The following is a 57,385-nucleotide window of genomic DNA, read 5'->3' on the forward strand; positions in this document are numbered from 1 at the left end:
CTCAGGTAAGCAGTCTAAGAGTAAAAGATGGTTTGATATGTGACGTTCACGTGGCCTTTAACGTAGGATGTCACACAGAGAGCTGCTTGGTGACAAACGGGGTTATTTAAGATTCTTCACACAGACCTGATGATGTCAAGACAGTTTCTGCACTGCAGTCCTTGTCTGAGTGATCACGTGATTGCTGATAGGTTCCCACATGAGCTCCTGTCTGTGTACCTGTGGAGCTAATTATTAGTGATGGTGTTATTTACACCTATGAAGTCTGAGGTCACATGACCAATCATGCTTGATCCTTGCGATGTGATGAATGTCACAGTGATGAACTCTACTTCATCACTAACAAAGATGATCTGAGGCTGCTGCCCAGCTCCCGTTAAGCTTGTTAACTCACAGATTACCATCAGGATCTGCTCTCTGGCTGACAGTCAGGGGGCGGGGCTTGCCCCAATCTAACAACGCCCCCTGACCTCAGCTACACACTGTGTGTGTCAGTGCGCCTGTTTGACCAGCTTTATACGTTTCAGACACTGTGAGGACATTTGACCACACTGACAGGCTTGTGTCTGTGTGATTAAAGTGGATTAGTGTGTGCTGGGGAGCAGTAGCAGTTGGAGGCGAGCAGCAGGCGGCTGGCAGCTCTGACATGTGAGTACATTTCTGTCTGTTTCCATTCAGTCTGCAGACAGGAAGTAAAAGCAGACTTTTATTTTTTGAGTCACAGGTGTGTGTGTGTGTGGTGGGATTGAGTTTTTCTGAGTGCTGTAGAGTTGAATGGTAAATGGTAAATGGCCTGTATTTATATAGCGCTTTACTAGTCCCTAAGGACCCCAAAGCGCTTTACATATCCAGTCATCCACCCATTCACGCACACATTCACACACTAGTTGAGCTGCAAATAAAAAGGCTGCAGAAAGATTCAGAGTTTGCTGTAACCGTGTTTTACACTCAGCTGAATAAAGAACAAGATGATGCTGAATCTTGAGAAAGAAAACCGAGCAGCTCGATGTCTGTTTGGTCAGTTTGAAATATCTACATCAAACTGTGGTCTCACCCTCAGCTGTCCGTTTGAAGCACAGATAATCAATAGACTAATAAATCAATTACTTTCCTCTGTGTTAAATCCAGTACAGTGAAACACACTCAGATCTGCTGCTGTTTGTCCGTCTTTGTGAGGTTGTTTATTCTCACCTCAGGGGTCAGAGGTCATGACGGTATAGGTTATGAAAGCATCGTGTCACTGAGGGTCCTTACAGAGGCAGACAAACGTGCGTGTTGGTGCTTGGTACTGACAGCCGTGCTCTGTGAGCCTCTTTGTTTCAAACACATACTCAGGCTGACGGCTGGTCATGTGACTACAGCACAGAGACATCATTATCATTTTACTCGCTCTGAGATGATGATCAATAATCTGATCAGTTCCAGTGATCTGAGATTTTGCTGTTTGAATGGTTTGATGTCTTTGCAGTGAACACTTTTAAAAGATATTTATTGATTAATGTGCTGAAATGGTTTATGGATTATTTATTGATGTTTTATTCTGAAATTCAAACAGAGCTGAACGAAAAGGGTTTTCTAGTTTTAATTTCCAGTGCCATGTCTGTAGAGCTGCTGTGTTATTTTCAGCAGTCGCCTGAGTGTCTGTGAACGCAGCCTCGGTGTAGCAGGAGTTTATCAGCAGGGGGTCTGGACTCCATCCAGGTCGTCACACCTTCCCTTCAGCTGCTCTTTCACCTTAAGTCCAGGTTGTCACGACTACAGAGTGCACCCGGCAGCGGAAGCAGATTCCTTTATTCCAGAGCGCTGTTGCTGATGTCCCGTTTACAGTAACTTTAATTAACTGTTAACTGTCAGGAAGCACTCCACCAAACCGCTTTGCTCAGAACGTGTTGGATGCACGACTGGACCTCAGCTCTGCACGCGACACAGCTGACCATCAGATTGAGCCGACTCTGTGAGCGTTTCAGGTACAATGGTTTAAATGGCGTCTCACACAAAGAAGTATTAAGTATTAAGTATTAAGACCACATTAAGAAAAAAAATATTGGTGACAGTTTTGAGATTAAAGACATAATTCTATTCTTAGGAAGAAAAAAAAGGAGAAAAATGTATAGATTGCAGCTGTTTCAGGACAAAGCGCCACAGCTGCTGTAGCCTCTGAGGTAGTGAGGTCGTACTTCAGGATCAGTTTTAGTTAAAGGAAGAAAATGATTTGTCTTTCAGCTCTGGGACACGATCAGCATGACGACGCTGAAGAGTTGGTCAGCTTTATACAAAATCCAACAGATGTGAGATCATCGATGGTCACAGCCTCGTGCAGTATACAGGATAGATGTTGTATCACAGGACGGCTGATCAGTTGGTTTCAGTGACTCATCTACACGAGGCGTGTTTAAGAGGGGAAGCAGCTGTAGCAGTTTTTCTTGAAACAACTTTTCTCAACATTTAGACTTTATTTTCAAAATGATAAACAATATTGTTTTTCCTAATGTCACCCCAATACTTATCACTACTTCGATACCCACACCTCACTAAATCCTGTTTTTCCACCTGAGAGATATCATTAAGTTGAGCTTTGTAGCTTCTAAAGAGGAACTTAGGGTGCTTTCATGTGCTCCTGTTTTCTTTATTCAGTAAATCTGCAGGTAATTTGAAATGCTGTCGTTCACTCCTTACTTAATAAAACAGAGTCCAAAAGCACCCACTACTGATGTCTTTTTATCTACTTTTTAAATGTTCTGTTATCTTAAATTTGTTTTCTATGAAGCATTGACTCTTGTGAATCGTATCTGTGGAAAACACCATATAAACACTAATGGTAGCATTAACTACAATCTGAGAGGGAGAAACTTTTCCCACCTACCTCTGAAGTACTCCAAAGTACCTCTGAAATAACGAAAAGGTACTCAGGACTTAAAAATTATGAGAGTTCTGCTTTCCTTTAAAGCATCCAAGTGTTTTTCCTTTGTTTTCCGGTACCTGCACTTTAAGTATCACCATGAATCAGTAAGTACTTTTCTGTACTGTCTCAGGCTGTATCCGTATTTGTAATTGGGGGTGAGCCACAGGAAGACACAAACCTCACAAACAGCGCCTCAAATTTTTAGCTTTTATCCTCAATTAGGCATCATAGTCTGTAATTCCACTTCCTGTCCTTTCACCAGACAGAGAGCGAGCTGGAGATCACAGGTGACATCATCAGCAGGTGACATCCTTCCCATGGTGCCCTGCAGCCTCAGAGGTCACCATGGAAGACCAGTCTTTCCCACAATGCCAAGCTCAGGAGCTGTTTGATGAGTTTGTATCAGCATCAACCTGCAGGGCGGCGCTGCGCTCCTTCAGCCAGCTTTGTGAACATCTGCAGCTGGACCCGAGCACTGCCGAAAGGCCACTGTACCGACCGATTAAACGCCGCCTTAACTACTGGAGAGCAAATGGTCTGTGGGCCAAGCTGGACCGGAGGGGGGCGCAGGAGGAGTACCAGAGGGCGCGAGCCTGCAGCGATGTGACTGTACGTGTTTAAAAAAATACAGCAGAAGCTTCGGTTCAAACATACTAAGACATGTTACTCAGTCATTTTATTAGGAACACCTTACCACTTCATAGATTGACTGTTCATGGCAGAGAAATTAAAACAGCATTTACAGATTTTGGTTTTTGGTCTTTGGTCTTAAAGTAATATGACCTTGAACTGTTGATATAAGGCTTTACTTTAAGGTTAAAAAAAAAAGAAGGGAAGAATGTGTCTGATCATCTGTTATCTCCTCTCTCGCTGGCCAGTGTGTTATCATTGGTGCAGGGCCTTGCGGTCTGCGGACAGCAGTGGAGCTGAGCTTCATGGGAGCTCGAGTGGTGCTGCTGGAGAAGAGGGATTCCTTCTCCAGGAACAATGTGCTCCACTTATGGCCCTTCACCATCCACGACCTGCGGGGCCTTGGAGCCAAAAAGTTCTATGGAAGGTTTTGTGCCGGCTCCATCGACCACATCAGTGAGTCAGCATTCTGCTTCTGTCTGATCAGAGCAGCCAAACCATCCAGTCAGCACTTCCCGTTTCCTGTCTGCAGGTATTCGCCAACTGCAGCTTGTCCTGCTGAAGGTCGCCCTGCTCCTGGGGGTCGAAGTTCATGTCAACGTGGAGTTTAAAAAGCTGGTGGAGCCAGCAGAGGACCAGCACAGACACAGTACGGCCTAAGAGTTTGAACAAAGGGCCACTGTATGAATAATTAAAGCCAGACAATGCTGTATGTATTGCTAGAAGAAAACTGAAGTGTGTTCACAGCTCACAGTTGCAATTTTTACATGCGAACCGAGTTAAACTGTCAGCCAAAGTGACAATGGGGGTATAAGGCCTGAAGTCAGACAAAATTTTACCTAGAGTGAAAGTGTTGAAAGAAATCATTGGTGTAACCTTGTTGATGTTCATTAGAAAACAGAAGCAGGTGAATAGTAGCCATCATCAGGGTCATAAACTGAGCTGCAGAATATGTGAGCGAAAGAAATGAAAGACAGACAGTACGTATGAATTTATCTTTCAGTCCTAAAAGCACTTAAAATGTAGATTCCTCAACTTTCTGTGTATCTATGTACCTGTCCAGAGCTGGGCTGGAGAATGGAGGTGAGTCCAAAGAATCACCCTGTGAGTCAGCTGGAGTTTGATGTAATAATCGGAGCAGATGGACGCAGGAACACGCTGCCAGGTACAATAACACTACCAGGTATGAAAAAAAAATAGTCATGTACATCAGCATCATCAGGTAAATCATCAGGCATCATAGGCAAGTACAACAAGATCATCAGGTACAACAACTTCAGTTCTTCTAAGGGTTTTTGTGTCTTCCAGTCCATCTGAAAGTTGTAACCTACTTTTGAATCAGTACTGCAGTGTAAGCCTTTTTCTCACAGTCTGATGGAGGTTAATCCACCTGTAAATCTGAACCCTGACTGCTATATAGAAACAGCACCATTATAACATTTCAGACTGGTATGATACTTCTCTGGACTATGTGCTGTTCGACACCCCTTTTCTAAAATGTGGACACTGTGTACCTGACCATGTTGTCCTATATCCGTGTGTGTGAACAGGTTTCAGGCGTAAAGAGTTCAGGGGGAAGCTTGCCATCGCCATCACAGCAAACTTCAAGAACAGAAACACCACAGCTGAGGCCAAAGTGGAGGAGATCAGCGGTGTGGCATTCATCTTTAACCAAAGGTTTTTCCAGGAGCTACGGCAGGAAACTGGTTTGTTCCTAAAAGTTGACACACACCTGGAGTCTGCATTCAGAGACTCTAGGTGTGTGTGATGTTCACCTGTGTCTGCCTGTTTTAGGGATTGACTTGGAGAATATTGTGTACTACAAAGACGACACACACTATTTTGTGATGACGGCAAAGAAACAGAGTCTATTGGAAAAAGGAGTAATTCTGCAGGTAACACACACGCACACCTGGAGTCATTCTCTATCCATCCCTCCGTCCATGAGCTGAGTCATGAACCCACACCATTGCTGTTGAATAATTTTAGCATTTCGAGGTGAATCTCATCCAAAACTTGCATCTTGCTCTCTGGGAGCTTCTTAACCACCCAGTAGCCTCTCCAATGAAACTGCTTCTTCTGAGTCTTCAGACTTTCTTTACTCTTGTCAGTAGTCCTTCTCCGTGGCCTCTCTAAACTCCTTCCACACTGTTTTGATTTTGACTGTCAAAACCACAGCCCTTTCTAGATTCCTGGCACCTATCTGCTTTTCAGCAGACCCAGAGGTCAACTAGAAAGAATGGCTGTGGCCCACATCTGTTCACATCTGCAAGGTTTTTGAACATGGCTCACTGCCCCCTCCTTATCCAAGGATACATGACAAATTCTCCTGGAGGTGAGAGTGAAAACCCTCATTTACATGGGATTTCCAATTCACCTTCACCACCTGTTTGGGTTTACCAGGTACGTCTGGAAGCCTTCCAGAGAGTTCTGAAGATAGTTACCCTGAACTGCACCCAGTCATGGACCACATATCAAGGTCTTGTTATCAAACACTCCCCAGTAAGCTCTGCTCTCAGGTCTACCTCCAGGAGGGGGCTTTGGTTTTTTATTTCAGGGCAAGGTATTCATAGCTCTCAGGGTCACTGGGAACATACAAACCTTTCCACCACATTGAGGTGGCTGGCAGTTGTGGAGTAATTCTGCGTGAAGTCACACTCCTCAAACAAACTCACATAAGCCTGAATTAATAGTAGATGCCTTTGTTGTTTTTCTTTAGGATTTTGCAGACACAGAGCTGCTCCTCTCTCGAGGGAACGTTGACCAGAATGCATTGCAGGCATATGCCCGTGAGGCTGCAAACTTCTCCACCAATCACCAGCTGCCAACTCTGGACTTTGCCATGAATCACTATGGTCAGCCTGATGTTGCCATGTTCGACTTCACCTGCATGTATGCATCAGAGAACGCTGCTATGGTTCGCCAACGCCACGGACACCAGCTGTTGGTCACACTGGTTGGAGACAGCCTATTGGAGGTGAGACCGGTGGAGGTAAACAGGCTGCTGGAAGTGAGATACCTTGATTAATTACAGTCTTCCTGTCTTTTTGCAGCCCTTCTGGCCGATGGGGACGGGAGTCGCTCGAGGGTTTCTGGCAGCTCTGGATTCGGCTTGGATGATACGAAGTTGGGCTCAGGGCACAGCTCCTCTGGATGTCCTGGCTGAGAGGTGAAGACACACCTGGACAGGATACATCTGCTGTTCTCTCACACCTGGCCACATTATGTCTGTTTGTGTGCCTTTCCTACAGAGAGAGTTTGTACCGTCTCCTCCCTCAGACGACTCCAGAGAACATGCAAAAGAACATCACTCTGTTCTCTGTAGATCCAACAACAAGATACGTGAACACCAGCCTTTTGACCGTCACACCTGCCCAGGTAAACACAGAGAGGGAAGGGCTTTTTTGTCTCTGTTGATGATGTTTGGTTGGACTGAAGAATTTAAAGCTGAATCAATAAACAAGTAAGAGCTGCTCCTGTATGAAGGGATAATTTTTTTTGTCTTCAGGTGAGGCACCTGGTTGACACAGGAGAAGAGGTGGGGCTAACCACAGACTGCAGTGATATCATCCGGCTCCCCTCCCCCAGATACCTCAGACAGGGTGGGATAACTTTACTCTGAAAATGTTTTTTGTTTTGTTTTTTTAACTACAGTGTGATTGATGAATGTTAGAGTGAAGTTTTTTAGTTCACAGTCTGACCTGATGGTGGCAGGATTGCCTCTCTGTCCCAACACTGTGCATTATTCTCAGCTTCTAAAAAGTATATATATATATATATATATATATATATATATATATATATATATATATATATATATATATATATATTATATAATATATAATATAACTTTTGTGTGTGTGTATAAAAGCCTTGATGAACTTCATTACGTCATTTTCAGGAACAGATCTGACAAATAGAAGATCTGACAAACTTTCTTGGAAAGCCTAAGCCTTCAGCTGAAGAGCAGCAGCTGATGAAGGATATTCAACTTCCTGTTTAAAAATGCTCTGAGGATTTCATTTGACTGGTCCCCTCTCTCTTTCTGTCTCTTCTCACAGAATCCTTCTCTCGATCCAATCAGCTGCTGACTTGGTGTCAGGAACAGACTTGTGGTTACCATGGCGTTAATGTTACTGACCTCACTACTTCCTGGAGGAGTGGCCTCGCCCTGTGTGCTCTTATCCACCGATACCGATCTGATCTGATGTAATTACTTTTAGTTAAAACTGCTCTGAGGACAGTTTCCATCACTCTGTGTTTGGATTTTTAGTCACATGACTTTTAGTCACATGACTTTTGAAAAGTTCACTCAGACCTACCGTATTTTCCGCACTATAAGGCGCACTTAGACAGAATTTATTAAATTTAACAGAGTTAGAAGTTAGCAGGAAGTTAGCTCGATAGTTTCCACCTAAACATGATATAGAATGTTCTGACTGAGAGATTTCTGAAAAAATTAAAAGGTACAGCTCTGCTATCACTTCCAACATAAATGAAGACAGAAAACTAAACAGCAGTGACGTTTGCAGGGTTACTGAAGTTGGACTAGCTGGTATATAATGACGTGTTACGTGATCGCTAGCGACAAGGCTATGTTAGCATAACATCAACACAGTGAAACTGGAGGATGAACGCTAACTTTTTTTCCACTCAATAAAAGTTAATGTGAGGGTTCCCGATGGTTAGGGACAAATGCAGTCGCATGGCAGGATGCTGTAAACAGACCAAAGTTCAGTCAGGAGAACAACTGAGATAATCCATCCACAATACGAGGTTAGTCATTAATATACTGCAACAACACGGGAATAGAGCAGCTGCGAGAGAATTCAACATTAATGAATCAAAATTGGACTTATCTGACTTTTTTCTTCTTTTTTTTTTTTCGCTTATAATGCGCCTTATAATCCAGTGCACCTTATGGTCCGAAAAATACGGTACTCAGAATCCAGAGGGACAAACTGTGTTGTGAGACATCCTGTCGGACTGAACAAAGAGATTCATGTCCTGTCAGAAACAACTTCCTGTGTCATTATGTGAGAAAACTTCATCATCAATAAAAGAAGCTTCAAGAGCAGTGAAAGAACATGGTGCGAAAGTCAACAACTTCTAAATAACAGAAAGTTTACTATATCAACCTTCTGTGCTTCACTCATGTACATTTACCCATGAATAATTTAAAAGATAGAACTAAAAGGTCATAAACATTTGTTCATGGAGTTTAGAGAGGAATGGTCCTTTAAAGGTGAGAGTTTTGCTTCTTCTGAGGTCTGAGTTGACTCCTGCCTCTCCTCAGAGACTTTGACTCTCTGGACGAGTCGTCAGTGGAAGAAAACACTCGACTCGGCTTTGATGTGGCTGAACGAGAGTTTGGGATTTCTCCATTGATGACGGTGGAGGAAATGTCGTCTGTGGAAGAGCCGGACTCTCTGTCGATGGTCATGTACCTGAGCCAGTTTTACCAACTGCTCAAAGACTCACCGCCCCCTATGGGTGAGGCTGCAAACTGCTCCCGATCACACGTTCTACTGGAAAAGGGCTGATAAAAAAGACGTGGTAATCCAACATGTTTGTTTCAGGCTGCCTAAGGCACATCACTGACCTGCGATCAGCTCTCATCGCTCCCGCCTCCCTCCTCAGCCGACTGGGAACCAGTTTGTCCAGGAAGAGAAACCCAAAGGTAGCGTAGTTCCACCTCCTCATACCTGCAGTCATCTGTGTGAAATTAAAGATGGTAATAATTTGTGGTATCTGCAGGAGCATGGGGGGGCATTGGGTAAAAAGAGGAAGACCAGTCAGCGGAGTCGAGAGCAGCAAGAGGTCAGTGTCCACACTTCACTTCAAACTCAGCTCATGTTAAATTATTCAGATCTTCAACGAGAACCAGATATTGAAGGACAGAGAGCGATAGACATTCAGATTGGAGATGGTGAGCGGTCCGGCTGTCCGGCCATTTTCTTCGTCTTATCTAGTTCAGGGTCGGGTTCAGATGAAGACTTTTCTTTAATTCATCAAGACTCACAACTGAAGACAAAAGCTTCTTTTTCACTCTGATGACCCTTTTCAGTCTCTGTAGGCCATGTGACTCAGGTGGAGATGGAGAAGCTTCCATCACCAGGGCCTGAGCTGGCCACTCTTTCTGTCTTCAGTCTGGACTGATGGATGCGGCCTCTTTGCTCATTTACACACCACACCACTGATGGCGAGGATGCCACAAAGCTGACACCAGCACAGTGTCAGGGCCAAAGGTGGAGCTGTCTGTGGGAGAAGCCACCTCAGGAAACTCACTACTGTTTGGCAACTGACTTTCCTCTGATGACTATGACCTGATTTTTTTTAAATGGATATTTTGTTTTGCAGTCATGTGACCTGAATGGTGATGTTGAGAGCCAGTCATTTGAGGAGGAGTTTGTGGGTGGGGCCAGTCGGTCCAGAGTTCGTTTGATGGCCAATCAGCTACAGGCAAAGCTGCATGAAAGTTCATCTACCTGCAGGACATCTTCTTCTGCTGCTGCTGCTGATTTCCGTCGACAAGTGAGAGCATGCTGATTTCTGATGAATCATATTGATTTCTGATGGTCAAATAGGGGTTGTGGACATGATGTGTGTACTATTAATGTTTCTATAAATGCAAACACCCTGTGTTAACCAGCAGGGGGAGCTATCCAGCCTCCCTCCAGCCTCCCAACCAGCAGAAAGTCAGCCGACTGCAGCTCCAGTTCACTTGTCATCATGGAGGCCGGTAAAGACCAGTAGAAGCCAGTAGAGACAGATGAGACATGTTGGAGTACTGATAAACTACATTTTCACTTTAAAGACTCATTTAAGAGGATGCAGGTGGCTGGATGGTTAAAATAAATAGATAATTTCCCTTTTTGCTGTCTGTTGATACTTCTGAGATCCTCATGTGAATCACACAGATGTTAGTTTGGTTCGTGAGAAGTTTCTTTCTCATGGATTCATGTGCTGGACAAACAGGGTGATGTAACTACAAACCAAATTGAGTTTTCGGTTTGAATTGAGACCCTTTAAAGAGGATTTCTCTATGGTGTGTGGTAGACATCACCGATTGGTTCAGGTTTTGGTTCTAGCCTCCTGCATCGTCACAATTTCTGCAGAGTCCAGACTGCAGATGGAATAACGTCTGCTGTCTCTGCCAGAAAAAACGAACTCTTCAGCAGGAGCAGATGAGTTTTCGATTCAAACAGAAGCTCAAGGCTCAGGCAGTTCTCGATGGGGACGAACAGGTGCCTGAGCAAGTACCTGAACAGGTATCTCTGATGGGTTTTGGTGTGTTTGTGTGCTGAACGTATACCCCTCCTCCCGTAGTGCTCTGGTTTGTTCAGGCCTCGGTGTCCCCCGGCTGCACTCGTGCTCGTCAGCCTGAACATCCTCAGTGGATCGTTGAGTCCTGCAGGGCTGTACCGATCGCCTGCTTCATGTGATCAATAACAAAGTGAGGCTCATGAATGGCTCCTATTGAGCAGAGGAGCTGTTCTCAGATCAGCCTGCAGCTCTGATGTGTTTGCTGACTGAGCACTTTGTGCGGCTGGACTTTCCCTCCATCTGCCGCTGTGTTTTCAACCAGCATCACAAGCAGGGTTTATTTTCCTCTCCTCTGGCTGCCCCATCGCTGAAAACAAGTTAGATCTCCTGGAAGATTCACCTGGTCCTGAACGGTATGATGTCCCACAGCTCAGATGTATCGTGGCCATAAACCCTGATCAGGTTGAAGAAGCTGGAGTTACTGTCATGCCTCAGATGTTGCTGCCAGCTTTGATATAAAACTAACCCCAATATTTCACTCCAAAGAGTACAAACACAAAGACACTAAATAAATCCTGGAGACGTGGAGAACTAATCAGACAAGAAGGTAAAAGGTCACATATGAAAATTCCTGCTTAAACACCATAACGCTGAACGTGATGCTGGTAAAAAGCACTTGATATCCTATCACTTTCAGTGGTGGATCAAGGGCCTCATTTATAACAACTGCATAGTGTAAATCTAAAGGGGTCTCACTGGTGTTAGTTTCTTCACACTCAGGTGTGTGGATCAAAAAACAAACTTTTGGAAACAGAAGTTACTTCCACACCAGCATCTTCCTTCCCTTCTTTAACAGTCTCACCCTCACATTTCCTTCCCTTACCCTAACCCTGACCATGACCCTTGGGTCATGGTCAGCTAAGGTTGTTTTCACACCTGAAGTGTTTAGTCAGTTTAAATCAACCTCTGGTTTATTCTCCCTGTCTGCACGGTTCGTTTGTGCAGGTGTGAACGCAGTAATTGCACTCGAGTGTAGAACAAAACAACCGAACCAGCTACCAAGTGTATGTCACAAGTTTGAGCTAAACATCATCCTGTACGAACATATGTTTTGTATTCTCAGTGCAGGAAAGTGCTATAGACGTGCAAAGGTCTGTACAGGCTAGCAGCTACCATGAATGTCTCCAAGTTCTATGAGCGGGCTGAAGTGAAACAAAACAAAGCAAAACTACAAGTTTTAAACTCATCAGCTGAGTCGGACCAGAGGACAGGTGTGAAAACGTCCTTTGAGGCAGATGATGTCAGGGTTCAGGTCTCGCCGTCTTTCCTGGATATTAAAAGTGAATATATGGAGTTCATTTTCAGCTCACTGCACAGCTTAACTGCAGATGAAAGAAGAATATGGTTCATAAATGAGGCCCATGGTCTGTGGCTGTAATGTGTCTGTGTCTGTCTGTCTATCTGATCAAAGTGCCTTCAAATGTACACGGGTGGCGTGAGCTCACTGGCTGAGCAGATAACCAGTCGTATGCAGAGTCAGGAGGACGGTGGTGGGGTAAGACTGCTTCAGTATTCTGCGCCTTGTTCACTTTGGCTCTTTGACTTTGTTTCAATCAGCTGAAGTGAAGAAGATGTTGTGATAAATCAGCTGATAACTCTGCCCAACTGATGATGGAATTCAGTTTGCTGAGACTTCTTTTCCTCGTTTCTTTTTTCTTGTGGTTTCTTCATTTCTTTCATTCTTCATGTCCTAATGTCTCCTGTCTTTTAGCTTTTTAGTCTGTCACCTTTCCTTCCATCCCAGCCTTGTTTCCTTTCCTCCACTTTCACTTCCTTTCTTTTAACCTTTCCTCCATCTGTTGCTGTGTGTGTCCCCACAGGTCTCTGCCAGCTGCAGTCACGTCTGTTTCTTCTGTAAGCAGAGGGTTTATGTGATGGAGCGTCTCAGTGCAGAGGGGTTGTTCTTCCATCGCAGTTGCTTCCAGTGTGGTTCCTGCAGCAGTCCCCTCCGCCTGGCCTCGTACACATATGACCAGCACGCCGGTCAGTACACTCACATCCCCCTCCTCCACCCTTCTCTGCTGTTGGGGTTTAGGTTTTAACAAGTTTCCATGTTCAGCAGGAAAAAGGAGAGGTGTTCACTCTCCTTCTGTGGGGGCAAACAATGACCTCACAGTCATGAAACACATTTTTAGAGTCTCCCTGAGCAGATCGTCGCCATTGACCCTCAGAATAAATCTCCAGTTTGGTCTACCTACAGTTGCAGGCACACCTTAATTTTAATATGATCTCTGAAAAATTTCAATCTGGTTTTAAATCACTACATAGCACTGAGACGGCACTTTTAAGGATTTTTAACGATATTCTTTTAACTCTGGACTCTGGCAGCCCTGCTGCCCTTTTATTGTTGGACTTGTCAGCAGCTTTTGACACGGTCGACCATGACATCCTGTTATCACGGCTAGAATTTCATGCTGGCCTAAAAGGATCTGCCCTACAGTGGTTTCGTTCCTATTTGTCAGAAAGGTTTTTTTATGTCAATATGAGCCCCCACAACTCCAAAATAGCCCCTCTTAAATACAGTGTACCTCAAGGCTCTATTTTGGGTCCTGCCCTGTTCGCACTCTATTTGTTGCCATTGGGCTCCATCTTCTCACGGTACAGCATTTCATTCATTGTTTTGCTGATGATTTGCAGATTTATCTACCTTTAAAAGCAGGGTCAGACCATCCGCAGCTCTTATTACGCTGCCTTGATGATGTCAAACAGTGGTTGTCATTAAATTTTTTAAAGCTAAATGAAAATAAAACTGAGGTTGTCATTTTTGGCAACTTTAATCATATCGACAGCACTCTGGGCACCCTTTCCTCGTATTGTAAAACACATGTAAAAAACCTCGGTGTCTACATTGATGGTTCTTTTAAATTGAATAAGCAGGTGAGTGCAGTAGTTCAGTCCTGTTTTTTTCAGTTAAGACAGCTAACCAAGGTAAAGCCATACCTTCCGGCTAACATCTTTGAGCGTGTTATTCACCTTTTTCTTACTTGCAGATTGGACTACTGCAATTCATTGTATTATGGTCTAGATCAGGCCACCATCCATCGTCTTCAGATGGTTCAAAATGCTGCTGCTCGCCTGCTAACTGGTACCAAATGGAGAGAGCATATAACCCCAGTTTTAGCTTCTTTACACTGGCTTCCTGTCTCCTACAGGATCCAATTTAAACTTCTACTTTTTGTTTTTAAGTCACTTAATGCCCGAGCCCCTCCTTACCTGTCTGAGCTCCTCTCTGCCTATGCTCCAGGAAAAACCACGAGGTCTAGCTCAAAACTAATGTTGTCCATCCCACAGACTAACCTCAAATCCCGTGGTGATAGATCCTTCTCTGTGGCAGGTCCCAGACTTTGGAATAGTCTCCCCTTAAATATTAGATCTGCACAAACACTTGAGCAATTTAAATCTTTACTAAAGACACATTTCTATGTCCTGGCTTTTAACACACTATGACCCAAGCATTTTGGTCTTATTTGAATTAGTTTAGTTATTGTTTTAATTCTTTTACTGTCCTTTTATTGTTTTTTATTGTTATTATTGTATTACATTGTTGCTTTTTAATACCATTTTTATATTGTTAAGCACTTTGTGCAGCATCGGCTGTTTGAAATGTGCTATATAAATAAATTTGACCTTGACCTTGACCCTGACCTCCAGGAGAGAAAACAGATGTCTGACTTTGAGATGAGACCATAAGAGGCAGAGTTGATATGGACTTTCTCAACCCACACACTGAAAAACTTCTATTGATGGCCCTGGTGTCAGGGTGATGACATCACAAACAGGGTTGTGGCAGTGACAGAACGTTAGATTAAACCTGAGTGACAGAGCTGAACTCATCGGTCTCATTCCTGAGGCGTGGTATCAGACGATATCAGACTCATGACTAAGTGGAGGATAAAGCCTCTCTATGTCCAGCACACAGATAAATAAAGTTCACAGTCGAATCTGTAGCTTTATTAGACAATGAGCAACAAAAACAGGGAGCAGTGTGACATCAAATAAAAAGATCCAATCAGAAACCAGAGAAGAAAAGACAAAACGGCCTCATTTGCAGATAAATTTGTTTGTTTTTGAAGAGCATTAATGTGTGTGTGTGGGGGGGGGGGACCTGTGTCAGTCTCTGCGGTATATTTGGGTCTTTGGGGATAAAAATGGAAACGGCCTCATAAACGGGCAGCTTGATGCAGAGAACAGTGCTGCGTTGTTCTGCAGTCAGCAGTTCTCTGCAGACTCAAACACTGGCCTGTGGGCCAGATCTGGCCTCCCGATGAAGATCTGTAACCCTAACATGAGCTCAAGTTCTGCTCTCACAGTCTGAATGTGTTTTCATGTGGACTACCTACTTGGACCCAGACTCACCTGAGACTCGGTCCATAAACGTGTACGGAAGGGTAACAGGTGGTTCTCCCGTGGCTGTGGGTGGAAGAAGGACCCCCTGAGTGTCTGAGTGGACCGGGTAATGAACAGCTGATGAAGCCCAGACCCCCTGCTGTGCGTCAGGCCACCTGTAGTTTGAAGTCATTTTATTTGCAAGATAGTTTTCATAAATGAAAAAGCAACAGAAACCTTCAGAGACATAGGTCCACACTCACCTCTGTAACTCGTTAGCAGACTCATAATCGTGTATCAAAAAACAATCTGATTAGTGTCTGAGTCTCAGATCTGCCGATTCATGAGTGGGGAGAAAATGTTTGACCCCAGCAACACACAACCTGCCCTGCAGACTCGCTCTGATTTTTCTGCCCATCACTGCAGTACTCTGATTACTGTCAGGTGGTGGTGTCATGTGATCGGAGCCCCGAGCCTCGCCGCCACACGTTTCCACACCACATTTTTAACCACACAAAGTGTCTATTATGGGTCTGACAGCTGAATTCTGCAGCTCAGCAGCCAATGAGAGCACAGTGATCACATGACCGATGAGTTTGAAGTCGAGGCGGGAGTCGGTGTGAAGGTTGCTATAAAAACATGAATTTTGGGAAACCTTCAGAGACGAGGGCTGCAAGATACGCTCCACATCTCTCTGTGTGAGATACCTGTGTGTGAGAGACACACACCTGTCCTGACATCCTGTCTGTCGTCCTCTGTGTCCCAGGGAGGTTTTACTGCCTGCAGCGCTCCGAATGTCACCTAAGTGCTCAAGCCGTGAGGAAGAGGCCGACGCCATCTGACAGAGCTGCGTCACACCGAACGTCAATCGTAAGAACCACTTTTACTTTCATTGTGATATTATCTGTGTGCACCTGACCTGCAGGTGTGGGCAATTTATTAGTTCAAGCCCTGGAAGGTAGAACAGGTCATCAGATGCTCTTTAGATGCTCCCAACCCCCTGAGCCACGCTCTAGGGGCGACCGTGGCTCAGGGGGTTGGGAATTGCATCTGTAACCGGAAGGTTGCCGGTTCGATCCCTGGGCTCTCTGTCCTGGTCGTTGTGTCCTTGGGCAAGACACTTTACCCTACTTGCCTACTGGTGTTGGCCAGAGGGGCCGATGGCGCGATATGGCAGCCTCGCTTCTGTCAGTCTGCCCCAGGGCAGCTGTGGCTACAACTGTGGCTTGCCTCCACCAGTGTGTGAATGAATAGTGGTATTGTAAAGCGCTTTGGGTGCCTTGAAAAGCGCTATATAAATCCAATCCATTATCATTATTATTATAGGTGGTAATTTTAGTTGGAGGTCAGGGTGGTGGTAGTGGTGTTGTGTGGCTGGACCTTGAATGGAGTTCTGACAGGAGCAGCTACCTGCCTGTGGAACCGATCAGTTCAGGTGTTTCTGTTCACGGCAGGTAAGCTATTCAGGATCATCACTGTTTAGTGAGTCAGTACAGAAGATCGATCATGCCAGAAATGTTCAGTTCAAAAATAATAAAAACACACATTAACAGAAGAAATAATGACAAAAGGAAAACTACACCTTTCTTCAATCACCTGTATACGTTTTTTTCAACCTTTAAATCCTAAATAGCAAATATTTCGCCTTTGAAAAATAAAGATAATGATTCTGATAACGATTTAATAAAGTTCATCTGCTAAACTCATTTTAGAAAATGAATGTGAAAAAAACTCTTTTTGTAAATTTAATTTAGAATCAGAGTTACTGAAAACTTTCAGTTTTAGAGTTGGAATAATTACAGGACTAATAAATAAACGCATATCTTTGTCTTTGAAGGGGTCCCAGAGCTCGGCGCCATCTCTGTCTGACTCTCTGATCTCAGCAGGCCGCCGACCATCCTCAGGTGAGCTAGCTTCACCTGTGTGTGTGCTTTCAGTGTCCATACGTGTTCACACTGAGCGCGCTCCTTAAACAGGAATCGATGTGGGCTTTAGTGTGTCTGTGTGTCTGTGTGTGTCTGTGTGTGTGTGCGGCTGCGTTGGTGTGTTGGCAGCTGCTTCTCTAATGGCAGCGACGCCGGAGAGGATTGAGCTGGAAATCTGGCACCGGAGCTCAGAGGCGGAGCTGCAGGAGGAGCTGGAGGAGGTTTCCGAGGAGGTCCTGAACCTATTCAACCTGAGCACCGACAATCAGACGGGGTCCAGGTCCAGAAGGTCGGTAAACCTCAGGAAGTAGAAAAAAACAGCCTCGGCTTTAATAATGCTTCAGCCTTTCTGCTGAATGCTGGGAATCACCGCTCCATACGGGGGTCAGTAAACATGTCTTGGATGTAAAGAGCTGGAGGTCACACACGTTTTACTGTAAAAACTTCAATATGAAATATTTTGTGGTGTGAAAAGTACGAATTAATAAAGAAACTTAAATGTTTACGTTTCTTTATCAAACAAATCAAAATAAAGATTACAATAAAAGTCAAGTTTTGTTTTTTAAATTTATGTTATATTTGTGTATTTAGACCCCACAAAATTTTAAATGTTTGTAGGAATTTTTTTTAAATTGTTTTGAGTTTTGAATTTAAAATGTTGCCTTTTTAAAAAAAAATTCTAGTCTAATCTGTAAATATTTAATCAATCTAGCTATGGCTCTAATTTTTTTTTATAAAATTCACTTTAGTTTGTTTGGTTGGCAGTGTTGGTCCTCCATCCCAACTGTTTTATGTTTCCTGTTTTCAGTTCAGAGTCAGATATGGAGGAGGAGGCAGAGGGAGGAGGCTGTGTAACCTCAGACGAGACGAGATCTTCATCGAGAGAAACGCTGCAGCTTTACCTGAAAGTCCAGGAGGAGGAGGAGGAGGAGGAGGAAGGCAGTGGCATGGAGTCCAGCGATGGTGAGTTAAAGTCTTTGTGAGTTTTTGGGTGTGAAGTAGGGGTCTTGAGTTTGAGATGTGCTGTTGTCTGTCTCCCCCTGCTGGTAGAGGGGGAGTACGACCCCTGGGAGATGGAGCGCCGTTCGGGCTTATGGCTCCTGTTAGAGGAGGAGACAGGTAGCACCTACCTGAACCTGCTAACCAAACTCCTTTTATAAAACCACAGATTTTAGAATAACCACCGTGTTTAACATGAATGTTTAACTCTGTGTGTGTGTGTGTGTGTTTGTGTTTGTGTGTAACAACAGCAAAATTTAAATTATAATTTCATTAAAAATGGAATGAAAGGACAGCAGCGCTCCATGGGAGGATCAGAGGACGGGGACAGGAAGTTATTAAAACTCAAACACTGACCTGATGAATGTGTGACACAAAGTTCAAAGTCAGCTTCCTTTTCGTTGTGAGCTCAGCTGCTGCTTCTAAAGGCCGTTGTTCTAATCTTTACTCTCGCTGCCTCACATTCATTCACATCAATAAACATTAATAGTAAAAGGTGTGTGTGTGTGTGTGTGTGTCTGTGTCTGTGTGTGTGTATGTGTACAGAGTGCATATACACATTATTTCATACACTATCTCCTCCCTTCAGAGGCGGAGCTTGCTCCTTACAGCTCTGACACACCTGTTCAGCCTGACTCCACCTCTTCCATGAACTCATCTGTGACTCCACACCCTGTCGCCACCACCGCCAGCACAGCCTCCTTCATCACCACACCTGACTCCCCTCACATTGAGGATGGAGCCAGAGCGCCACTCACACCTGCCATTGTCATGGAGACACCTGCTGCCAGTGGGCGGGGCTCATTTGACAACATCACACCTGAACTGCCGCAAAATAGGCCCCTCCTCCTGCAAGAGAAAGGGGAGGGGTCAGAGGAGGACCCAGGGACATTTAGGAGGAAGAGGAGGACGACGAGACGGCGAGAAGCTCATAGCCTCCCCCCTAGACTCCTCTTCCCCCCCCTGCAGCCTGGGGGCAGGGCTCTCCTCTTTAAGATGCTCAGAGAGGCTCCTCCCCCTGGGGAGATGGAGCTGGGAGGGGTTGGAGCCAGAAATCTATTAAAGACTGTGTTTTCTGGAAACAAGAATGAGCAGAAGAAGAAGGGGGGTGGGACTTTACCTGCAGAGAGGGCGAAGGAGAAAACAGCCAGTCAGAGATTCACAGGTGACCATAATAACAACACCTTTAGTCAGTGTGATGTCACTGTGATGATGTAATACCTGTACCTTCTTTGTCCAGATGTGAGAGCAGAGGTGTCAGATCTTGATTCATCCACCGTGTTGCAGAGATGTTCCCTGAAGCCCCAAAACAACGTAAGCACTCCGACCAATCAGAGTTCAGCATTATTCCAACCAATCTGAGACCTAAATCATACCCAGACTCACTAAGGGATAAGGATAGGGGTCAGACTAACACCTAGACTGGGTCTCTCACCTGAAGTCTTCTTTTGCAGCTGCGTTTGGAGTTGCTTGACCTGACCAATGAAATTCAGAGGGTTGCCATCGAGGAGGAGGAGAACCAGGAGGTATCAACTGACACACAATGACCAGACTGACTTTAAACTCGACCGACATACCGACTTGTTGAAACTACCCGAGACTTAAATGGACGTAGATTCACGTCTCGTCTATCAGTTTGACTGTTTTCTGTCCTCCGTGTTTCTTCTTCCTGCAATCAGCCGCCATACGTTCCTCACGCTCTGGCTTTCAAACGATCATACGCCATCAAGGTACACACACCTGATCCTCTGAGGGTTGTGGTGGTCCAGCAGTTTCACTTCCTGTCCTGATGCTTACGCACTGCTGTTTCAGAGACGCCCCCTGAAAGACAGAGTCCCGCTACAGGACTCTGACGGCCAGTCTTCCTGCCCCACGGAGGTGGTGGGGGTCCTGGTCCAGCCGAAGGAGGCATCCAGTTTGAGCGTGAAGGAAACCATGTTCCAGAGGGAGCGTGAGGATGACGACGATGACCTGGACACCAGAATCACGCGACGGGTTCAGAGAGCCGCAAGGAGACAGGCCAAACAGGAAGAACTGAAAAGACTCCACAAGGCCCAGGTGAGGTTACCTGTGTCCAGCTGAGGTTACCTGAGTTCAGGTGAGATTACCTGATGATGCGTTCTGTGTCTTAGATGATCCAGAGACAGCTGCAGCAGGTGGAAGAGAAACAGAGGCAGCTGGAGGAGAGAGGAGTGATGGTGGAGAAAGCTCTGAGGGGAGAAGCAGGTACTGAAAATACAGGCCAAAGGAATACCTGAACTTACTTGGTTCTACCTGAACTCAGGTGTGCTTCTACTTTAATCCACCTGTGCTTGTGTTTCTGTTAGATTACTGGGGAGAATCCAGCCAAAGCGCAGACATGGAGCTTCACCTGGGAGGTCAGTTCACATATCCGGTTACCTGTGGAGTACATATACAGCAGGTATTATGCGGCGCTGAACCCGGTTTTCTGTGTAGGGCTCGGGAAACTGGATAATCCGCCGCTGATGCAGCAGTGGTTCCAGCTGGTCCAGCAGAAGAACGCTCTGGTCCGATATGAAGCTGAGCTCATGATCTTGTGAGTATGTGACCTTTGACCTCTCACCTGGGCAGATTCCTGGGGTGTGATGGTTCTGGCTGTGTTTCAGCGCTCGAGAGCTGGAGCTGGAGGACCGGCAGAGTCGCCTGCAGCAGGAGCTCCGAGAGAGGATGGCTGTGGACGGTAACACAGACAAGATCAGAGCTCACCTGCTCACCTGTGTGTTTCTGTGTGATGATCACCTGTGTGTGTGTGTGTGTGTGTGTGTGTGTGTGTGTGTGTGTGTGTGTGTGTGTGTGTGTGTGTGTGTGTGTGTGCGTGCCCACGTGCATGCAGACCACCTGAAGGACGAGGAGCAGCTGGCTGAGGAGCGTCTGATCCTGGAGGAGATGCTGGAGGTGGTTGAGCAGAGAGACTCTCTGGTGTCCCTGCTGGAGGAGCAGAGACTGCAGGAGCGACAGGAAGACAGGGACCTGGAGCAGCTGATGGTGTCCGGAGGACTGGGACTCACCTGGACCTGAGGCGGTCAGACTTTCTGTCTCACCTGTCAGAGGTCTTTAAACCCACCTGGACGCAGGCAGGGATGATATGTTTAAAACTGCAAACTGTCGAGTTGACCTGAGGAGAGTCTGGTTTAGTGCAGGTAAACAGTCCAGGTGGAGAGAAACAATTACATTTATTAACTTTTTAAAACTGATTCATAAAAACTACCCACGAGCAGAAACAGGATGTCTTAGTCTGAAATCAGCTGACCTCTAATGTTTCCTTAGAAGTTAGTCATCAGAGCAGCTTGATGGATTAAATCCAGCATAACCCAAACAGATACAGGATGGTCTGAACTGAACCATCCAATCAGGTGTGATGATGTCATTCACGCCAGAGAAGATGGGAAAAACCTCCACTTTTCTGACTGCAGGAGTTAGTACTAATGCTAACAACCTGTATTAGCTATAGTGATGGAACACTGACATGGCTGCTAGCCAATACCATGCTACTGCTACTGCTAACCAGCTACCATAACCCACTAGCTGTGTTGCTACCTGGAGTAAAAGTAAGCTAATCTAAATGAAGATGTGTTTGTGCAGCTTGTCCTAGTGCAGAGTTTAAATATCTCTAACTCCTCGAGAGAGAACACAAAGGTGGACTTCAGCTCTCAGTGCTGAGCTATCTTAAAACTCCATTCTTTCTACTGACAACAGGGGTAAACTCCTCTGATCTGAGCTCAGTAAACTCTTTCCTGAGGAGTTTACAGTCTCAGATGCTGGTTAATTAATTACATGCTGTGTGTCAAATGTTTGAATACAGTAGAATAGAATAGCCCTTTACTGTCATTGTACATGCACAACAAAATTGTGGAGGCTCCACCCCAGCAGTCAGGAGTAAAATATAAAAACTAGACAGCAAGAGTTCAAGAACTCAAAAGTGGGCTCAATAGGCAGGCAGACTAATAAATCAAATTAATTCTACTAGAAACTGGTTGTCTACAGGAACTGGACCCATTCCTAATATTTTAGATATTAAACCTGATATTAAAACATTTAAAACAGTGTATTTAAATCCTTTGAGGCCGAACCCTCTGGTCTCATATCACTGTTTTTAAAACTGTTTTATAAAGTTTAGGAACTCTTAAAATAAGCTAAGACTCACTAAAGATGTTTGAGCATTTCACAAACAGAGCCTTTGTGGCCCTTTAGTATCTCTGGTGACTCCTGATGATGGCTGGGACCTGGTGGGGTTGGTGGATGTGGTTTTTGACACAAAAGTTGTTGTTTTTTTTTAACACAAACTTTAATATTTAATAAAAAAAAAATGTTTTAAAACATCTGATGAACCATGTGACCCAGCCTCAATGACATTTTTATTTAATTGATTATTGATTGTGCCATCAGATCACCTGTGTGCCTTACCTGCCACCTGATCAATAACATGTGTTCATGCAGCGATGATGGTTATTACTGTAACTCTGTGCTGTGAAATAAACCTCTCATTTCTGACATTCTGGCTCATTTTCTGCTCATTTCTGCTCAGAAATTACATTTTATTATTATGATTAAATACAAACACATTAAGCTTTTTTGAGAAGATCGATGAACCATTCCTCCCTTATAACATTTGATTGTAGAACATAAGTTGTGACTCCTCTACAGCTTTGTATTCAATGCACAGTGAGAGAAAGATCTGGAAGCTTCAGTCACAGAAGAGTAAAAAATAAATCACCTGGCCTGCAGGTGATGCTGGTCGTCCTCCAGCAGGCCTCAGTTTGTAAGTAAGTAAAATTTTATTTGTATAGCACCTTTCAAGATAAAAATCATAAAGTGCTTCACAGAAGCTTAAACATAAAAACAAAAAAATTACCAAAAGAAAGTTTAAAAAGATGAGTTTTTAGCTGTTTTTTAAAAGAGACAAATGAGTCCACAGATCTCAAGCTCAAAGCTATACATGTAGAGCATCTGAGCCTGTACACTAGTAACAAACAGCTGTTTGGATCACCAGATGTTCCAGTAGTTTGAACTTCCAGTTTCTGTGTTTCCAACAGAAACTGAAGACCAGATGTTTAATTCTTCTGAACAGCCTGAAAACCCTCTGACAGCATCCTGTTTCTGCAGATGTCAGTCTGATATCAGAGGTTTTAGTTTAGAAGATTTAAAATATTTTGTCTCTCAGCGGTGCTCCGGCTCTCCTTCCTCCTCTTGAGCATGCTTGTGTAACTATTTCTGTGGCTTCACACTTGCCAACACATGATGGTGAAACATTTGTCCTGTTAATGCTCCAACTGAAAGAGGAAGTGAATTACAGGCTCTGACCTCTGAATGTTGTCATTCTTTTGTTTTCTTCCTCAAACTGTCTGTTCAGTGGTGTTAGGTAAGCTCTGAGATTTCTATCGCAACACGTGAACCTTCTTCATGTTCGGGTCTGACACCGCAGCTTTACAAACATCAAAGTTGTCATCTGAAGGTAATTACTTTTCAGTGCCAAAAGAATTAAAAGCAGTGAAGACAGCACAGCACTGTGATGGTTATGTTTCCTTTATCTTAAGGTTTCCATCACTGTGAGTTCAGAACAGGTGGCTTTTACACCCAAAGTGAGTCTGGATGTCAGGTAGAGGCGAGTAAACAGAGACTTTTTGGATCTGAATGAACATTTAAATAAGTTAACAAGCTACGTCCTGACACTTGGAGTAGTCAGAAACAGCACACTTCCTTTTAGAGATTTCATTCAAATATTTGAGGTAATTTTTCATGATATTGAAATACACTGATCACCAGATTAGGTGACCTTAAAAGTATAATTCCAGATGACTGATTTGTTAGCTCTTTGTTCCTGTATGTTCTCTGGCCAGTTACTGCAGGTCTTCTTTTTGCATCAGTGTGAATACTTACTGACATATCAGTGTGAGGGACGCCAAGCTCAGTGTGAAACACAAATCATCCTCCATGAATGCTTAGAGCAACACTTAAGACCTGCTTTTAAGTATTTCATTTCTACACCTTTTATGACTAAAATAATAAAAATCCCAGTGATTTTCTACTTGTGCAATTAGAATAAAGTGAAAATGTAAGCACTGAAACTACAAACAGCACACGATCACACATGACCTGTGTTACCCCAGCTGAGATCTGAATGAACAACAAGAATCCAAAGTTTACTCAGTTTATTTCTTTATAAAATCGTCTTGTTTTTCTGCTGAAGACGAAATATTTGAAAGGAATAAAAAGGAAAAAGAGGATTCAATTAAACTTTAATCAGAGAGAACCAGCCAAGAAACAACAGCTGTGATATAATATTGCTTTGGCGCTGAAGTTGATCGGTACTGGTCCCTGACTGGTTCTGGACTCGTTTCTGCTGTTACTGACTGGCGGCGTTGCTGACGTCCACCTTCAGGTCCTTCGAGACGAGTCCGGAGGTGACCGGGTGCATCCCCGCTCGATGAGCCAGAAACACTCGAAGAGCTTCATCACGAAACTTCTCAAAGTTAAACACCTCCCTGAAGATGAAGCACAGCCACAATGATTAAAACAGCAGAAACACAGTAAGAGAATCAGTGCTGCCTCCTAGCAGACACACCTCTGGTATCAATTTCAAAACCCTACATCACCGTGTTCTCAAGTTATCAGATTAACACGATTTTCAGAAAACTTGCTCTGACCTTGAGATTGAGGTCAGTCAGATTCAAACTTATCCACGATTTTTAGTAGAAACCTATGGTCCAATTTGAAAACCCTAGGTAACCTTCTTCAGTTATTGCATTGCAAGAGTTTTAGAAAACTTGACCTCTGACCTTGGCAATAAGGCCGAGGTCAGTCAGCTTGATCTCGTCTGAGATTTTTAGTAGATACAGCTATGGGACCAATTTGAAACTCTTGTCATCTTGTTCTCGAGTTATCACACTCACAAACTTAGGTGTTCATGCCACGGGAGGGTGACGATAATACCTCATAAGTCTTTAAAGTGGAAGGGTAAAAATGGTAAAGGCACAGTAAAAACACAGAAGAAACAATAGAACAAACGGTAAAAACAAACATGAAGGTCAGTGATGTGGAGTTTTGTTCTAGTGAAACTACTGTTGAAGTGTAAGGACCTGAAGAGTGGTCGTGTAAATTTCATCCTGCCCTGGTCGGTCGCCATCTTCAGCGCTAGTGGAACCGCTTCCTCCCACCTGGACCTGACGCACAGCCTCAGCCACCTGGAGGGAGCACAGCCAATCACCAAGAGGCTTTAAGGAGGGGAAGGTTTTAAAATGAAAGTCCCATTTATACCTGCTGAAAGACTCACCTGAAGCGGATCTCTGCATTCATATAGGCGTTGAGATCGTAAATCTCCTGCATCTTCTTCACGTGAGTCAGAGGGAGCGGATCCTGAAGGAAGGAACAGGTGAGTGAACGGAAGTGGACTGTAGGGAGTTAATGTGGAGTGTGGTTACCTCTTGCAGTAGCAGTGACAGGAACTCGATGACCTGGTGGGATGACAGAGTCTTCACATCGGACTGCTTGAAGCTGTTCAGGTCCTGGTCTTTAGCCTGAACGGGGACAGAGGATGGAGCTTTGAGCCTGAACATAAAATCACTCTCAAGAGTCCTCACCAGATTCAGGTCTCACCTGGAGCCACCTCTGACTGAGAGCGTTGCAGGCGTCAGCCATCGTGGTATCGTATCTGAAACAACAGCCAATCAGGACAAAGGAATCAGATTGTTTTTAGAAATCAGAGACCAGATGGAAGTCTGAGTACTTACTGAGGTTTAACAGGAGGCATCCCAGGTGTGAACATCCAGGCGTTCCAGTCCACCTTGTTCAGGATGTCCACCTGAGACACAAAAACTCATCTCAAGGATCCATCTTGACCTTTGAACCCTCCTATCTATCACATCTGGAGTTTCTGCCTGATCACCCTGTAAATATTTGTCTTTTCTTGTAACAATCTGACCTCTGACCAAAACCTGCCAAGCTGATGTTCCTTCCCTCCAGTCACTGTAACTCTGCCTGAGTGTCCAGTTGTTCCTCACCTTGTCCTTGAAGTAGGCAAACAGGTAGTTCTTCCACTCCTCTGTGGTGACGCTGCTGTAGGCAAACCGCTGGATGTACGACTTCACAAAGCCCATGAACACCTCTGAGCAAAACAGATCAACAGGTGTGTCAGCAACTGAACAGGAAAGAGGTGAGTGTGCAGGAGTGTGCAGGTGTTACCTGGCCCTCCCAGCTGCTCCTCCAGGTAATACAGCAGAGCAAAGCCCTTCTCGTATGGCATGGAGGAGAAGGCATCGTCAGGACTGACGTCCTGCAGGCTGGGCACCAGGTTGGTCAGAGGGTTGTTGGCTCCAAAGGTGTTCACCTGAGATATGATGAGCACAGGTGAGTGGAAGGAAAACGTGCCTCATGTCAGACTGTGGATGTGACACAGGTGAAGGTGTATAATGTTTGAGTTCTCACCGAGTCCTGCAGGTCCTTCCAGCCTCCGATGGCTTTGAACTGCCTGAACTGTTCGCTCTCCAAACACCTGCCGATCATCCTCTCCAGGTAGACCGTGTGACCCTCGTTCAGCCTGAAGGTACAAACATGCTGACGTCAAATAATGACGTAATAATAAGCATCTTGTTGGAGCCGACAGTCGATAGTGGAAAATGCAATGTCTGGTTGCCTAGGTAATCCTTTACAGTACTTCCCACCACTTTGTGTGTTAATCAGCTGTAACATTTGTCTGAATTTTTCCTTGTGAAAACCAAAGTAAATCAAAGATTTTCAAAAGGACGGTCTCAGCGAGCTATCGGGTCAGCAGTGGGGACGCGTCAGCCGATACGTTGCATCACCTGACCCTCAAACGCTGGTATTTCTTAATGATTTCTGCTTTTGTGAAGTCGAACCCTGGATGATTTTCGCTCAGAGTGAATCTTTCCAGATAAACCAACCCCACCATGAGTTGATCCCATTTCAGAGAACCCATAAGTTCCACAAAGTGTCTGTCCCAAAGCTGTGACTTCACTCTGAAAACCTACACAGTGCCTGGACACCTGAGCAAATGTGGGCCTGTTCTGTTGCATCGGGTTTTGTGACTTAGAGCATGTCTCAAAACTGGTTTTAAGATTTTATCTTCTGAGGCGTCCATGGGTTCTCTACACGTCTCTGCAAACACCTTAGACCCTTGAGCTGAGCTCCACCTGTTTGTTTGTTTACCAGAAATGCTCCCAGGTCTTGTTGGTCACCAGGTTTCCAGTCCAGCTGTGAGAGATCTCGTGGGCAATCACCTGTAGGACACATGCACAGTCACAGACAGGAATGGAAGGTAATTTAATTATAATGCATGATCACATGGTGAGGTGGGAAGAGTCTTGTACTCACACCAGACAGAGATTTGTCTCCAGCCTGAAAACAGACAGGAAATAGCTGATCAGAACTAACAGTCTCATGACACTGACACATCATGAACAACCTGATTGGCCCCCTGTTTCTACGTACCAGCAAGGTGGGCGTGGCAAAGGTCAGACACGGGTTCTCCATACCGCCGTAGGGGAAAGATGGAGGGAGAACCAGGACGTCATACTGACCCCAAACATACGGTCCAGCCAGTTCCTCAGCTGTCTTCAGCATGGCTTCGGTCTGAAAGACAAGGAACACCCGAACATCACTCCAGCTTCTCTATGTCCTGCATGTTCTACATTTTTTTTGTGTTCTCATGTTGTACATGTTTGTATGTTTTGCATGTTCTCATATTTTCATGTTTGTATGTTCTCATGTTCTGTGTGTCTTCTTTCCATTGTTTGCGTGGCCTCAGTGTGTCTGTGGTTCTCACCTCGGAGAACTCAAACGCTGCTTTGTCCACAAACTCTTTCTCCGACCAGACTCTGGTCCTTGGCCCGATCTCCCTGCCAACCAATCAGAGCACAGAGTTAAGTTTACCTGCTGAAGCTGATGCTGTGACATCAGAAGAGGTAAGACAATCTGTACCTGCTTTCCAGAGCTCCAGCCACGATGGCTATCAGGTAGGAAGGCATAGGCACCTGAGATCAGAGGTCAAACAGAGGACAGTCACGCCTGAGGCCTGGTGATGATGATGTCAGGTGATGAAGAGAAGAAAGAGACTCCCCCTACCGTCTGCCTGAACCTGTAGATGATCCGACCACTATCCTGAGGATCGACTTCCTGTCCATCTCTCACTGCACTCATCACCGCCACCAGGTCCTTAGGGACAGACACCTGAGGGACAGGTACCCACACACATACATACAAGTACACACCTGAGAGACTAATATCAGGCTCTGGGCACTGAGGTGATGCTATGCATGTTGTTCAGGTGTTTGTTTTTTTTAACAATTATTAATAATTTTAATAATTAATAATCAATAATATGTCAGTGGTGTTTGTTTACCTGAGCATAGTAGGTGTGCTTGATGGATGGGGTGTCCTGACAGGGGATCATGCTCCTGCAGTGATGAGCCTGTAAGACAGCACAGAGGGCACCAAGGCTGTTAGCTGCATGTTGTGTTCAGGGGTGGTCTGTACAGAGGACGCTCTGCAGCAGACTGAGGCTTTAAACTTTACAAAGCAGTGAAATCAGTTTGAAGAAGGTAGAAAACGAGAATAACAGGGAAGTAGTTTGTTAATGGTTGCAGTTTCACAAAGTTTCAACAGTTCACAGAAAAACCACAAAAAGTGGAACTTTTTTTTTTTTCTGTTGAAGGTTTTCGTATGCAGCGTTTCAGGTTTAATCAACAAAAAAATATGTTTACAGTAAACTTCAGTTTAAAATTATTTTTTAAACTTTTATAACTTAAAAAAGGTTTCAAAAGAGAAAAAACCTAGAATTTCTCTGAATTCAAATTTAAACATTAAATTTTTAATAATTTATATTGCATATAGCTCAGGTGAGGGTAAATGGCTCACCTGGCACTGGCTGAACAGGTAGGGGTGCTTTTTCCCAGCAGTTTGCTCAGGCGTGAGCCACTGCAGTGCTGTTGCTGATGGAGACGTCTCATAGGTCACCTCCACGATCACATGTTGCCCTCTGATTGGACAGCAGACGTTAGAGTTTAATTAGAAAAGACAGGCCATAAGGACAAAGAGAGAGGAGGGCGGAGTCACCTGGAGAGGTCAAAGGGCAGCGTGATCTCCAATGGGGTCCCCTTGAAGCTGTGTTTGGGCCCCAGGCTGAAGCGCGCCGGCTGCCCATTGGCCGTCACCGACACCACGCTCAGGTCACTGCTGTCCAAAGTCTGTGGTACAGAAAACCCCAGTTACCGAGCTGCTGCGTCAGCACCTGAACCTGCTGATAAATATTCACCTGTCCTACCAGCACAAAGGTCACCTTACACACTCTGTCTTAAAGCTGAGCCACGTCACACCAGAGTCCATTCAAAGAAAACCTTATTTTACTTGTGTGTCTATCTGTCTGCCTTATGGACAGGTGAGGGTTAACCTCTTAAGCAACCATGCACCCAAAGATGGGTGCAAAAGGGGGGAGATTGCGGAGGTAGAAAGACAGAAAACCACTGGGGGCTTAATATTACATTTACCTTTCTACAGGTGACCGTCTTGCAGCTGCAGAATCAAACCTGAGCTTTGAAAACTGTTAAAAACAAATTAGTGAAAAGTCTGCTCTCCTGCATACCTGTTTTATTAAACTTCAGTCTAGGGCTACGTCCACACGTACCCGGGTATTTTTGAAAACGCAGATTTTTCTATGCGTTTGCACCTTTCGTCCACACGTAAACGGCGTTTTTGGTCATTGAAAACGAAGATTTTTAAAAACTCCGGCCAGGGTGGATATTTGAAAATTCCGTTTTTGCATTTACGTGTGGACGAGAAAAACGGAGAAAACGCAGCGTCAAAGGTGTACGCATTTTTTGACGTCACACTGTGCGCCACGTTATTGTTTCGGTGAAATGAATTTCTACAATACTGGTACTGTTAATTCTACTCTCTGCAGTGTTTAAATGCTTACATATACACACAGTTACTGTCCCTCCACACACGACTCGGTTCTGCTTCTATGCCCCAGCTTTGTTTACTTTTTCCCACCGAGGCTTCTAGACTTCTGATTGGCCAACATTTCTGCACAGTTAGGAATATATCGCCACCTGCTGCTTTGGCATGTTCCTAGCAGCGTTTCCCTTCATTTCTGCCTTTATGTGTGGACGGGATTATTTTTTAAAACGAAAACGGAAAACCTCCGTTTTCAAAAATACTCGTGTACGTGTGGACGTAGCCTAGGGCTTCAGCTGACTGGTGTCACGCCAAACTCCATCCAGAAAAGAGCCATTTTAAGTTTTTATGCTCTGAATATATTTACAGAACTGATTCAAAATTTGAAATCTGACACTCACAGGTGAGAGTCGATGGTGAAGTAACAAAGCACAAGAATAACCACAGACAGTGAACTGAACCACAGATTCCAGTAGGGGTGCAGGCTTCTGTGGAATTTAAAGAACTTGGCATGGACACACCTGTTCTATCTGAAAGATATTCACCTGTCACAGTTTTTCCAAAACAAGTTTGTTTTAATAAAGCAGTTATTAAACCCGATCAGTCCCGAAGCTCGAGGATGTCACACAGCGTCACAATTTAAATGCGACGTGAATAAAGATCAATAATTAAGTAAAAATATAAGTAAAAATGATTTATATCAGAGTTAGAGTTTTAAAGAACGTAAATATGTGAAGCTTCAGTTTGTGAAATCACGTTTTAAAAATTTAAAACAGTAAGGTTAGTTTATTAAAGCTGAGTGACAAACTGTTTTTATAAGTCTGTAAAAACGCCTTAACACCAGACTCCATTTAAAAACAGCTGGAATTAAGGTACCGGTACTCCCCGAGGTTAAAGTTAATCATCAGGCACACCTGAACGCTTGCACGGTGCCGGATCACAGAGGAACACCCGAGGAACCGTCAGTGTGACCCGAGGAACCGTCAGTGTGACCCGGCTCGTTACTTCTTCGTGCCCGCCTCTAAGCACGCACTCCCCTTAAATCCAGCGGATTTTAGTTGGACTCTGGTGAGCACTAAAGGTTCCGTTAGATCGAGGCTAACTCCCCGCGTCCCGTTGACGTTACCAGCGTAGAGAATCGGTCCTCCAGCGCCTCCACAGTCAGCGCCACCCTCCCTCTGATCACGTGCCTGTCGAAGTCCAGGTGCAGGTGCAGGTTCAGGTGCTTGGTGACGCACCTGGTGAACGAGGAGAAGGAGCACGGGTCAGACATGACGTTCAGTCCGGTTACAGCTGAGAGACTGGAGAGCCGAGCTGAGCGCGGCCGGTAATCTACCGGAACACGCTGCGCACGCATCCGGACCGGCCTTTTCACAATAAAAGTCCAAGACCGAGGCGACGTGCCTTTGTATGTACCAATGACATTGGTATGTACAGTGTTACATAATAACAAACTGTGCAGTGTTAAATAAAAAAAATGTTTTTTCCAGCTTTGTTTTGTTTTCCAATGTGAATCATTTAACTTGGATGGGTGACATATACTTTCAAATATGTCAAAGTAAATCGGTATAGTTTTCAAAAAATGATTGATACTGATTGATCAACCAGTTGCACCGATTGTTACTTCGGTTACAGAAAGCAGTGATTTGTTCATGATAAGAGATCAAACTTGTGTGGATGTATTTGTTGGGGTAACAGGCAGTAAAAATCAGTAGAAACTAGTAAAATAAATAAATAAAAGCCGGCAGCCTTTGATTTTCTCCAGCAGCGGTGTGTGTGGGTTCATTCTCTCTTGTCCAGCAGGGGGAGCTCTCTCCGGCTTCTGCCCGCTGATGGTGATGGAGGCTCGGATGGTGATGCGCAGAGCTGCTGCCGTTTTGCTCCGGTCGTGATGGACCCATTTGACGGTCCCGGTTCTCCCCGACACGAGGAGCAGGAGGAGGCGGGGCGCGCGGAAAGCCGCAGCCGGTGGGCCCGCTTCTCCTCCTGGTTGGAGTGCGCGTGCGTCGTTACGTTCGACTTGGAGCTCGGACAAGCAATTGAGGTACGTTAGCCTGGCATCGCTAGCATAGCTAGTGATCGATATGATGATTGATCATTGATGATCGGAGGTTTGATGAGTAATTTCAGTTGAAAAACAGCGGCTCCTCTGTCTGTACCAAACTCCATTAAACCCCCCCGAATTCTTTGTTCACATGTGACCTGTGGAGAAACGCACCTGAACAGGTAAACACTAACCAGGCTGAAAACATTCTCGTCTCTTCAGCTTTCATTCAATCAGCGTTAAAATCTGACCGCTCAGTGTTCGCCTTGTCCTGCCTGTACCTGGTGTTGGTCCGTTTATGGTGGAGGTAAATAAAGATGAATGCTGTGTTAAAATGTGAATACTCTGTAAAGGACAGGTGGTAATGACTGAGACACTGAATGGAGGAGACAGTTAAGGATCCGTGGAAGGCAGCAGAAGTAAAATCAGCAGGATTCTAGGTTTGGTGGTGGGACTCAAGGAGTTGTATCTGTGGATTAAAGACAGCTATGTTGGCCTAGAAGCACCAATCCGTGTTTTAAAAAAACGCATTGTTTTCTCATTATTATTCTGATAGATTTTGTAATATAATACAAATAATAACAATATCAGACTGCTCTTGAGCTCATCATAGAACCAATCGATTACCTGAAGTGTGATTTCTGTATTAATCTTAAATTTAATACATTTAAATTAAACTACTGTTTTTTGTTTGGGGTTTGGTTTGAGTTTGTAAGATATCTGCAGACCTGATGTAGAAAACTCCATTTCAAATATTATAGACTATACTTTTTGTGCAACTGCTCATCAGAAGATTGTGGATAACGAAGGGCGACATGCAAGTTAAATTAATCCTCTCTTGCTCTCGATTGTCTTGATTCTCTTGCTATCTCAGATTGGAAAAACTTAAAAACGTCAGAATTTTCTGCAGATTCTGAAATATTTTCCCCTGTGTTCACTTTCAGCTGGTTTATCCTCAAGATGTGAAGCTGACAGAGAAAGAGGTAAATATCTTCAGCTTCCTGATCACCTGTAAGTGTTGTTGATTACACTTTCACTGATTCTGTTTCGTGTTGACAGAAAACCAGTATCTGCTACCTGTCCTTCCCCGACTCGTACTCAGGTAAGCTGAGGTAATGCTAATTAATACTGCAGGTGTCAGAGGTTGGAGGTCAGAGGTCATGTGGGCTGTCTGTTATTTCCCAGGGTGCCTTGGGGACACTCAGTTTAGCTTCCGCTTCCGTCAGTCTGTCGGTCGCCGAACATCAAGGCTCAGAGACGACCTTTACAACCGTGACGCTCCCGTCACACTGCAGGTGAGACTCACCTGGTTCCTGAATGGCTGATTGCTTCAGCCTCACAGGTGCGTAACATTTCTGTTCTGTCTGTCAGAGAGAAACGGCGCATTTCTTCGGTTACGTCTACTTCAGACAAGTGAAGGACGTCTCTGTGAAGAGGGGCTACTTCCAGAAGGTCACCAAACACATCTGTGTTCACCTGTATTCACCTGCTCACAGGTGGTCATGATGGTGATAGTCATTTGACTCTGTGTTTCAGTCCCTGGTGCTGGTGTCCAGGTTGCCATACACTCACCTGTTCCACTCGCTGATGCAGACCATTGCACCTGAGTTCTTTGAGAAGCATGAGCCCTGCCTTGAAGCAGGTAATGACATCATGCTTGGATCATATCTGGGAGCCAATCAGGTTTCAGAATGGCCCGTAACATGTTTTTCCTCTGCTCATCCCCGTAGTTTGTAACGAGATCGACCAATGGCCTTCACCTGTACCTGGGCAGACCCTCAACCTGCCCGTAATGGGCGTTATCTTACAGGTGAGGAGAGAAGTGGCCTGGCTCATAGGTGACAGAAGGGATGTGGTTTACAGGTGTTTGTGTGTCTCATGTTTCAGGTGAGGATTCCTTCTAAATTCGACAAACCTGGGGGAAGTCCGGTGCGACAGACGGCTAAAGAGGTGAGGTCTTGTTGCTTTGATCTTGTTAATAATGTTTATTCTTGTTGTTGTTAATAAAGTTTTTTTTGTATGCATGCTCAGAACCTGCTGCCGGTGCCGACCCTCCTGCCCACCATCCACGAGCTGGACCTGTTTAAGTCAGTACTCGTTAAGGTGTTCTATGTTTCTCAAGTGTAGGTGTGCTCTCTGATTGGTTAATCTCAGTCTCACCTGTGTCCTGCTCAGGTGTTTCCAGTCCATTCTAATCCACCTGCAGATGCTCTGGGAACTTACCTTGCTCGGGGAGCCGCTTGTCATTATGGCTCCATCTCCCACCGTTTCTTCGGAAACAGTCCTGGCTCTCATCAGGTAACTGAGGGGTCACAACGAGCCCCCAGCATCCAATCAGAGTATGGTGTTTCTGTTGTTACCATGATAACGGTGTGTGTCCACAGCTCCATCAGCCCTCTGAAGTTCTGCTGCGACTTCCGACCCTATTTCACCATCCATGACAGCGAGTTCAGGGAGTACACCACCAGGACGCAGGCGCCGTGAGTCATGCTCACCTGGAGCCTGAACACACCTGTGCTGTAAACACACCCTTGGGACACTTAAAGCCTAAGTTTAGGAAAGCGGTCAACAGATGTTCCAGCCTCACGTGTGATTACCTGTTTCTTCTTCTCTTGTTCAGACCAAGCGTCGTGCTGGGCGTCACCAACCCGTTCTTCATCAAGACGTTTCAGAGCTGGCCTCACATCGTCCGGCTGGGAGAGGTCAAGATGGCAGGTACGCCGTATTCCTCCTCTTCCTGCGTGTTCACTGTGAGCTTCCTGTCCGTGTGAAGTGCCATGGCTGTCAGGCGTGTGCTGTTCAGGTCGTCTTCGCCGTTCTTGTTGTGACCTTTTTAATCACGTATGCGTCCTGTCTCTGATGTCTTCCAGGTGATTTACCGAAGCAGGTGAAGGTGAAGAAACTTTCTAAGCTGAAAACGCTTGACACCAAACCAGGTAAGCCGGTGGGGGCGTGTTTGTACCTGAGCTCAGGTAGATGTCTGTCATGCTGAAGGTTTGTTTTGGCAGGAATCTACACGGCTTACAAGACGTTTCTGCACAAGGACAAGATCCTGATCAAGAGGCTGCTGAAGGTGAGCACACCTGAGCACACCGCACACACAGGTAATGCAGAGTGTCACTGATGGACTGTTTACCTGCAGGGGATCCAGAGGAAGCGGCCGTCGGAGGTGCAGAGCGCCATCCTGAGGCGACACCTGTTGGAGCTCACGCAGAGTTTCATTATCCCCCTGGTAAGTAGTTGCGCAATCAGCTCGCATTGCCTGTACTTTATGATGTAAGCATAACTTGTCCAATCACAGAGCAGTTCTCAGTAAGCAGCGTGTTTTGTCTAATAGGAACGCTACATGGCGAGTCTGATGCCCCTGCAGAGATCCGTTACACCCTGGAAGGTAAACAGGAAATGAGTGGTGGTGATGAGGTCACAGTGCTGTCTTGTGTTACACATTTCCTGTGTTTCCGTTCAGACTCCGCCTCAGATCCGCCCCTTCAGTCAGGACGAGTTCCTGTCCACATTGGACCATGCGGGCCCGCAGCTCACCTCTCTGCTTAGAGGTGATTGGATAGGACTGTACAGGTGAGCCTCACGGGTGTGAGTGATCCAGGTGTTTTCTGTCTTCCTGTCTTTAAGTTTCTACTTCCTGTTTCCATCTCAGGAAGTTCTTCAGGTCTCCAAACTTTGACGGCTGGTACCGTCACCGCCACCGAGAGATGACACAGAAGCTAGAGAGTCTCCACCTGGAGGTCATCTGCGATGCGGTAAGTTATCTGAGCGAAAATGCTCGACCATCAGCCAGCTGTGCAGCCCCTAATCCAGGTGTGTCCTCTGCAGGACCTGCTGGGATGGACCAAAGACAAGTCTGAGGTGGAGGTTGTGGATCTGATTCTGAAGCTCAGAGAGAAGCTGGTGAGTTCCAACAGGAAGTTTGTTAGCGAGGAAAAAAAGTTTCATGTAAAATTGTGTTACCGGTAAAAAGCTTAGGATAAAAATTAATTTGAAGAAGTAAAACTTAAAACTGCAGGTGAAAAAGATTTTAGTTACCTGAGAGTTAAATCAAAAGTGAGATGGTTTGATAGTTTGAAGCTGGACTTGACAATGCGTTCACTGACCATGGACGCTAAGGCGTTCACTAACGCTGGGACGTCTGCCTGTAATAAAAGTTCATGTTTGGGGTAAAATCCATCATATTTGTGATGGAGATGATGCTGTCCTGGGCCACAGAGGAGACTGGGGGAAAATATTTTCTAGTTTCTTGTTTTAAAGCTTAGAGATGAAACTTTGTTGTGAAAATGAAGCTATGATAATAATTCAGGATCCTTATCTGGGTTTAATCCAAAGTGAGGTGGTGGCCTGCAACTAGGATGCTTCTTCTTTGTTGGTTTCATGTCAAAAGTATAGTTTTTGAGGACAGGAAGTGTGTGTGGCTTTTCAGATTAAAGCTCGGCGTCAGCAGCTGCAGCTCAGAGACGGTGTGATGGACAAACTCGACTCTTTCATCGCCTCCATCATCAGCTCGCTGCCTGCCGACCTGCAGATTGTGCTCGGCACAGGCGCGTCACCGTGACTACAGCTAACCCCACAGCCAGGACACACGCTTGTGTTCATCAGCATCTTCACACTCCACAGAAAAACCAACATCGGCTCAAATCTTCAGTTTTTGGAATATTTAAATTTTATTTAAACTTTATTACCTGTCTCCATCGAGCTGCTGCTCTGATGTTTTGGTTTCTCTGACGGTGGAATCAGGCTGTTCGTGTTTCACAGAAGTCGTATTTTTCTATCATCTCCACAAACGGAATGTAACACTAAGAATGAAGCTCCACTTTCTGTTTGTTTGTAAACCTTTATTTTGAAATTAAAGTCTGAGCACTTCCTGTCCTCTGACTTTTATTCATGTTTGTTTTATTCTAATGTCCTCCAGGATTCAGACTGAACAGAAAGGCTTTAAGTTTCCTCTCATGTCATGGTGAAATGTAACTTCTTGTGGTCTGATGACGTCATCATAAGCCTTTGATCTTCATGCTGCTGCTCTTTAATGCTTCAGTTTCAGACCTCGAGAAGGAAACCTCTGATTCTTTGTTTCTCTTTCCTTATTTATTTTATATAAAAATAATTAAGGCTCCACATCTGAACGTCTGAGTGAAGATCAGTGCAAACACATGTGTTTGTAGATGTGGACAGATGTTAGAGAAGCTCAGTGGTGAAGTATTTGATCAGTGTGACGTGTGTATGTCTGTCAGAAACGTGAAATAAAACAAAGCTTCAGGCTTCAAAAACACCTGTACCTGTAATCTGACATAGGTGTGTTCACTGTTCCTCACAAATCAACTTTTTCCATCATGTACAGTTTGCACTCTACCTGTTAAGTGAATTTAGCTTCACCTTTTCAGACCAGAGGCTGGTAAAAGCAGGAACTGCAGCTGTAGACAGGTGATCTCACCTGAAGAGGCTGGACCAGGCAAATCGTATTTAGAGTTGTGTCATCATCAAGGCACTTCACTGACGCTCAGACACAGATTGAAGCAGGAAAAATATTTTAATCTGAATCAAAAATATACATCAGCTGATTGACCAGCGAAGGTCACATGTTAACGTGTTTGTAGTGTTTGAAGTCACATGACGCTCAGAGAGCAGCAAACCGTCAGAGAAACACCAGGAAGATGAAAAACACAGATGCCCTCAAGCGCAGCACAAAGCCATGCCTTCACTGGCTCAGATGTCCAGGTGTTCTTCCTGCAGGTGAGTGTTTTCTTCCTCAGGTGCTCTACCTGCGTCCCACCCACCAGGTGCTGCCCTGCAGCCTCGTGACATCCTGCTTCTCCTGTGGGCTGAAATGCAGGATGGTCAGGATGGCAGTGAGCGTCTGCTGGCGCCCGTTGGCGTCCTGCAGCGTCAGAAACCGGTACACAATGTTCTTCAGGTACTCCATGTTGGCGCCCTCGCGGCTTTGGTCCCGGATCAGTTTTTCGAGGCGGTCCCGCAGGGCTGCCGCATCCTCGTCATGGCGCTCGGCGTTTGCAATGAGTCGTGCCTGCAGCTGGCGCGTGTCCTCCTCCAGCCGGTTCTTCTGCCGCCGCAGTGCACCCACCTCCACCTCCTTACGTGCGAGCTGCTCAGCATACAGCAGCAGTGTTGACTCATTGGGTGTGGCCTGCCGCAGTGCCTGGCTGATCGCGTCGGTCTCTGTGTCAGGGCCATTCTCTTTAGGGTCAGCGGGTGTGTTATGAGCACGATTGGACCAGCTGAGTGTGGCGGCAGCGGCCCGCAGCCTCTCCAGCTCGCGGTCCTTCTCATCCAGCAACGCCATAGTGCGCTCACGCTGCTTGTGAAGCTCCGCCTCCAGTTGCAACAGTTCGTCACGGTGGAGTGCCTCCAGACGCTCCGCCTCCTGCCGGTGTGCCTGCTGCAGAGACACCGCCTGCTGCTGGCGCTCATCAAGCTGCTGGCGGTGACAGGCCTCGGCCTCGTCACTCTGCATGCGGAGGTTTATGTACTTCTCACGCAGCTCAGCAAGCTGGTCGCGCACTTCCTCCAGCTCCCGTGCCTGGCAGCCATCTTTGGCGTTCTTGTTCTTCAGAACCACTTGCGCTCGCACCTTGTAGCGCTCAAACTCATCCCTGAGCTGCCGCAGCTCCTGCTGATAGGCGAGAGCCGCCGCCGCCGCCGCATCTGCACCCGGCTCCACCTCCAGGTCCTGGATGTTCTGGTCGGGGTTCCTCTGAGCCGCAAGGAGCAGCAACTTCTTCACCTTCTGCAGCTTCTCCCGCAGCGCCCCCACGTCCAGTTGCTCGTCTGGCCCGAGGTCAGAGGTCGCCCTGCTCGAGGCGGCGATGGCGAGTGTTTTGTTCTCCGTGTCAAGCTGCAGAACACGATCGCGGAGTCTCTGCGCTGCCTGCTGGTCACGCTGCCTCGCCTTCTCACACGAGCCCAGCAGCTCCGACAGCTCCGATACACGCTGCTCCAGGACCGCCACCCGAGCCTCTGCCGACTGAGCACGCTCACGAGCACGCTCTTCTGCATCGCACACCTGCAACACGAACACAGAGATGACCTCACTTCCTGTTCTAGTTTACCTGGTCTGTTAGAGCTTAAACTGTTTAATGTGGTTAAACCAGGTTCACTGGGACCTGTTTGATTGGGACTTTGTTTGGACCTGGTTCTGGGCTCACCTTGCGGGTCTCGAGCTGGACCTGCTCCTGGACCTGGTTCTTCAGCTTGTTCAATTCTTGCTGCAGCTCGTCCACTCTGGGGTCGGGTATTCGTTGCTCCTCCTCGACGGCCTGCAGCCTCCGCCTCAGCTCGTCTCTCTCTTCCTTGACTTGGTTCAGGAGAGCCTCGGACTCCGTCCCCCGGTCCACGGCCTGTGATGTTACAAGCAGGGCGGTGCTGGCATCCTGGAGGTGGAGCTCAGCGTCCTGCCGGAGGTCTCGCTCGGCCTGCAGGAGCCTCTGTAGCTCGCGGAGCTGTTGAGCGTGGTCTCCCTGCTCCTGCTCGCGCTCGTGCTGCTGCGTAATGATGCGAGCGCGACTTTCAGCAAGCTGCTGCTGCAGGTTGTGCAGTTCCGCCTCGTGCTGTGTTGTCACGGAGACCAGACGTTCCTGCAGCTCTTCAACTTCCTGTTTCAGCTGCCGCTTGTCAGCCTGGAAGCTTGCTTCCATTCGCGACTTCTCCTGTGTCACTGTGGCCAGCGAGCTTGTGAGCGTGCTCAGTTGGCTCTTCAACTGGGCGACTCTGCGGTCTGCCTCCATGCTGGGAGGGGGTGTAGCCTGCTGCTGCTCTGTCCCCACGCTGCCACTCTCAGAGCTGCCATCGGGTTCAGATCCCTGCAGAACAAACATGGAGTCAGAGAATAAGACATGACATCATCAGAGCGTTATGGCGATGATGATGTCATCAAGTTCTAACTGTGTTCTGGTGATTTAAGTTCAGTTGTCAAAGGAACATACCACCAGCCTTCCTCCCAGTTCTGCCTGGTCCTCCTCGCTCTGGTCGCCTCTCGTAGTCTCACTGGCCATGTCCAGAGACGCTGCCGTGTCCACGCTGTCCTCGCTGTGCAGCGAGCAGCCATCCTCGGTAAGCTCCTGTGTTGCGATGGTCGAACCCTTCTGGGTCAGGTCCAGGTCCTGGGTCACGCTTAGAACCTTAAGGCTGGCCTCCAGTGCCTCTTTCTCCTTCAGGAGGCTCTTGTAAGCCCGGACCACATCCCTAAAGCGGGTCTGGTACTGGATCAGCTGCTTCTTCTGGGACTCCACCGTGTCCAGCAGCTCCTTCCTGCTCGGACCGCCACCAAAGCTCATCCCGAACTTCTCCATGACCTCGTCCAGGTCTGACCAGGTCTGTCCAGGTGAGCCTCTGATCACAGACACCAGAGCATGAACAGAACCTTAGCATTGACTTCCTGTTAGAGGGGAAACGGAGAACAGCTGTTCAGAGCACTCATCGATCAATTATCGATGGATGGTTTCTGTGAAGCTGAAACTTTGTGCTGGAACACAAAAGAAGAAGGAGGAGGAAAACAGTTTCTCACCTCTTTCTGTTTTTCAGTGTTTGTTTCTCCCTTTGATTGATTTTTCCGCCGCTTTGATCGTCTCTCCTCACACTGCGCCGACAAAACCGGTTCGATCCGGATCACAACCTGTCCGTCACAGTTGGTCAATAATTGACCTAATCGATGAGTAAAATCCGACTCAAAGCTTCATCTGTCAACAGCCGCCATGTTGGACCGAACCGGAAGGGACTGAGACGAAGGAGGCGGGAGTTTACTACTTTGTTCACGGACGTCAGGAAAATGCACAATAGGATGATTTTTTTTTTTTTTTAGCTGATTTAAATTAAAAACTCACTGATTTAAATTAAATAAACAGCCAAACACAACCAATAAAGCAGATATATATATTTACCATTAATATGTTTAACATTTCTGAAAGCAATACAGTATTTTGAATTGATTGTTTATTGGGAGAAAAACATTTTTTCTTATTTTGTACAAATTTTAGAAATGAACTATGATTAACAAAAAAACAAAATAATAGATTAAAAATAATTTTATTGGAAATTAATTTTAACTTTGTTGGTTGATCATTGATTGAAAATATTTTCATGATTCTGTCTATTAAATTCTGCTCCTCCGTTCTTCAATAGAAAACGCTTTATTATTCTACACACATATATGTTTTTAGCACTGTCACACAATCAGTACGTGTGTATTTCACTTTGTTATGTTCTGTTGTATAATGACGTGAACATAGTGACATATATACATATAAATTAAACGTATTAATATAAATGGCTGTCCCGGAGCCGAAAGTGTTCCTCGCAGCTCATGAACTTCACTTCATGCGCAGAGCTCGCATGTACGGTGTTTGAGCGAACAGTGAACGCCGCGGTGTTTGCTATGCTGTTAATAAAGTTTTTTTTTTTTTAAGCACGGCAGTGACGTCATTTGTTCCGCGTTGGCCTGGACGTGGCACCGAGAGGAGCTGCGCCCTCAGTTCGCTCTGCTCCGCGCCTTCTCGGCTCCATTCCGCTGCTGCTCCCGGACCTCCGGCTCTACCCGCCGTCAGTGTGTGACCTGCCACCGCCTCCTCTCCGCAGCCATGGGCCTCACAATCTCGTCGCTGTTCTCCAGACTGTTCGGGAAGAAACAGATGAGGATCCTGATGGGTAAGCGGGGGCTAGGCTAACGAGCTAACGGGCTAACCGGCCGGGCTCCGGGGCGGCTGCAAGCGGCTCCGCGGGCTCACCAGCACCACACACCGACTCATTTTTACCAGGAACCCGCTCGCCGAGTCCTGCGGACCGCGGGCCCGATCTTCCCGTGCAGGGAGAAGCAAAAGTCCGGCTCGGAGAAGCAAGAGGCTGTTAGCTCGGAGCTAACGGAAGGAAGCAGGCTGAAAACAGTCCGTTAAACCTAGTTAAATTGGAGTCTAAACGGGGGTTAAACTGGGGTTAGGATGTTTTAATCTGGGGTTAAGCTTAAAACTGTACCGGTGTCATTTTATTAAGTCCATAAAAAACATTAAACCCGGGTTGATCTGAGCTTTAAACCAGCAGCTGGACTCTGATCTAAGTTTAAGTAATCTCAGATTAGTCTTTATTCACTGTATGTGGTTTAAGTAATCTCGGGTTAAACTTGAACCACTGTGAAACATTTAATTAATGTGGGATTAATCTTTGATGTGTGTTTCAGTCGGTTTGGACGCTGCTGGAAAAACTACGATCCTCTACAAACTGAAGCTCGGAGAGATCGTCACCACCATCCCCACCATCGGTACGTCATCAGGACTCAGGGACAAGATGAGGTCATGTGATCAATAATCAGCCGGCTGTGTAGTCAGGTGGTTTGAACGTATTGATCAGATCTGATCGGTTTCAGTGAGGATTCGCCAGGTGTGCTTGCACTTGCACAATTTCCTTTAAACTTCTCATTTCAAATTAAAAGTCTGCGTTTACAGGTCAAGTGACCTTTTAGAATAAGAGTCACCTGTTAGTTTGAATAAATAAAGTACCAAAACAAGAAGCATAAATGATGAAAGTGCAGACACACACTTACGATGGTGAAAACAAACAGTTAAAGCAGGTAAATACAAACTAAACTTATACACACCACCAACGTTTACACAGCTGTAGATATGTAACCATTAAAACTACAATCTGAAACATAGGAGAACTGAAACATAAACTTTTATAGACCTCCTCTGTGCAGGTATTTCAGTGCTACTGCTTCACTCTAACATTATATACTGTTACAGTCACTGTTGTACTGTGATATTTACTGTTGGTTCTCAGCGGGCTGATGGGATGTGTAGTTTCCTGTCAGTGATTCCGTTTCCTGTGACTTGGAATGTTTGAAGGTCGTTAAAAGTTTTTCTTTTTAATTTGACAAAGAGTCACCTGTTCACAACTCTGTGTGTGTGGTTGTGTGTTCAGGCTTTAACGTGGAGACAGTCGAGTACAAGAACATCTGCTTCACAGTTTGGGATGTTGGCGGTCAGGACAAGATCCGACCTCTGTGGCGACACTACTTCCAGAACACACAGGTACAGAAGCGGAACTCTCAGGTGCAGGCAGGTGTGGGGCTTTTCTCTCTCTGAGGAACGAGACGTTCAGGTTGATCTGCTTCAGTTATGTTTACCTGGACATAAATGAGAGGTTTTCTTCTGTGACCCCTCACTGATCTGATCTGTCCTGAGATATTCATCTATAGTAAAATCCTCATTTATATCCTCTATCTCATCATATCTTTATATCCATAAAGCTCTTCCTTAGCAGTAAGTCACATAGAATAGAGTAGAATAGAATAGCATAATTTATCAGAACAGTGAGTGCATATTTGAATGAAGTTTCAGTGGATTTGCTGTCCATTGAAATAATTCTATACAAATAAATCTAAAAGTATAAAATACATAGAAGAATGTCAAACGTGTGTACGAATAGAAGTGACATTTATGTGTATATGCATGTTAGTAAAAGAAATGAGTTATTGAACAGTCTACAAAGTCAAACATGAGACCTGCGCAGGTTATCCTAACACTGCTGCGTTCCCCCTCAGAAACACCTGAGGAGCTTATTTTAGATCCCTGACTCTGCAGCACGACAAACACAGCACAGACTTTCACTGTGGGCAGGATCCATTAGTCACTGTATTGATGTATTAATTGTATCGATGACTGATGACTGATGTATTGATCACAGGGTCTGATCTTCGTGGTGGACAGTAATGACAGGGAGCGAGTCGCCGAGTCGGCGGAGGAGCTCTCTAAGATGGTCGGTTCCTTTGTTCACTTTACAGTTACGCATCATTAGACTCATGATCGTCATGGAAATCACTGACTGTATGTCACATGACTCTGTGCAGGTCCAGGAGGATGAGCTGAAGGACGCGGTACTTCTAGTGTTCGCCAACAAACAGGATCTCCCGAACGCCATGGGTGTCAGCGAGCTCACCGATAAGCTGGGTCTGCACAGCCTGCGCAGCAGAACCGTAAGGATCAATAACCCACCCGCACTGATCAGTACTACAGACTCAGTTCTGTTTCTCATGTTTCCCTCCATGATTTTTGACTGATGATCTAAGTTCTCAGCTTTTTTTCTTGCTCAGTTCTGTAATTGTGAAATCAATAATCAGTCAATCAGTATACAAAACAGGAGACAGTGGGGTGACCTGAAATGAGCCCGCAGCATTGTTCTAGTGGTAGCGCTCTGAGCACATCAGCCAACCCAATATCGCGACAAAGCTTCATGTTGAAGCTGCAGTAATCTGCACTACCAGCAGGGGGAAATTATATATTTAAAGCCATATGGGTAGTGAGCAAAAATAATTCCATTAATCATCAGAATCGATTAAGTTAGGTGGCTGATATGGATGTACATGTAAAGTGTTGATAATGTCTTTGTAATCGCGAGTATTTTCATGTTGGCTTGAAATAAAATATCTCCCTCTGTTGGTGATCTGTGATGTCAGTGCCAGTGGGCGGAACCCTTGGGTTTTAATTTTACAGTTGCATCCTAATTGGTTGTTAGAAAATCCACTCAGGGGTCTTGATGTCACTGTCACAAACTCATGGAGCTAAATCTGTTTAGACAGGTAAACTCACTTGTGTGTGCTCCCTGTACCTGCCCGCTCACCGATGCTGATCTGTGTGTGTTTCAGTGGCACGTGCAGGCCACCTGTGCAACGCAGGGCACAGGTCTGTACGAGGGACTGGACTGGCTGTCCAATGAGCTGTCGAAGCGTTAGACCACATGACAGGAAGTAGAAAGCAGACTGATTTCAGCCGCTGATGTCACCGTGTACAGATGAGGAGGAGAAGGAGCGTGTCATCGCTCCATGTTTCTTTTTTTCTTTTTCTTTTTTTTTTTTTTTTTTTTTTTAAATTATACGTGTGTCTATAGGAGGAAGTGATGTCATGGACTCTGAGCTCACCTTGATTTCCCATCATCCTCTTCTTCTGTTCTTCAGGTGTTTGTTAGATCTTCTTTCTTTTAATCCGCATGTTTTAACTCAGATTCATGTGACGGGGGAGGGGCGGGGCTTACAGCAGGTGACAGTCACCTGGGCATTGGGGGCGGGAATTATGGCAGGTGATGGTCACCTGGTCGTGTGAAGACTCATTCCATAGAGCCAAGTATGGCAGCCTCGTCATTCCTTATCAAAGTGAAGGAGAAACTGAGACCATGATGCAATAAAGGTTTTTTTTTCTTCTCACCTGTGTGTTCTGCTTTCTGTTTGAGAAACTTTATTCAGCGTTAACGGCCCGATGAGATGTTTACATAGGCCTGAAGATCTCTTGCTGACCTTTGATCCACCAATCAGATATTGGATTTAACTTTATGGGCTACTGGACTGATTTACTAAGTTCGGAAAATGATTGGGACTTTGTATCTCCAGGATGTCCTGTTTATATTTATTTATCATTTAAATATGAAGATGCAGCTGCTTCACTTAAGTAAAAAAATAAATCGGCTGCGAGTGGGACGGCTCAAAGACCAAGAGGAAGGAGAGCCGCAGGCCTGCAAACCAAAATAATCCAGTGTGAGCACTTTAGCATTAAGTGTGCTGCTAGAGACGTGAGGGAATCTGACCGTTCATGAAGAACTTTTGTCACAGCCTGTTGTCATTTATGTCACCGCCATAAAACAACAGAACACAGCAAAGTAAGCTAGGTGTTTTGTAGTCCATCGGGCATCCGGCATCATGTCATTAAGGAGAGTCGACTGTGAGGCTGTCTTCACAGGTTAGGCTGTCCTAATCACCTCAGTGAGGTGAAGGAAAATGGGTCAGGAATAGGAGACAGGAGGAACCTTTGGAATGCACCCCTGGTCTTGGTGTCTGAAGAGCACCTGGATTAAAATGGAGGCGGAGCTCAGACTTCTACCGTCAAGTCCAAAAGAGTTTTGTTTAACCCTTCTGCCCTCCTCGGGCATCTTTGTACATTTCATTCTTTTCAACTTTTTTTTTTTTTGATTTGCCAATCGATGTGTCTATGTTATAGCTTGTGGCATGAACTTTTGCAGGAAATGTTAGGTCAAATTTTTTTATAATCAAGCATCTTTAACTCATTCATCCGGGTAATAATAGATGAAAAACTTAACTGGAGAGCTCACGTAAGATATATTCATTCCAAAGTATCACGAAGCATTGCAGTACTAAACAAGGCAAAACAGGTATTCGACAGAACATCACTTCATATTCTCTACTGTTCACTGGTTTCACCATACTTAAGCTATTGTGCAGAGGTCTGGGGCAATAACTATAAAACCACATTACATTCACTTTTTACTCTTCAAAAAAAAGCAATTCGAATCATCCACAATGCAGGTTATAGGGAACATACAAACTCACTATTTTTGCAGTCTGAAATATTGAAAATTGACGATATAGTGAAATTCCAAACAGCACAAATTCTATTCAAAGCAAAAAATAAAGAACTGCCAGGTAATATTCAGAGTATGTTTTTTTTTAAAGAAGTAAGTTATAATTTAAGGGGTTTTTGTAACTTCAAAACAATGAAGGTACGTACTACAAGAAAAGGCTTTTGTGTTTCTGTTCAAGGAGTGAAACTATGGAACAAACTGAATATGGAATTAAAGCAATGTCCAAAACATAAAACTGTTCAAAAAGAGTTACAAAAATAGATCTTCTCGATCTATAAAGAAAAGGAAAATATTAAATTAAGTGAATGTCTCTATTTAAAAAACAAACAAACAAACAAAAATTCATGATGTGATATTATAGTATATAGATATCAGAAATCTGTTCACTATTTTATTACAAATTATATCAGTAAGGAAGCTGACTAAATATTCACTGATAATTTATGGCAAAGGGGTGGGATTAAATAAGTGTATACTTCTTCCCACTCCCTTTCAACATGTAAATTAATCAGAATGTTTTTTTGTATGTAATTTGTATAGTATTTTTTTTCTCTCTTATTTCTTTTCTAAATGTACTTGTATATTGTTCACATGTTGAAATAAATTACCAAATTACCAATTACCAATACTTTTAATGCATTGTGAACCTTTTTGACATCTTTGTGTCCAAATGTACACGGAGAAAATCTGCCATAAAATCCTCATACAGCAATAATTTTTCTGCTTTTTTTTTCCATAAATCACTAAATCAACATAAGCCTTTTTCAAAAATGATCAAATGTTAAATTATTTTCAGGGCTTTAACCCTTTAAATGCCAGTTTAAACAGCTGAATATTTTTGAAAAAAATTTTTGAAAAAAAAAATGGTATGGGGATGGGACGTGTTAAAGATCAGCAACAAAATCAATTTGATTGCATTGGTATTTTTTGTGTAGTGTGTGCGTGTATCTGAGAGTGTGTGTAAATCTGTAAACATGCACTAATAATTTGGGGGTGAATAAAGGTCATCTTGGAGCAGGGATGGGCAACTCCAGGGCTCGAGGGCCAGTGTCCTGCAGGTTTTAGAAATCACCCAGGGTCAACACACCTGAATCAAATGATTAGTTCATTACCAGCCTCTGGAGAACTTCAAGACATGTTGAGGAGGTAATTTAGCCATTTGAATCAGCTGTGTTGGATCAAGGACACATCTAAAACCTGCAGGACACCGGCCCTCGAGCCCTGGAGTTGCCCACCCCTGTCTTGGACAGATGTATCTTTGCAGAGGGTCTTCAGGATAAATATGGCCTCCTGCTTTTACTGTATTCAAACAAAAACTCTTGTTAGCATGTTTATGCACCTGATTCCTTTCACAGCCAATAAGCTTGCAGCTTGGCTGAGGAAACCTTTCATTAGTAATGAGAGAAGGAGAAAGACCTGGCGCAATGGTGGCAGAGTGACAGACCTCTGCTCCTGCCCTCACAGAAAACACAGATGCTGTCACTGCTACCATCAGCTCGAGCAGAAAGAGAGATGTGTACTGGTTCTGCACAAGTCTAAAAAGAAGCTCTTCTTCCACCTGCAAGTGGATCCCGTCTATTTGTAGAGGGCACCAGGTCACATGCTGCAGGACCTGCACATCCTCACCCACACATGCATCCATCACACACAAAGCCTGTCTGTTCTGTTTCCATCGATGAATCAGATGTTGATTTCCATATAAACTACTCTTGGGGCCCCCTGGTGGTCACATGGCTTCATGTCATAACTGGCAAAAATGCAAGAATGTCATGCTTTTGCAATCAGAATTATGTGATGGCTCGCTGGTGCCCAACACATTTTGCTTTTTCAAAAATAACTCGATAGAATCTAATAGGCCCCTCCTTCATGTGAATGTTTTATTTATCCATTTGTGTTTGTGTTATTTCAGGTATTACATTATATATGAGTGAGTATATATGAGTAGATGAGTGTGAGAATGCCTGTGTCTTTGTCACAAATGTATAATGAGGGTGAGAAACTGCAGCGATGCCCCGAGGCAGACAGATGGAACCAGGACAACCGCACCAGCTGCAGCCCCAAGTGTACCAATGACCTGAGGCCACACATCTCGGTGACTTCTGCACACCCATCTCAGCAGGAGAAGGAGGGAGGCCCCACATGGGGTGACAGCCACAGAGGACCAGAGGCAGTGGACAGTCGATCCTGCTAGAGGCCAACCACCCTGGTAAGAGTTGAGAGCATGGCCCCAGGCACCCAGGACCACCCGGCACCCAGCCAAACTGAGCCACCAAGGGAGCGGGCCAACGACCACGACTAGAACATTCGGCCATGTTTCCCAGAAAGCAGAACAAAATGTTACTGTATGAGGACTTTATGGCAGACTTTGTGTGTCTACATTTTTGTACACGAAGGTGTCGAAAGGATGGAAAATTGGTGGGCACAAAGGTTAAACCATGTTTTCAGGGTCTGCTCACAGCAGGTCCTACAGGTAGGATCCTCAGCATTAAAACCTTCACAGTTCCACTCGATCAGACCAAAAGTTTCATGTTCAAAAACTTTTATTTCACACAAACTTTAAACATCAAAAACAACATCGTCATGGCAACTCTGTACCCCAGCTGAGCTTCTACACACTGATTGGCTCTTGCTGGTTGTGCTGACGTTTGACCACAAAGACCTTCTGACCAGAGACCGTCACCGTGTACACAAAGTCGTCCAGGATCACTGCAGACACACACACACACACACACACACACACACACAGGTTAGTCCACCTGAAGTCACAGGGTTCCACCTGAGCTTTGTATCCCATCATGCAACATGAACAACGTGCTCATCAAATACATGAAAACGTTGCTGATGATGCACCAGGTTTGAATCATGTGACAGTGATGACATCATTAACAGGTCTGAGAAAAACAAAGCAAAACACCTGAGTCATGTTTGTTTTTACTGAAGCTGATAAAGTGACCGTGCAGGTGTGTTTGTGATACCTGACATGCGTTTGAAAGGTGGATCAGCTGATCCTGATAACCTGAAGCGACTCGCTGTTCGAACCATCTGCATCATGACACCTGCTGTGTGCTCGTCATTCTCCAGCTCGCCTGCAGACTGATCAGTAATCAATAATCAATCACTTTGATCCTCTTCTGATCAATAGACTTAACTCAACTCTTTAATCTATTTTAATAATCTGAGGATCCATATTTCCCCCTGTTTACAGAACTTTAATAATCCAGAATAATCTGAGAAAAGAGCAGAGTTCAGCTCGCAGTATCAAATGTGAATTCAGTTTAACCTGTAGAAATGTTAAATGAGCTTAAATCTAAATGGAGTCTGGTCTCTGTGTGACCAAACTAGCCTGAGCACCAGACTACTTGCAGAAATCACCTTATTTAACAATGAGCGTGGTTAAATAAAGACCAAACTGCACTCATAAAGAACTTCTTTGTGAACTGAACATCTGAAAGCTCAGAGAGACTCACGGCCAAGACACCATCCTCACTGATGACCAGGTACCCAAGCTGGTCCGGGATCCGCTCCAGACCCGCAGTGAGCGCCGCTGTGGCCTGAAAGAATGACGACAACATCAGGATAACATTATGAAGCTAAAAGGAAGTGATGTTTGAGGACTCATTGGTTCACTGATAAACGAAGATCAGCAGAACAAGAAGTGTGTTTCCTCAGGTCGAAGCTTCAGAGACTCACTAAACAGCCTTAGATCATTCGTCCAGTAATAATTCTGCATCTTCATCAGGTACGACCTGTGGTCCTCAGGTGCCAATGGGGTTACCCATCTAAAGATGGTTTCTTGTTTACCATGGTTACATTCGTCCTGCATACATGACACACACTCCCCGTTTCACAGGAACACAGTTGAGACCCCAGGGCGCAGGTAAACCCGCTTCGAACGTCACTCCCCCTCCTCTCTGTTTGTACCACTCCCTTCCTGCAGAGGGCGCTGTTGCTGTCCCGCAGGTATTTGCATTGAGCCCGATTATCAGTGATTATAACTCTGAAGAGCGCTCCAAGCTTCACCCTTGGAGCGCTCTGGTTTTCATTTTTTGAAGGGAAGCATTTCCGCGTGTTTATCCTCCTTGTTCACAGAGAGGCTAAGAGGACGCTAACAGCGTTAGTGAACGGCACACAGCGGACAGTCCGAGATCCGTGAACGCCTCACCGAGGCCCTGAACGCTGAATTAAAAAACCCAAAACGAGAATCAAAGTAAAACTTTAAACTCACCATGTTCGTCTTCTTCTGCTTCTACAGCCCACAGCTGCGCATTTCCGTCTTTATCGCAGAGCCTCACGTGACTGCTGAGGCCTTCATGTGCTGTCGGACAAAAGAGACAGACACAGACACTCACGCACAGTGCGGGACTGACCGTCAGTGCTTGTCCCGATTATCAAATAAATAAGAATAAACGTTTGTGACATTTTAGGAATGTTTGGATTAATGTCGAGGACGTTGCTGTCTAAATATGACCTCATTGTTGCCCGATAAAGATGAAAATAAAATAAAATAAAATAAAACACATAAATAAACGAGTGATCGTTCATATTTTTTAATTTCTATAGGGGGCGCCATATTGAAGCGGAAGTGCAGGTCAGCTGATCCCTCACATGACGTGTCCCGTGAAGCTGAGTGTTTCTCTCCGGGAATCTCACCTGCATCTCCGTGATGGCCGGCCGCGGGAAACTGATCGCCGTGATCGGAGACGAGGACACGTGCACGGGCTTCTTGCTCGGCGGGATCGGAGAACTGAACAAGAACCGGAAACCGAACTTCCTGGTGGTGGAGAAGGACACAAGCATCACCGAGATCGAGGAGACTTTCAAGTAAGATGGACTCCACACACACACCAAAATGTGTTAAAAAAAATCAGCCGATTTAACGCTCCTTTCACGTGTTTCTGTCAGTGTCACCTGACCGAAGGTCTCGGTGGTCCTCGTGGGTCAAAAGTCAGATCGGTTTTATTATAATTCGGACGGCACCAGCCTGGAACCGTATTAACCCCTCGGTGACTTCAAAAACACTGGCTGTAGGACAGGAGGCCGGCTGCTTTTTTGATGAAAATAAGAATGGATTCTGGTGTATTTGGGCCCAGTCTGTAACTACATCCAGCATCCTGAGTTTTCAGCCCTTAGATGATCTCGGATAGAGTGTAATGGATTGATCAGCCGATCAATATATTAATCCAGCTCTCAGCTAATCCCCATGAAATGAACTTAACCTGTTAAATGCCGTAAAATTAGAAAAGACTTCAGTCTGTTTCTGTGGATTCCTGAACCTGATTTCAGAAATCATTGTATTTTAATAGTTATTCAGTCTTTCTGACTTCATTAAAACTACACATAAATAATCGCGATCTTTGTAAATGTAGCATGTTAGCTCTCACACCGGACTCTATTGAAGAACCAGAGCTTTTTATTAAATCTGTATGAAATCAGCATTTTCAATGAAGGATTTAATATCAGCAAAAATTTAAATACTTTATATTAATTATGATATTTTATAATATATAATCTTTTATGATCGCTTCACACATTTTTTCCTTTTGCTTAATTGTTGACTTGCATTTATCGGTTAGTTTCAGAGAAGTTGGTCTGGTGCTTTGGGGTTGTATTCCTGAAATTTTCCTTGATGGCCTCATGTGCTGTGTGACACACACCAGACTCCATTCAAAAATCAGCTGATTTCAATGATCACTGTTGAGTTTGGAAATGTTTTTGATATCTTAAAACAGACCAGCTCTTACAGTGATGTTTCAGATTAGGAATTCCTGTGTTCTCTGCTGTCATTGAACTCATCTGTGAATATCCTTTACATCTAAACCTCTGTAACCCACCGTTAGAGATGGATGATGTTAAATTGACAATAATTTGAATTGTCTGACTTCCTGTGTTAAGCTCAGCAGTAACAAACAGACCAGAGAGAAATGTTAGTCCTCCGAGACTCTCAGAAACACCACGCCTTCATTTACTTCCTGTTACACCTCTGCTGGTTCTTCTCGGGTTCTGAGGATGTTAAATTGTGACTGGACTTTGGCGTGGCAGACTGACGGGGCTATTCTTTTTCTTCTCCTCTGCAGGAGCTTCCTGGCACGTAACGACATTGGTATCATCCTGATAAATCAGTTCATCGCTGAGATGATCCGGCACGCCATTGATGCCCACATGCAGTCGATCCCGGCCGTGCTGGAGATCCCGTCCAAAGAGCACCCGTACGATGCGTCCAAGGACTCCATCCTGCGCCGTGCCAAGGGCATGTTCTCTGCCGAAGACTTCCGATAGACGGCGAGTCGCGCTGATGCGGTTCACAGATTTGTCCTGATGTGTTTGTGCTGTGATGTTTACTTTTATTTCCAGGAAGTGATGTATGCCCATGTGATCGTTTTTAGACCAAACCTGCTTGAGTCATGTGACCTGCCCCTCCTCCTAGGTGTTTGTTCCAGATGTGTTAACTTATAAACGTGAACAGATGTGCGAATAAATGAATAAATAAACTTGTTGTTTAAAGTTATTTTTTGTTTAATTTGATGGATGCACACACGGCTACTCCTTGTTTCCAGCCTCAGGTGTGATGAGCTTTAAGGTTTAAACACCAGCAGAAATGGGCAGTGTCAGTCAGCAGCAGACAAACTCCTCACAGCGCCATCTGGAATTCTGTGTATTTTTGTCCTCCTGGTGTCTGTGTGGAGGTCCTTCAGTAACTTTCAAGACACCCTGGCCTAAACACCAGGATCCATGAACCCACCACTCAGAACATCTGTGAGCTGCAGGAGGGGTCACGACCTGAGAAATTCCCAAATAACTTACACAAAGGCCAGAGGTCATTCAAGAACTTGAGGATAAAGTTTGCTTGGTCTGAGCTTAATGAAGCTAACAGGAAGTCTTTGATGGGATTTTCATAATAAAGCTCCCTGTTTGCAGTTTAAATTATGAGGCGTGTTTCATCTTTGTTGGTGTCGCTCAGTGGAGGTGTCATAGGGTGGCGGTCAGCTAATTCTGACCACAAAACAAAATCCACCTGAGCCTCACAATGGAGGAGGAGAAATGAGCTAATCAGCAGACAGGTGTGAGTAAGTCAGATGTTTGATGCTGTTTATGATAGTTCATTTTCTGCCAACCTCTTCCACCAGCTGATCCGGAGGCAAGTGAGGCATTTCCCAACCAGTTGTGATTATTCATCTTAATTTCTCTAGTTGAGTAAATATCCCAACGTTACAGCAGAGCTGATTCAATAAGTTCTCACAAAGCACCGTGTCTGCTCTTCTGTTCCTCCTAGGTGTTTTCATGACAAACAGCGAGCTAGCGGCACCATTTCAGATCAGATGTGTTCATCTAACCTTACTGTACAAGGGAGTTACATCTGACTGGATCACTTCCAAACTGGTTGCGAGATTCTTCACAACCTAAAACGTCTGATTGGATCTCGTATTGTTGATACATTTTGTCACAGTTTTTGTCCTTGTGCATTACTTTTTATTTAGTTATCTCATTTCTGTCAGAAAAAAATGTTGTAAATGAAAATAGGTGAAAAGTATTGTTCAATAGATTTAACACACTTTCCAGCCTGTCCTGGGTCTGCCTTGGGACCTCATCCAAATGCAGGAGGTGCCATGGTCAGATATCGAAGGACCTCAGCTACCTCCTTTCAATGTGGAGAAGTAGCGGCAGTACTCTAAGCCCCTCTCAAATGACTGAAATCCTCACCCCTTCTCTAGGAACAGCACGGCCACCTTTCAGAGGAAGCTCATTGCTGCTGCCTGTACCTGCAACCTTATTCTTTTGGCTACTCCCCAGAACTAATGACCACAGGTGAGGGTAAGGACAATGGGATATCGTCATCACTTTGAAACTGTGTTTTTGTTGCTTTTGATGCGCTAGAGCTGAAATCCTGAAAACTATATTTATCAGAGTGAAGCTGCTCTGTGTTCATCACATCAGACTTTAACAATCAATAAATCATAAACCTGAAGTCCTGCTGATCGATCACACACGTGTCTGTGAACTCTCTGTGTGCTTCAGCGTCTTTGTATCGTCAGCCTCAGAGCGAGTCCACATTAACCTGAAAGTCTGCACGCTTATGGGATGGGGCAGAGGCGGAGCCAGACATTTGAAACACCCGGGGGCTTAGCCCTAAAGGGTAGTATGCATGTGGGATTTTTTTTTTTTCTTTTTTGGGGGGGGTGTAGAAATGACTGAAAGATTAATAGGCTCTGTTTTGAGTTTTGTTCAAAAAAGAATGACTTCATATAGGAAAAAAATATATCACATATGCAGGATACCTTAAGCTAGGTTTTTAATTAAGCAGCAAGGCAGAACAAAGTCGGGGCTGTATCAAGACACGAGGACTAAACCCCAATTCAACCAGACCAAGAACTGATCCGAATTAAAACAGGACTACAACAGTTCAAAATCAGGACTACTGAGGACTTAACCAAGACAGAACAAGAATCAGAACTAGATGATAGTAGCACTAAAAATCATCATAGACCTGCACTACACTTATTTTTTAATTCTACCAAAGAACTCTATTTAGATTGAGAAAAGTTTATATAATTATTTAGCCTTGTTGTGCAAACAAGCCTGCATAACTTAATAAATATAGAATTTGAAAAATAACAAACCTAAAAAGAAACACTAGGTACGAGATACATGAGGACCTATGATACGGTGATACTTTTGATAAACGACCATTTGACTAACATGTGTGTCTCACCTGCTCTTGTTCATCTCTGTTCTGTCCTCATTCTCCTCTCTCTCTCCCTCTCTGTTCCTCTCTCTCCCTCTTTGTGCTGACAATCATCAAATATACAGTTGAAACCCAATATTTACATACTCTTCAGATAAAAACACTTTTTTAATTGTAACATCAAATCAGACTAAATGTTTTTTTTTTTTTTAGATTGATAAATATAAAAACGTATTTGTTAACTTTAAGAGTAAAGACAGAAACTATCTGTATTTCTTAATTGTAAATGGCACCAAATTGTATATAAAATTGAGCCACACTTATGGAGCTCCACAATTCTTTTCCAGGTGTTTTGGTTGACATCTCTTGATTTTCCCATGTCAAAGAAACAGGCTCTGTGTTTTGCCTTATATGCATCCACAGCTGTGCCACCAATTTACTCACATGGACTACTATCAGAAGCTTCTTCAGCTCACAATGGAAACGTCTGGAGTTTTCTTATTAATTAACAATAAACTTAGTGTACATGTGCTCCTAAATTTGATGAAAGTGATAAAAAATAGACAGCTCTGTCTCTTTTTATTCTGACATTTAACTAATTCAAAAGATATTTCAATATTTATTTAATCAAAACAAAACAAGTTTACTCTAAATTGATGTTGTACAGTAAAAAAAATGTTCTTGTGTTTTCCATAAAGTGTATGTAAATATCTGGTTTCAACTGTGAATATACGGCTGTGTATTGAAATTCCTATTGTTTTGCATAGAAATATACTGAACAACATACAAAGCTTAATATGTAAAACACTACCAGAGATTTTTCTTTGAAAGAAGCTCCTTATGTCCATTCTGGTATATCAGTGCATTACTGAAACCGATTTATTTAGCCGTGGAGGGTAACAACTGAAAATATGAAATAAACACACATGTGAGCTAAGACTCTCTAAAGAAACAGCATTGTTGTTGTTCGACTTTTCATTTCACCATTTGTTGATTCACTGGAAGAGCGAGTAACATAATATGGGTCAAGTGATCAGTTTGACATCAATCTTTCGTGATACACCGTCATATTTACATTATTTGTACAGTACGAATGATTTGCTTTGGTACCTGGTCAAACTTCAGTTCTCCTCTGTCTGAGCAACAGCCACCCCATCCCAGTGGCGGAGCGGGGGGGTGGCTAACTGGGCTTAAGCCCGGGTTGTTTTTTCAGAAGCCCGGGGTCTTTTGGAGTGTAATTTTTTTCATAGTTAGATGCCTGGCTGACAACTGTATAAAACAAAAACTACACACAATATTCGAAGCACATAGTGCACACTGTGGGAATTTACGACTGTGCGTAAATCCCCCCTAATATTGGTATGATCCGAGCTCAGACACTAAGCGACTGAGCGAGGGGGCGGGGCAGCTGCTGCCTGCGAGTGCGCTGTTAGAGAATGCAGCCAGGCAGACACAGTGTTGCCAACTTAGCAACTTTGTCGCTAGTTTTCAGACCCCTTAGTGACTTTTTTTCTAAGAAAAAAAGTCACTAAAAAAAGACGTGAAAGCACGTATAGCTTTTACTCTCAACAAGCAGCGGGTCCTGTAAAGCAGTCAGTTCTTCTTTTACTCTTTTACTCTTATGCTGTTTTGTGGATCACAAGGTTTAAAAATACTTATAAACACACACACACAAAGTAACTCCACCAGAGTGCCTATTTCGGGTCACTTTTGCCGGTCCAAGCCCGGGTAAAGGAACAGGGTTGGAATTGTGACATTAAAAAAAACAATAATTGCTAAAATAAATTTAATTTGTAGTTCTAAATAAACTCTAAATGCATTTAGGACGTTTTTTTACTCACTTTATGTCTCTTCCACGATGTTATTTCTCTCTCCAACAACATAGGTTACAATTAGTTTAGCATGACCAATTATGCAAATTAGGCGATGACATCATTTAGCGACTTTTAGGACAACCAATAGCGATTTTCCTTACTGAGGAGTTGGCAACACTGGGTCATCTACTGATTGGAAGATTGGTGGTTCGATCCCTGGCTCCTCCAGTCTGGATGCCAAGTATCCTTGGGCAAGATACTAACCTCAAGCTGCTCTCTGATGCATCCATCAGTGTATGATAGCTAGGAAGCACTATAAGCTTAGAAAAAAAGGTTCTTGGGTGAATGTGGTATGTTGTATAGAGGGCTTTGAGTACTCTGGGAGAGTAGAAAAGCACTATATACAGTAAGCATCAGTCCATTTACTTATTGATA

The 57,385-nt window shown here is 44.7% G+C and overlaps 7 protein-coding genes across 20 annotated transcripts; 4 read left to right on the forward strand and 3 right to left on the reverse strand.

The window, feature by feature from the left end:
- The first annotated feature begins 501 nt into the window (after positions 1-501).
- Positions 502-22,622, forward strand: mical3b (microtubule associated monooxygenase, calponin and LIM domain containing 3b). Of its 12 annotated transcripts, none has more exons than XM_040048330.1 (34): positions 502-648; positions 3,165-3,511; positions 3,781-3,988; positions 4,065-4,181; positions 4,596-4,697; positions 5,083-5,238; positions 5,327-5,427; positions 6,252-6,509; positions 6,586-6,701; positions 6,784-6,910; positions 7,041-7,134; positions 7,594-7,741; positions 8,829-9,025; positions 9,112-9,212; positions 9,290-9,352; positions 9,893-10,066; positions 10,185-10,274; positions 12,270-12,353; positions 12,679-12,841; positions 15,951-16,054; positions 17,022-17,088; positions 17,239-17,398; positions 17,918-18,072; positions 18,160-18,228; positions 18,698-19,273; positions 19,349-19,422; positions 19,563-19,634; positions 19,788-19,838; positions 19,921-20,166; positions 20,241-20,334; positions 20,436-20,486; positions 20,566-20,665; positions 20,736-20,809; positions 20,963-22,622. In XM_040048330.1, exons 2-34 carry the CDS (start codon positions 3,248-3,250, stop codon positions 21,145-21,147), a joined length of 4,641 nt encoding a protein of 1,546 aa, XP_039904264.1. In that variant the 5' UTR covers positions 502-648; positions 3,165-3,247; the 3' UTR covers positions 21,148-22,622. The 12 variants fall into 12 exon arrangements, with proteins under 12 accessions (XP_039904264.1, XP_039904266.1, XP_039904268.1 ...); XM_040048332.1 differs by having other exon boundaries at positions 3,169-3,511; XM_040048334.1 differs by lacking the exon at positions 18,160-18,228.
- A 1,641-nt stretch (positions 22,623-24,263) lies between these two features.
- lta4h (leukotriene A4 hydrolase) lies at positions 24,264-31,408 on the reverse strand. The gene is made up of 19 exons (XM_040048344.1): positions 31,163-31,408; positions 29,197-29,327; positions 28,999-29,119; positions 28,484-28,552; positions 28,207-28,311; positions 28,063-28,115; positions 27,908-27,980; positions 27,574-27,714; positions 27,457-27,480; positions 27,292-27,362; positions 26,551-26,662; positions 26,308-26,452; positions 26,127-26,230; positions 25,857-25,927; positions 25,723-25,777; positions 25,548-25,643; positions 25,400-25,482; positions 25,206-25,310; positions 24,264-24,611 (listed from the first exon to the last, which is right to left on the reverse strand). Exons 1-19 carry the CDS (start codon positions 31,391-31,393, stop codon positions 24,473-24,475), a joined length of 1,929 nt encoding a protein of 642 aa, XP_039904278.1. The 5' UTR covers positions 31,394-31,408; the 3' UTR covers positions 24,264-24,472.
- Positions 31,409-31,830: 422 nt separating this feature from the next.
- Positions 31,831-37,358, forward strand: dennd6b (DENN/MADD domain containing 6B). 2 transcript variants are annotated; one of them, XM_040048345.1, is made up of 20 exons: positions 31,831-32,080; positions 33,025-33,063; positions 33,140-33,182; positions 33,266-33,375; positions 33,452-33,532; positions 33,617-33,722; positions 33,811-33,890; positions 33,968-34,030; positions 34,112-34,167; positions 34,256-34,378; positions 34,465-34,560; positions 34,701-34,795; positions 34,951-35,016; positions 35,089-35,153; positions 35,223-35,312; positions 35,418-35,471; positions 35,547-35,656; positions 35,736-35,838; positions 35,912-35,986; positions 36,513-37,358. In XM_040048345.1, exons 1-20 carry the CDS (start codon positions 31,928-31,930, stop codon positions 36,642-36,644), a joined length of 1,740 nt encoding a protein of 579 aa, XP_039904279.1. In that variant the 5' UTR covers positions 31,831-31,927; the 3' UTR covers positions 36,645-37,358. The 2 variants fall into 2 exon arrangements, with proteins under 2 accessions (XP_039904279.1, XP_039904280.1); XM_040048346.1 differs by lacking the exon at positions 31,831-32,080 and adding an exon at positions 32,088-32,387.
- A 239-nt stretch (positions 37,359-37,597) lies between these two features.
- On the reverse strand, positions 37,598-40,820 carry gcc1 (GRIP and coiled-coil domain containing 1). 2 transcript variants are annotated; one of them, XM_040048343.1, is made up of 4 exons: positions 40,608-40,820; positions 40,027-40,432; positions 39,250-39,903; positions 37,598-39,107 (listed from the first exon to the last, which is right to left on the reverse strand). In XM_040048343.1, the coding sequence occupies exons 2-4, from the start codon at positions 40,390-40,392 to the stop codon at positions 37,845-37,847; spliced, it is 2,283 nt and encodes a 760-aa protein (XP_039904277.1). In that variant the 5' UTR covers positions 40,393-40,432; positions 40,608-40,820; the 3' UTR covers positions 37,598-37,844. The 2 variants fall into 2 exon arrangements, with proteins under 2 accessions (XP_039904277.1, XP_039904276.1); XM_040048342.1 differs by having other exon boundaries at positions 40,027-40,478.
- Positions 40,821-41,517: 697 nt separating this feature from the next.
- Positions 41,518-45,287, forward strand: LOC120744171 (ADP-ribosylation factor 4). The gene is made up of 6 exons (XM_040048347.1): positions 41,518-41,743; positions 42,270-42,350; positions 43,010-43,119; positions 43,775-43,846; positions 43,938-44,063; positions 44,733-45,287. The coding sequence occupies exons 1-6, from the start codon at positions 41,677-41,679 to the stop codon at positions 44,817-44,819; spliced, it is 543 nt and encodes a 180-aa protein (XP_039904281.1). The 5' UTR covers positions 41,518-41,676; the 3' UTR covers positions 44,820-45,287.
- Positions 45,288-48,978: 3,691 nt separating this feature from the next.
- Positions 48,979-50,811, reverse strand: lamtor4 (late endosomal/lysosomal adaptor, MAPK and MTOR activator 4). The gene is made up of 4 exons (XM_040048352.1): positions 50,682-50,811; positions 49,924-50,007; positions 49,432-49,549; positions 48,979-49,162 (listed from the first exon to the last, which is right to left on the reverse strand). The coding sequence occupies exons 1-4, from the start codon at positions 50,682-50,684 to the stop codon at positions 49,065-49,067; spliced, it is 303 nt and encodes a 100-aa protein (XP_039904286.1). The 5' UTR covers positions 50,685-50,811; the 3' UTR covers positions 48,979-49,064.
- A 233-nt stretch (positions 50,812-51,044) lies between these two features.
- On the forward strand, positions 51,045-52,961 carry atp6v1f (ATPase H+ transporting V1 subunit F). Its single transcript, XM_040048350.1, has 2 exons — positions 51,045-51,277; positions 52,531-52,961. The coding sequence occupies exons 1-2, from the start codon at positions 51,120-51,122 to the stop codon at positions 52,730-52,732; spliced, it is 360 nt and encodes a 119-aa protein (XP_039904284.1). The 5' UTR covers positions 51,045-51,119; the 3' UTR covers positions 52,733-52,961.
- The last annotated feature ends 4,424 nt before the right edge of the window (positions 52,962-57,385 follow it).

This window comes from Simochromis diagramma, unplaced genomic scaffold (assembly GCF_900408965.1).
Source record: "Simochromis diagramma unplaced genomic scaffold, fSimDia1.1 OVJJ01000557.1, whole genome shotgun sequence".
Taxonomy (NCBI): Eukaryota; Metazoa; Chordata; class Actinopteri; order Cichliformes; family Cichlidae; genus Simochromis; species Simochromis diagramma.

Coding starts and splice junctions, on each gene's coding strand:
- mical3b (XM_040048330.1), top strand. CDS start 3,248: ATGGAAGACCAGTCTTTCCCACAATGCCAAGCTCAGGAGCTGTTTGAT. Junction 16,055..17,021: donor CGTCACACCGAACGTCAATC/GTAAGAACCACT, acceptor TTGTCTTTGAAG/GGGTCCCAGAGCTCGGCGCC. Junction 20,810..20,962: donor AGAGAGGATGGCTGTGGACG/GTAACACAGACA, acceptor ACGTGCATGCAG/ACCACCTGAAGGACGAGGAG.
- lta4h (XM_040048344.1), bottom strand. CDS start 31,393: ATGCGTGCGCAGCGTGTTCCGGTAGATTACCGGCCGCGCTCAGCTCGG. Junction 28,312..28,483: donor AGCACACCTACTATGCTCAG/GTAAACAAACAC, acceptor CCTGTCCCTCAG/GTGTCTGTCCCTAAGGACCT. Junction 27,981..28,062: donor GCTGGAGCTCTGGAAAGCAG/GTACAGATTGTC, acceptor ATTGGTTGGCAG/GGAGATCGGGCCAAGGACCA.
- dennd6b (XM_040048345.1), top strand. CDS start 31,928: ATGGACCCATTTGACGGTCCCGGTTCTCCCCGACACGAGGAGCAGGAG. Junction 33,064..33,139: donor TGAAGCTGACAGAGAAAGAG/GTAAATATCTTC, acceptor TCGTGTTGACAG/AAAACCAGTATCTGCTACCT. Junction 34,168..34,255: donor CACGAGCTGGACCTGTTTAA/GTCAGTACTCGT, acceptor TGTCCTGCTCAG/GTGTTTCCAGTCCATTCTAA.
- gcc1 (XM_040048343.1), bottom strand. CDS start 40,392: ATGGAGAAGTTCGGGATGAGCTTTGGTGGCGGTCCGAGCAGGAAGGAG. Junction 39,904..40,026: donor AACTGGGAGGAAGGCTGGTG/GTATGTTCCTTT, acceptor TTTGTTCTGCAG/GGATCTGAACCCGATGGCAG. Junction 39,108..39,249: donor TCCAGCTCGAGACCCGCAAG/GTGAGCCCAGAA, acceptor TTCGTGTTGCAG/GTGTGCGATGCAGAAGAGCG.
- LOC120744171 (XM_040048347.1), top strand. CDS start 41,677: ATGGGCCTCACAATCTCGTCGCTGTTCTCCAGACTGTTCGGGAAGAAA. Junction 42,351..43,009: donor CACCACCATCCCCACCATCG/GTACGTCATCAG, acceptor TTGTGTGTTCAG/GCTTTAACGTGGAGACAGTC. Junction 43,847..43,937: donor CGGAGGAGCTCTCTAAGATG/GTCGGTTCCTTT, acceptor GACTCTGTGCAG/GTCCAGGAGGATGAGCTGAA.
- lamtor4 (XM_040048352.1), bottom strand. Junction 49,550..49,923: donor GTGAGGATGGTGTCTTGGCC/GTGAGTCTCTCT, acceptor ATTACTGATCAG/TCTGCAGGCGAGCTGGAGAA. Junction 49,163..49,431: donor ACCTTTCAAACGCATGTCAG/GTATCACAAACA, acceptor GTGTGTCTGCAG/TGATCCTGGACGACTTTGTG.
- atp6v1f (XM_040048350.1), top strand. CDS start 51,120: ATGGCCGGCCGCGGGAAACTGATCGCCGTGATCGGAGACGAGGACACG. Junction 51,278..52,530: donor GAGATCGAGGAGACTTTCAA/GTAAGATGGACT, acceptor TCTCCTCTGCAG/GAGCTTCCTGGCACGTAACG.